Source organism: Mus caroli, chromosome 2 (genome assembly GCF_900094665.2).
Source record: "Mus caroli chromosome 2, CAROLI_EIJ_v1.1, whole genome shotgun sequence".
In the NCBI taxonomy this organism is placed as follows: Eukaryota; Metazoa; Chordata; class Mammalia; order Rodentia; family Muridae; genus Mus; species Mus caroli.
Genome location: NC_034571.1, coordinates 155369442 through 155438666, shown reverse-complemented (window position 1 = coordinate 155438666; position 69225 = coordinate 155369442). Strand labels below are relative to the sequence as shown.

General features: G+C 48.9%; 1 protein-coding gene, 1 long non-coding RNA gene and 1 pseudogene across 4 annotated transcripts; 1 reads left to right on the top strand and 2 right to left on the bottom strand.

Annotated features, from left to right (window-relative positions):
* Positions 1–15559: 15559 nt before the first annotated feature.
* Positions 15560–15899, bottom strand: LOC110290365 (annotated as a pseudogene).
* A 10304-nt stretch (positions 15900–26203) lies between these two features.
* On the bottom strand, positions 26204–52182 carry Hnf4a (hepatocyte nuclear factor 4 alpha). Of its 2 annotated transcripts, none has more exons than XM_021180825.1 (10): positions 51925–52182; positions 47548–47722; positions 46643–46737; positions 41034–41140; positions 40215–40370; positions 36647–36734; positions 34968–35123; positions 32932–33168; positions 30068–30220; positions 26204–29171 (listed from the first exon to the last, which is right to left on the bottom strand). In XM_021180825.1, the coding sequence occupies exons 1-10, from the start codon at positions 52037–52039 to the stop codon at positions 29029–29031; spliced, it is 1425 nt and encodes a 474-aa protein (XP_021036484.1). In that variant the 5' UTR covers positions 52040–52182; the 3' UTR covers positions 26204–29028. The 2 variants fall into 2 exon arrangements, with proteins under 2 accessions (XP_021036484.1, XP_021036490.1); XM_021180831.2 differs by having other exon boundaries at positions 30098–30220; positions 51925–52126.
* A 5280-nt stretch (positions 52183–57462) lies between these two features.
* LOC110308369 lies at positions 57463–67804 on the top strand. 2 transcript variants are annotated; one of them, XR_003834834.1, is made up of 4 exons: positions 57463–57780; positions 65847–66094; positions 67213–67334; positions 67437–67804. It is a non-coding gene; the product is annotated as an uncharacterized LOC110308369 (long non-coding RNA). The 2 variants fall into 2 exon arrangements; XR_002379556.2 differs by having other exon boundaries at positions 57466–57780; positions 67213–67804.
* The last annotated feature ends 1421 nt before the right edge of the window (positions 67805–69225 follow it).

The window sequence follows — 69225 nt, the reverse complement described above, 5'->3', positions numbered from 1 at the left end:
CTCCGGTTGTGAAGCTTATGCTCTCCCTCTCAAGACGCATAAAGCTTGCTGCAGAAGAACCCTACTGTGTGTGGTGTCCTCATTCGCGGGCGAATCAGCGAACACCCACACAAAACCAAAAAGCTGATTAAATGAGCTCATAAGACAAAAATAACAAAGTTTTCTCAAGCTGCACCAACAGTAGGAGGCTTCTGGAGCAAAGCTTTAGCCCTGCGGGCCCAGGTGTTGAGATTAAACCTCTCTTCCAGATGAACAGTTTACTGGCGGCCCTGGCAGCCCAGCCTGCACTTCTAGATGCTGACAGCAGGGGGAGATGAGCTTGGTGAGGATGGTCAGCCTTCCTGAGTGAAAGTTTAGAGATGGCAGAAGGGTGTCAGATAAACAAGACAGGAGAGTTTTCTCATGTTGAGCAGCTGTAGACAATGAGGCTCATATCATATATCTAAATATACATGTATATATGTAACATATACCCATATATGTATATATATCCTTCTGTATATGTTTATATATAATATATGTGTGGTATATAATATATATGATATATATTATATATGTGATATATATCTATATAGATATATATCCTTATAATGCTTATACTGAAAACAATGGGAGAGATGGTCTTTACAGAACAGGACATTCCAATTCAGAAAGGATCTGAGATGAAAGAGTCAAGTCCAAATGTCAGTGTAGTCCCAAATTTTACTTCATTCTAGAGACTATACCACGCTTGTCTCTTTGGGTTCAGAGGTTGAAAGACAGGCTTGGATCAAGGAAGGGCCAGAAACTGTCCACGATTACAATTAAATAGGTGAGCAGAGACTTGAGTTTCTGTATTGTTGCCTGTCTTGGACAGTCAGAAGTAACCGACCTGGAACATCACATTGAAAGAACCCGTTGCCATGTGCACAAGGAGAGCTGTGAGCCTTGTGCAGGGGCCCCTTGGGAGCTCTAAGGAATGATGTACAGAGATCTGGTCCACTGGGACTCGGAATGTCTGCTAGCTGTGATCACCTGCTCCAGATCAGGAGGTCACCAAAGGTCAGCTTTCCCTGCATTCTGGCTTGGAAGGATGCAAACAGTTGCTCTCCGAGCTTCTTTGCCAGTGTGCCACAATGGCTTGGAGCTCCAGAGCTGTCTCCAGCTGTCTCTACTTCAGCTGTCTATACTGGAGATGGTGGCGTGACTCAAGGGACTATTTTTTTTTAAAGAAATGTATAAGCATATTCATGCAGCTCACAGGTATTTACACCCCTGTGTTTGAGACAGGGCTTTGCTCTGTAGCTCTGGCTAGCTTGTAACTCACTGTGTAGAACATGGTAGCTTCAAACTTACAGCAGTTCTCCTGCCTCTGCCTCCCAAGTTCTGGGATTACAGATATGAGCTATACACCCTACAACAAACTATACTCTTTCAAAAATTATGTTTGCTTATTTTGTGTGTGTGTGTGTGTGTGTTAGCACACACATACCACAGTGCATTTGAGGAGGTCAGAGGTCAACTCACAGGAGTTAGTTCTCTACCAACGCAGGTCAAGCCCAGGTCAAGCCCAGGTCCACAGGCTTGGCACTAAGCATCTCCACTGATCAAACTGTCTTGCTGGATCCTCTATTTTTTTTTTTTATTTAATTGTCATTATTGTTGCTTTTGAGGTATTCTCATGTGTCGCAGACTATCTTGAACTAACATGTAGTTGAGGATGACCCTGCATTCCTGATTCTCCTATCACCTCCAAGGTGGTGACAGTTATGAGTGTTACACCTGTCTTGACATTCAGAGGCCAGAAGGTGGCACTGGGTTTCCTGGAGCTGGAGATATGGATGATTGACAGCTACCACGTGGGTGCTGGAAGAGCAGCAGGTGCTTTTCATTCTTGAGCCTTCTCTTTAAGCTCCAAATGTAATGTGAATTTCTGGATCCATTTTGGTTTTTTTAAATCAAGTTTTTAAAAAGTTAAAGTCAAACTGCTTACCTCTCTAAGTACATGTGAACATTTGCACGCTCACGCTCGCGCACGCGCGCGCGCATGTAGTGTGTGTGTGTGTGTGTGTGCGCGCGTGTGCGCGCTCAGATGGTGTGGTTTCTGGTAGAAGTAGACACATAGTAGGCACTCACTAAATGAGTCCCCCTGACTCACCAGAAACACTTAGCTCTATGGTTGTGGAAACATTACCAGCATGGTTAGAAATAAATGCTCAGTGCTTCCCAGGGCTTACTATCTGCCAGCCATGGGTCCCAGATCATCTAGGACAGTGGGCCTCTCACAACGCTCATACCTTTCATTTCCATTTTTACAAGGCTCAAAGAAACTACATGTGACCACAAGCAGCTGATAAAGTATTTTGGGTTTTTGTTTTGTTTTGTTGTTATTTGTTTTAAAATTTACATTCATTCATTCATCATTCATTCATTGTGTATCTGTGTGTGTGTGATATGTGTGTTCAAGTGCCATATGGTACACACATAGAAGCCAGAGATAAACTTTTTAGCAAATGGGTTCTCTCTCTCTCTCTCTCTCTCTCTCTCTCTCCCTCTCCCTTGTACATCCTGAGGATCAAACTCAGGCCACCAGACTTGGCTGCAGGCCCCTCCACCAGCTGAGCAGCTAAGCTGTGTCACCAACTGTTCAAATGTCTCCCTTCTCTGAGCGTCTGTTAACTGAGGTTCTCAGGAAGAAGTGGGGCCTCCTTTATTAGCGCAATTGTTTGAGGAGCTGCAGATTGAACTAGGGCCTCTTGTATGCTGTGCCCACACTTTGTTAGGTTTGGCATTCAGTGCTATCTGCAGTAATAACTTCCTTACTGGGCACCTGCCCCTATGGGTCCTCTTGGGGAGGGGAGCAGGCTGGACCTCTGAGAGGCAGAGTTACAAAACAAGCAAATGGCCGTGAGGGGTTGGGCGCTAGAGTTGCGGGATGAGGAGGGCTCGCTCTAATTCTTGGGATTCTAAGGAACAAAACACCCCCTGCGCTTCAACAATCTGTCTTGCTGGGGCTGACTTACTCTGAGGTCACCGGTTGCCCAATTAGTGGTTTGGAGCCCAGCTTGGCTGGAAAAATGTCCAAACCTGGGCTGGGGGAAGCCGGAGGCTTGGCAAGCACAAGAGAGATCTCTGACTTCAATCATAGGGTCGTGTGAAGCCTGTGACCCCCTGGCCTGGCATGCCTCAAGTGCCAGAATCTTCTTTCTCTGCATGCCACCTTCTGCTCAAGAGCCCAGGCTCAGGCCCTAGAAGGAAGGATCCGGGTCTTTGAATGGGTTTGGCCGGGTAGATTTCCCAGAAGAGGTCAGAGCCAGCTGTGTTTTTGTGGTCACACATTGATCTTCCTGAGTCAGCACGGCTGCTTGGAGGGACAGGATGTCCTGTCTGTTCCCAGGGGCTTTGGATCCTAGCCAGACTGAATATTTTCCAAAACATGTCCTGAAACGGAGATGCGGCAGGGATAGGAGATATCCCACCCCTTCTCCATCAATGCCAGCCCAGACACTCACCTCTCCTTCCAATACAGCGCCTGGACCTAGTTCTGACCACACACCTGGCACTGTGCTAAGCTCTCTGTACTCTGCTAACCCAACAGAGCACAGTGGAACAGCCTCAGATCTGAATTCCATATGGCAGCTGGGCAAACAGACTCAGAGACAAGTGTCCATCATCTTGGCATTCAGAAGGCTGAGGCAGGAAGACCTCAAATTTGAAGCCAGCCTGAGCTATATAGTGAGTTACAAGGCCAGCTTGGGGTTACACTGTGACAGTGAAATCTTGTTGAAATGAGGGAAGAGAAAGAAAAAGAAGGGGAAGGGAAGAAAACAGAGAGATCAGGTGGCTTATAAATGGTCTCACAGAGAAGGAATTGCAGGGCTGTGCTGAGAGGTCTAGCATGTCAGATCTGAGGATGCTCTGTAAATTCACCAGGTCGCACACTCCATCACAACCAGCCCAATGAATACAGATGACTAGTTCCTGAAGAAACGAGAAAAGCGAGGTTCCGGAAGATGGAAGTGACTTGTACAAAGTTGGAGAAAGCTCCCCTAGGGTAGCCAGCGGTCATTTTTTTTTTTTCAAGGGTACAGGGCCAAACTCCCCGCTGCTGAGATCTGGTTATGAGCAAGAGAAGTCCCTCCCCTTCCTAGGATTCCTGTGTTTACCCAAGGGTTTCCTGGGGTGAGAGGAGGGAGGGGAGGGGAGAGCAGCCATCTCCTGGGGAGGGCAGAAGCAGGGAGGAGCTGTTTGGAAAGCTTAAGTATGGGAGTTCAATGCAGGGACAGCTAGGGCTGAGAGGAATGGGCTGCTGCCTGACATTGGAAAGTGCCTGCATCTGTCAAGGTCAGCCCACCCTCAGGGACAGTGTACTTGCAGTTTCCCATCCCCTTGATACTGTGGTGGCAGTGCCTAAAAAGCCAGATCACATTTGCCTTGGCACCTGAATCCAGAGTGGGTAAAACGGTTCCCGGCTGAGTTTTCTCTGACACCTTCTCGGAGAGTACCGTGGCAAGGCTGGGGTTGGACTTGGGACCCATTGGGCTAGTGTAGGTTTGATTTTTTTTTTTTTTAATGTAGCCTTGCGACAAAAGAAAAGCAAAGAATTGCCCTTTGGAATCAGGATCTCAAGCTTGTAAATTGTTGTAGTCATTATGAAAATCAGTATGCAGGTTCCTCAAAATACTAAAAATAGATCTCCCACATCATCCAGCTACAGTGCTCCTGGATATCTATTCTGAGGAAGCTATGTCAGCATTCCAGAAAGCTATACAGGTTTATTGATGCCGGTGCACGATAGCCAAGATATGGAACTAGCCTGGGCACACAGCAATAGATGAAGGGATAAAGGAAAGGTTGCATAAATACACCATGGAATTGTATTCCGATGTAAAGAATAATGAAAAGATAGCCTTGACTTTCTGATCGCGCCTCTTGATTGCTGGAATCACAGGCATGCGCCACTGTGTCCCATTTTTATGAGATACTGGAGATCAAAACCTGCTCTCCCTGCATGCTAGGTGAGGACCTGTACTAACTGAGCTACATCTTCAGCCCTGAGTTCCTCCAGGCAGCCCATGCTGTGATTCCCTGCTCCAGAGAAGATGGAGATAGGATCAGAGGGCCAAGGCCATCCATAGCTACATGTCCAGTTCAAGGACAGCCTGGGCTACAGGAAACTTTGTTTCAAAGAAATAAAAAACCCAAATGACAAAAAAGAGCTCCTTTCCCCAAAAGAATAAAATTAGGTCATTTGTAGAAAAATGGATGGAATTCGAGACCATCACAGTAAAGTGAAAAGATTGGGAAAGACAAATAGCATATGCTTTTTTAAAATGTGGGATACACATTTAAATATAATTAGCATGCTCTATAGTGTATATGGGACATGAAAGAAGAGAGAGGAAGGAGGAATGGGAGGGGCTAAAGAGATGGCTCAGTGGCTAAGAGCACCAGCTCCCAGCACCTATATGGCAATGCACTACCATCTGTAAGCCCAGTTCTAGGGGATCTTTTGAACTCTGGGCACCAGGCACACATGTGCTACACAGACATATATGCAGGCAAAACACCCATAAACATAAATAGGAAAGAGAAAAGAAAACATCACTTTTTTCTCTTCTTTTATCATTTAGATTTATTTATTTTATATGAGTGCTCTATCTGCATGTACATCTGCAGGCTTGAAGAGGGCATTGAGTCCCATTACAGATGGTTGTAAGCCACCATGTCGTTGCTGGAAATTGAACTCAGGACCTCTGGAAGAGCAGCCAGTGCTCTTAACCGCTGAGCCATGTCTCTGGCCCCAAAATATTGTTTTTTGTTTTTTTAAATATAGAGTCTAGACTTAACTACATATATACAAACACATAAGACATGAAAGTAAGAGAATTATCCAGGTGGAGTGAAAAGAGATGGGGGAGTGAGAAGGAGGGAGAAGAGGAGGGGTGGCCCAGTCAAAGCACAATGATATATAATATATAACATATAATATATAATAATATACAGTGATATATCACATATGATATACACTATATAACAGGTATAAGACATATATCATATATAATATAATACTATATATGTATGTATATATATATGAAAAATCACAATGAAATTCACCAAATTGTGTATACTACACATTCTTTGAGAGAAAGACTATAGGTTTGGGTGAAATGGTAGCTTTTGCTGTCCCCAGGGTGTTATGACAAAATGTGAACACTTGGGGGCACTCCAGCTAATCTTTGATAGAGAGATGGTGACATGTTTGATAATTTAAAAAAATATGGAGGGGCCAGCAGGATGGGTCAGCAGGTAAGGGCACTTGCCAGTCAAGCCTGAGGACTTGGGTTTAGTACCTGGAACACTCATGACACAAGAATAGAACTAACTCCTGAAAGCTGTCCTTTGACCTCCATTCCCAAATGTACCACCCCAAATAAATACATTTTTTTTTTTTTTAAAATCACTAATCCCAGCACTTGGGAGGCAGAGGCAGGCAAATTTCTGAGTTCGAGGCCAGCCTGGTCTACAAAGTGAGCTCCAGGACAGCCAGGGCTACCCAGAGAAACCCTGCCTCAAAAAACCAAAACAAACAAAACAAAACAAACAATCACTAAACCAAAATCACTGCCATTGTCACAACCTGAACTCTTTTTGTGAAGTACTAAGCTGTGTTCAGAGGGCCATGAGTCAGGGGATCTTTGGTTTGTTTCATTGTTGTTTGTTTTTGTTTCTGATACAGGGTCTCACTGTGTAACTCTGTCGGTCCTAGAACTCCTTATGCAGGCTAAACTGGCCTCAAACTCACCGAAAGCCACCTGCCTTTGCCTTCTGAGTGCTGGGATTATAGGCGTGCACCATTATACCTGGCCACCTTCTCATTTTAACTTTGTAGCCATCCCGTTCACTAGGCACTATCTAAAAAAAAATATTTTAAAAAAGTGTGTGTGTGTCTGTGTGTGTGTGCCTGCCTGCCTGCCTGCCTGTCTGTACCTGTGTGCCAGTGCCCGTGGGCACTAGAAGAGGGTGCTGGATCTCCTGGAGCTAGAGTCCCAGGTGACTATGGATGCTGGGAACCAAGTTCTGGCAGCACAGCAGGTGCCCTTCACCAAGAGCCACCTCTCCAGCCCCCTCCGCTGTAGTTAGACAGTTACTGAGGATTTGATGCAATAGAGCCTAATATTGCTTTTCTGGGTTGTTAAACTGTCTCTATAGCATTGTAACTCACACTATGAAGTGTACAGCTTTGTGACATCAGTGCACACGTTGGCTCAGAGGCTGGAGATGAGGCGCTAGGACCCATGGGACAGTCCGGTAACTGCTTCCTTAGCTTGGCTAGCTCTCTCAGTCTCTGGAGAGTCGATGTCATCATCTTGAACTTAGCCCTCTGTGTTTTTCTATATTGTTCCAACTCCTGTGAGATACAGGTTCCATTCAATAAAAAACCATATGGGGGCTCTAAGGAGGGTCTCTGGCATCTAAGGGTGGGTTGGAAGTACTGAAGGGCAGGCTGGAATTCTCAGAGGGTCTAAGGAACATGTTCCTGACAGGCTTGTTTAGGGGGAGACCCCATCCCTGGAAATTGGGGACCTAGGGTCCAGGCCTGGTTCCTTCTCTAGGTCCCTGTGACATGACATTGTGAGTCACTGGTGTCCCAATCACAGAAAAATGTCTTCTTGATGCTAGGTTTTCCCTATCTCCCTTGCTTTCCCTCATCCGCTCTTCCCCAAAGCCTGGGAAGAAATAATCAGGTGTAATGGTTAGTGTTCGCAGGTGTTTCTTCAGCAAGGAAGAGACAGCATGCCAGACCCAACCAGATGGGTAGCACACATGGCCCTTGGGGAGTGGTCCCAGAAATTATTCCCCCACCCAATATGTAAAGGAGATATCAGGCCTCTCCCCAGGCAGGGGATGATGGGAATTTTCTGCCGATCTTCCCACTAACGACTTCAGTTCCTGTCAGGGCTGGGCCCACAGGCCATAAATCGCTTTACTCATTCGTTCCTCAGTATCTGGCAGCTCAGCGTTTGTCAGGAGCCTGTCGCCATCCTTATCTTGTTACACGCCTTGGCATTGCTTCGCCACTTTTTTAAAATGCAGTCTTGCAAGCAGGGTGCTTTGGTCATCTCTTACTTTGGAGTTGGGGGACTCCACCCGTGGCGAGTGGAATAAGGGAGGGGCAAGAGGGCTCAAGCTTCCGGGGTGTGAACTCCGAGTCACTTCCCTCTGGGGTCTAGGGTGGCACCTGATGTGAAGCTGAAAGCTGTGGGAGAATTGAGAAATGGTCATTTAGAGCCAGCGCAAAACCAAAATGAGGCTCCTTTGCTGGGTGACCTCTGGCAAGAGTGCTTCTCCTCCTCCTCTCCCTCCTCTCCCTCCTCCTCTCCATCCTCCTCCTCTCCCTCCTCCTCCTCCTCTCCCTCCTCCTCTTCCTCCTCCTCCTCTTCTTCCTCCTTGTCCTCCTCCTCTCCCTCCTTCTCTTCTTCACCATCGAGTGAGAAGGAATGGGGGTTCTTGGTTTACAATGACACGCAGGTACCCTTAACCCGTGAGTCTGTTGCATTAAGAGTTGGGACTTGGAGCCGGGCCTGGTGGCGCATGCCTTTAATCCCAGCACTTGGGAGGCAGAGGCAGGCGAATTTCTGAGTTTGAGGCCAGCCTGGTCTACAGAGTGAGTTCCAGGACAGTCAGGGCTACACAGAGAAACACTGTCTTGAAAAACAAAAAACAAAACAAAACAAAACAAAACCCCGAAAACCAAAACAAACCAAAACAAACAAAACCAAGAGTTGGGACTTGGGGCTGGAGAGATGGCTCAGCGGTTAAGAGCACCGGCTCTCTTCCAGAGGGCCCAGGTTCAATTCCTAGCACCCATATGGCAGGCTGCAACCGTCTGTAACTTCAGTTCCAGGACATCTGACCCCCTCACACAGACATACATGCAGCCAAAACACCAATGTACATAAAATAAAAATAAACCGGTTATTTTAAAAGCAGAGTTGGGACTTGGATTTGACCCCTGGGGACAGCCTGGTGACTCCTTTGCCATCTCCAGCCTCAAATCCCTCATCTTCCTCATTGTGTAAGAGCCCACTCTTGACTGCCTCCTGGCTTGGCTCTCTTATCTCAACTCCCATTGGCTCTCTTGAGTTCCTCACACCACTCTCCTCCCTAGACTCGGCCCCACCTCCTCAAGGTTTCTTTCACCAACTCCAAGGACCCAGGCTGGCCACCAAGTCTTCAGCGTACAGTCCATCAGGGGACTCTTAAGATGCAAACTCACCAAGGAAATCCTTTTGGTATGATTCATTTATTATGATTTGAGTATTCACATAGCACACAGTTTAAGTAGTTGAAGTGCCTCCTCCATCCATACACCCTTGTCCCCAGCTTTGATGTCTTCCTCCCAATCTATCCTTGTCTACCGGTTTCACAGGCAGGGTTTAATGGCCTCAGCTCACAGCAATGCTTGCTTGCTTGTTTTTATGGATCTGAGTGATTTTACCTGCGTGCATGTATATCTGTGAAGGATGTGTTCCATTGGGTTAGAGGAGATGGGGTGCTGGAGTTATGGAAGGTTGTGAGCTGTTTGTGCTGGGAATGGAATCTAGGTCCTCTGGAAGAGCAACCAGTGCTCTCAACCTCCAAGCCAGATGGTTCTCGGCAGTCCCCACAGTGGGTTTTGGAGCTGTGGCAGAAAAGCCACCCAGGCAGAACAAGAAGAGTCTTGAAGCTATGGACCAGCATTGCTGAGGTAAGAGGGAGAGGGGATCAGGTCAGTAGATGGCAGAGGGGGGGCTGTTGTTTTTGTTCTTGTTTGAGATGGGGTCTCACTGTGTAGCCCTGGTTGGCCTGAGACTCACTGTGTGGACCAGGCAGAACTGAAATTTGCAACGATTCTGCTGCACCTCCCTCCCTAGTGCAGATATTCCTGTATGTGCACTACCTCACGGGGCTAGAAACCTGGATGCTGCTCTGTGAGGCCTGGCAAGGTGAAGTGGGGCTTAGTCATTTGTGTCTCATATAAACACTGCAGAATGTGGGTGCTGGGTTCATCTGGGTTTTAGGGAGGCCAGGAGAGAGGCAACTGTGGGCTTCTGGTAGGGAGGACCAGGACTGGAGAGGGAAGGTGGCGAGAAGAGGCGGGCTTTGGATGTTTGGGCTGATCTTGTGGGCAGAGAGACCCTCCCAGCCACAGGCTCTGCTAACTCCTTGTCCCTGTTGGCAGTATTGAGTGATTACTGGGTTAGAGTGTACCACTATAATTTCACAGAGCAGGCCCGGAGAACTTACAGGCTGAAGCTCTGACTAGAGGGTCACCATTTACCCTAAGGCAGTGACCACAGTGGCCTGCTACCTGCTGGGAGACTAGTATTTCTCACAGATATCTCATGCACCCATCAGTGCCCAGGAAATCACCTCGAAGGCAGCCTGCCATGTACAGTCTCTTTCTGAGGGGCAAAATCCAGAACCTTCAGAATCTCATATTTTCTTGGCCATAAAACCCTTTACCCATGAAAGCTGGTCATATAAAATATACACAACAGGAATGTGACTCAGTTGGGAGACACACAAGGCCCTGGGTTTGATCCTTCGTACCACAGAAACACGGTCTGCAGCCTCTACACATTAGATACCTGGCACAGTTGGGCAGCAGAAAAATGACTCCAGGGCTGGGGATATAGCTCTGAGGTAGATGCCCAGGATGCAGAAGCCCTGGGTTCCACACTCTACACTGCAAGGAATCAGGAAGGCAAAGGACAATGCTAGGGAATGGTGAGCAAGAGACAGCAGCAGATGCCAGAATCTCAACACTACACACACACACACACACACACACACACACACACACACACACACACACACCAAGCAGCACAGAGCAGTGGTTGGTGGTGGCCCAGGCCAGTAGCAGGTGCAGAAGTGACATCAGAATAGAAGCGGAAGTCACAGAGAGATGATGTCATCTCAGCCAAAGGTAAATGCAACCCTCCCCCCCCCCCCAGCTTCCTCTCACTGTTTGTGAACTCCGGGAAGTCCTTGATCCTCCCAGAATGCATGAGGACACCTCTTGGGGCTGGAGGGAGCGACTGAAGGGCTGATGATGCCTGTGTGGAGGTCATCCCAGGGAGGACAGCAGAGGCAGATCCTACCGAGATGGGCATTTGAACACGTCTGCAGGATGCATTGTGTTATCAGTGCTGTCTCCCAAATCTTGTGTCCTTGAAATGCGGTTCCTAACACACCAGAGATGTTAGGTGGAAACTTCGGGGAGACTCATCGGAGATGAACTGCGTACAGATTGATGGGTAAAAGGCTATTGCAGTAGTGACCTAGCATCATGGATCCATCCCATCTCATGGTGCCCTCTGCCATGTTAAACACAGCTCCATGGCCCTCAGCGTGTACCAGCATCACGCTCTTAGACTTCTCAGCCTCCAGGACCATGAGCTAAGCCTATCTCTTTACAAATGGCTAGATCTCCCGTGTTTTCTCATAGCAACAGAAATGAATCAAGATGCCAGGAGCTACGGATTTCATCACAGGGAAGAGCAGGCAGCACTCTCGGAGTTACAAAAGTGCCTGCTAACTGAATTGTTTACTTAATCATGATTGTTTGTTCCATTGATTGACTCTGCTGTGTGTACTTGGTGAAAATCAAATATCCAAATGGGCAAAAGGGCATCAAATGAAAAGCAGCTGTCCCTCTCACCCCTGACCCCCACTGTCCACGCCTACCCGAAGGTCCTTCTCTCGAGACTGCTATCCCACCCCCACAGCAACACCGGTGCTTGCCCTGCATCCTGTGAGTGTTCAGGTCAAGATTCCCATCCTTTAGCTACCACAGGAGGAGAAACGGGGCATCTCTCTCTCTCTCTCTCTCTCTCTCTCTCTCTCTCTCTCTCTCTCTCTCTCTCTCTCCCCCTCTTCCCGTTCCCGCTGCCAGTGCTGTGCCATACAAAAAAAGAATTGAGGGGCTACAGAGATAGTTTAGCAGTTAAGAGCGTTGGCTGCTCTTCTCGAGGACCCGGTACCCACATGGCAACGCATAACCATCTGTAGCTACGGTGCCAGGGGATCCAACGCCTCCTTCTGGTTTCTGTGGGTATTGCACGCATTTGGAGCGCGTGCATGCAGGCAAAACACAGCACATTAAAAATAAACACATCTTTTAAAAACAATCTGTTCAGCAAAGTTTTTGTGGATAAATGGATCGTGAGATGTTAGAACAACAGATTTATAGGAGTGTGGAAACCAGACTTGATGAACAGAACCGGGGACTCCTGTAATCAGTGTGCTAAGCTGAGAAACCCCGAAGCTGTGGATTTTGTAATGGGAAAAATTCTTGCCCAGACTAAGGACCTTTAGGAAAGTCTTCACTGTGCCCTTCAGTTGGTTTAATTTAGGCTGATGAGATGTAAGACGCTTGCCACAAAAGCTTATTAAACTCAGGACCCTCAGGGTGGAGGGAGAAAATGAACCTGCAAATTATTCTCTAGCATATGCACGTGTGCTGTAGCGTGCACACACTCATGCACATGCACACCGTCTCCATACAAATACATAAATAGATTAAATTTAAAAACTAAGAATAGCTGGGCGGCGGTGGCACCTGCCTTTAATCCCAGCACTTAAGAGGCAAAGGCAGGTGATCTTTGAGGTTGAGGCCAGCCTGGTCTACAGAGTTAGTTCCAGGCTGGTCAGGGCTACAACAGCCCCTCCAAAAACCCCCTAATATATATATATATATTAGGAATAGCTAGGATTATTATGAGTATACCATTGATGGACATAAAAACCCGGCAGCCCCCTATAAGGAAGTTAAAAAACATTAACAAAAAGAGCCAACACTAGGGAGTCAGAAGTCCTGTGGCATGCCACCTCTGCTTTGGTACCCAGAAGAGAGTGTGAGCTTCGTCAAGGCTTCCAAAGCTTTGGGGAGTCCAGGGTCATTTGGGGAGGACTCCTTGGGGTTCTGATTGGTAGTCCTTGGTGTTGAATGGTAATTGTACATTTAGCAGTTCTCATACAAGAAGTTTATTAAACTCATTCTTGTGTAAGACTTCGACATATCATGTCACGTCACAGAAAGCTCCACCCAAAAGCAAAGTCCCTCGACTTCAGTTCAGATCTGTGGGCCTTGGACAATTGCTTGAGTTTCATCTTATTTCTTCGAAAAAGGAACCAAATCTTAATGTCATTTTTTTTTTTTTTTGGTCAGTTTGAGTGTGTTAGCCAGGGTCTCCAGAGTCTCCTCATTAGGGTTCGGGTCTGTTTTGAAGTCTTTGTTTTTTGTTTCTAAGCTCCTGGTGCTGTTGACAGGTGAATCCAGACTTTTGATCCCAGCAGGACAAACTCAGAGTCGTCTCCACCTCAGTTACTTCCATCTTGGCTGTAGCTCATTTGAGTTCCATCCCTCAGCTTCATATTTAATATTTTTTAAAAAATCAGAACTAGGAAGGGATTGAATCCAAGATGATGTACATGCTAGGCAAACATCTACCCCGAACTACATTCTACCTTCTGCAGTATTCACGTAGATATTTCTCTTTCCGATGTCCATTTTTACAATGTGTTTTGTATTTATTGAGCACCTAACTTATTTATTGACCAGTATTAGTGGAACACATGTATTGGTTAACATTACTATAAATGTCACGCTATGTGACTGAGGCTTCAAGATTAATTACCATGGTTTAAAACAACCAGCATGTATTAGCTCATGGTTTGGGGATGTTGGACTTTAGGAATGGCTTAGGTGAGTGGGTTCTGGGTTAGTGTCTCCTACAAGGCTACAGGAAAAAGTGTCACAGGGCCCATGGCCACCAGCCAGCTTGACACAGCCAGCTTAACACAGCCCATTCCAGTATCTGCCCATTGGCGGCAAGTCTCAGAGCACCTCCACGGATCCTTGAGTGTCTTCATCATGGCTTCCCGACACCCCAGAGCGAGGAACCCAAGAAAGCAAAATGGAAGCCACCAGCCTTGGAAGCTGCATCCCACTGCTTGTACAGCACTCCTCCAGGGAAGCCCTCTTCTGTTTGGAATGACTGTGCAATGGTATGGACACCAGAAAACAGGGGTTCTCCAGGGTTCATCTTGGAGACTAGTTAACACAGTTAACGCTGAACAAGACTGGTCAAGTTCCCGCCCTTGTGGAGTTACCACCCCAGGAGGGGTGGGGTGAGGACAACAATAAACTCATAAGCAAATATACTGATGCTTTTGGAAGTTTTAAGGGCAATGAAGAAAATCAAACACGATGACAAATGAGAACAGGGCTTCGATGCTAAGATCTGAAGCCAAGTCCAGCCTGCCGCCCGCTTTTGTGGGTTTGCTTGGCACTCAGCTACGCCTATTGCCTTTGGCTAGCTTTGGGTCCTCGAAGGAAGTCGGCCACGCCCATTGCCTTTGGATAGCTTAGGACCCTCACATGATGTCGGGGTGGACTTATGTCATTGCAGCAGAGGTTGTTGAGCCTGCAGAAGCTATATATTGCTACAATTGCAGGGGGCATCTCCAGGAGACCACACTGGAACAGAGAGACCCAGACGGGGAGGAGGAAGTGGCTGCTCAAAGAGCAGAGGAAAGGATGTTTCAGACTGAGGGACCTCAGGAAAGAGCTGTGAAATGGGAACCTTTGGGCATGTAGACACACAGGAAGTAATCCAGAGGGCTGGGATGGGAAGGGCACAGAGAGATGACTAAGCATGGGGAGGGAATATAGGGGAAGAGTCAGGACCTAGTGATTGGAAGGGAGAGCTCAGGACCATAGTGAGTCTGAGGGGTTTTTTTGTTTTTGTTTTTGTTTTTTTGTATTTTGTTTTTTGTTTTTGTTTTTGTTTTTTACTACATCTACTGACTTATTATGTGTGGCAGGGAGCACACCCCAGCTCACTTGTGACGATCAGAGAACTGCTTGTAGAAGTAGCTTTGGCTTTCTATATTGTCCATCTGGCACATGAAACCCAGGCTGCCAGACTCAGTGGCAAGCTCCACTACCCACTGAGCCAGCCCCGGCCTCTGCGGAGTATTTTTGTTAATTTGATTCTTGATTTTGAGCCTGGGGTCTGCCATGTAGCCAAGGCTGAGCTCCAACTCATGATCTTCCTGCCTCGAGCTTTCAAGTCGTGACATCATAGGAATAAACAAGCCAGCCCAGCTGCGCTTGGGCTTTGTCCCAAGCCTGGTAGGAGGCCCTGGAGGGGTTCAGTAGGAGGAAGTGGGGTGTAATGGGACAGCCAGCTGAGCCTGCTCTGGTTTAGGCCTCCTCAGCTGTGGCCCTGAGTACAACTTTCCCAGAACTGTGCCATCTTGGCAAGACCTCCCCAGGCAGAGACTTGGACTACACACACACACACACACACACACACACACACACACACACACACGTCTGTTTCTTCCTACTCAATTTTTTTTTGTGATATAAATGCAATATACAAACTTTATTTAACAAAACAGGTAAAATAAAACAGGCATTTATATTAAGAAAAAACTCCAAGAAACTATCTTGAACAACTTAAAACAACCTACTTGCAGTTGCATTTAACTGAGCTCTGTTGCTGTGAAGAATACAGTGCATGCACAGGTATGGATGAAAGGTTTGTACAGTTTTCAAGTATTCACTGAATACTACCTTATATACACATATACATTAAATTTGAAAAAGATTAGATGATCCCAGCTGCACTTCATTTTGGTTGTTCTTTTGGAAGAGGTCGTCTAAAGAGAAGAATATGCGGTTCTGGCTCATGAATCATGTAATGAACCCATCCTAGACTCTGGTGGACATCAAGTCTCCTCCACTCCTCTTCGGACATCAGATGGGTTTTGGGTACTTGTTTAGAGAGTTCTCTGGGTAACATGACATGCACAGAGTGCTCATCGAAGTACTTGTCTGAGTAGTAGATCTTCTTGTGGGCCATCCTGCCGGCGCGCAGAGGAGTTAGCGGGAACAGGAAACCGGGCGCAAGGGGCTCTACGTCCGCCTAGGGCCGGCGCAACGACTCGAATGAGGCCCCTTCCTACTCAATTTTGAAGCTTCTTGTCCTACTTGGTCATCTCAATCCAAGAACTGAGGGAATAGGATGTAGATTCTAGAGCTCTTCCTGACACTGTGGCCTCAGGAGAGTCCCACAACCTCTCTGAGTCTTACTTGCCTCAACCGGACAGACAGTAAGGGATAATTCAGTTCCATTGGCAGGTCAAAGAACACGTTGGTCACAAAAGGTGCAGCTGCTCTAGGCACACACACTAAGCCAGCATCCTGAGGAGGCCATGAAGGCCATGTGTGACAGGGTAGTTGGGGTCAGGCTTAGCTAGACTGGTAAGGGCAGTGAGACACGGGGTGACTGGTCTACCGGGAATCCTTCTCTACGGGAGTCCTGAACAACAGGGCAGCTCGCCGTTTCTCAGAGTGCCTTGGACAGCAGAGTCGGTAATCGTCCATCTGGGACAAGACTGAGGAAGGAATGACCTAGTGGCTACTGTGCACTGACTCAGGCCTGGGCACTGAGAGAGCACAGGGGTTACTGGGAGCTTGGCTCTGTCAGTCATCCGGCCTTTGCCTTGGGTGAGGCAGAAGCAGTTGAGCCGAGGTGCTTTGGTTGTAAGAGGGACCAGCATTTTGCTTACTACTTAAAAAGAAAACTCTGCCAATCAAATGGGGACATGGTACTTGCTTGTCACTTAGAATTATTTATTTATTTATTTATTTTTGTTTTTTTGAGAGAGGGTTTCTCTGTGTAGCCCTGGCTGTCCTGGAACTCATTCTGTAGACCAGGCTGGCTTCAAACTCAGAAATCTGCCTGCTCCTGCTTCCCAAGTGTTGGAATTAAAGGCATGGGCCACCACTGCTCGGCTGAATTTTACGTTTGTTAAGAGAACTTCTGGAGCCTGGTGTAACCTAGGGACACATGGGTCTGAGACAGGAGGATTTTCAGTTTGAGTCTGGATGGGGCTACATAGCCAGATCTATCCTTTCTATCTCTGGAAAGACCTCTTTTTAATTTTATTATACTGATTTATTAGGAGGGAGAGCCATCGCACAAGGCTGGAGGCCAGAAGATAACCTGCAGGAGTTGGTTCTCTCCCCTGACCATGCAGGTCTCTGGGATTGGACTCACGCTGTTGTGCCTGGTGGCAGGAAAACCTTTCCTCGTTCAGCCATTGTGCCGGGTGGCTTTATGTGACCTTGATACAGTGTATAGTGATCTGAGAGGAAGGAACCTCAACTGAGAAAATGCCTCCCAGAAGATCAGGCTGTTGACAAGCCTGTAGAACATTTTCTTAATTAGTGATTGATAGAGGAGAGCCCAGACCATTTTGGGTGGTCCTGGGTTCTATAAGAAAGCAGGCTGAGCAAGCCACAAGAAGCAAGCCAGTAAGCAGCGCCCCTCCACGGCCTCTGCACCGGCTCCTGCCTCCAGGTCCCTGCCCTGTGTGAGTTCCTTCCTTGGCTTCCCTCAACAGATTGTGAGTTGGGAGATGTAAGCCAAATAAACCCTTTCCTCCCCACGTTGGTTTTGGTTATAATGTTTCACCACAGCAGTAGTAACCCTGACTGACCCAAGACAGCCATCTTATTGGCCACCCCACCCGACTCCCGAATTCTTAAAGATGAGATTTTTAAATCTTTGGGTTGCAGTTGCTGTTTATTTGTATTTTGTAATTTTTTTTTTTTTTTGTCTGTGTGGTACTGAGGCCTTGCACATGCTGAACCCACACGTGACAACACTCCCAGACATTTTTATAGGTCTCTCTGTTGCCTCTGACTCCTTCTTTCCCTTTCTTTTCTTCTTTTTAAATTTTCTTCTCTATGTTTTTTCCTCTTTTTGACATAAAGTCTTACTATGAAGCAAGCCTAGGCTGGCTCAGACTCACTATGTAGACCAGGATAGCCTCTTAAGTGCTAAGAGTATAGGCTTGAGCAACCGTACCAGGCTCCTAGTGATCCATATATCTCTCTTGTTTATCCAGAAAAATAAAAACGCTGGGCCAGGTGTGTAGCCCATTGGTGGGTGCATGCGTACCTAGCTTAGGTCCCCGTTTCCATCCCCAGCACTGCATGAGCCAGACATCATGGGGCACACCTATAATCCTAGCACTTGGGAGGCAGAGGATGAGAGATGCAAGGCCATCTTCAGCTACACAGAGAGTTAGAGGCTAGCCTGGGCTTCATGGGGGGGAAATGGAAAAGAGAGAGGAAAATACAAGCAAAATCTATTTAATAAAGAGTCCCCCAGACCCTGCAGCCACCATCCAGGCATTCTGGGTCCCTTTGCCTTCTAGAGTCGTCATTCCCCATAATCCTTGCTTGCCAATGTGCACACTGGTTGGCATCTCTGTCAGGCAGCCTTTCTAGGGGGATTGCTCTGGACCATCTTTAGATGCTTTACCACCGCTTCTGCAGCTGCAGAGGCACGTGTGCTCTTATCAATGGAAGGTTTCAGAAACTGCTACGGTTCATGGCCTAAATGGTTCATTTTGTCAAATGCCCTAATGTCACTCGAGATAAAACAGAAAAAGGTACAGCTATCCAGTATGAGCACAGGGGAAAAAAATGATCAGAGCCAGCTAGTCACATCCATCATCTGATTTAACCAACAGGGACAGTGGAGTTCATGATTCTAATTTCAATGACATCACAACATGGAAAGAGGCACAGTGAACTTCAAAAAAAAACATAAGTGCCAGCCAGGGGCAGCATGGGCTAAATCTGTGACGGACTCTAGTTCACAGGCCCTAGAAGAGCTCGTCTCAGTGGCAGCCACTCCCTTGGCATTGCTCAACTCTCCCCTGACTCCTTGCAACCCAGGGCATCGCCCTCCTTGCTGGGCCAGCTTGGGTTTATGGCAACAATCGCTGCTCCTGCCAGACATGATCTCAAAGCCATAAAGAGTTTTACAGTTTCACTCTTCCCAAGATAAGGCTGAGGAGCCCTTCCCAAGGCCAGGCACAATCTCAGAGCTTAGGAGGAAGGGCTGGGCATTGGGGACTGTACAAGTTTTATGGCTCCCACTTCTCTAAAAATACCACGTTCTCATAGCCTCAGCCTGAGTGTGCTGGTGAGGCCTCAGCCCTGGAGTACAGTGACAATCACTCATTCCAGAATTCACTCACTCATTCATTCATTCACTCACTTATTCATTCATTCATTCATTCATTCATTCACTTACTCATTTGGAATGGTATATGAAACATAACAGCTTGTGGCTTTTTTTTTTAACTGTGCCACATCATACTGGCTATAGATTCAGGCAAAGTTGCTTCCCTTCCTCTGCATAATAAAAACTCATTTAACCTCCCAACAGCCTAATTGAGATCCACGTAGACTTGGGTGGTGTGTGTGTGTGTGTGTGTGTGTGTGTGTGTGCATTGCATACACTGTACAGCAGGAAAAAGCTTGAAGCTTTTTCTTTAACCATTGACTTCTATCTTGTCTGCTTTTTTTTTGGGTTCTTTTTCCAGCCATCATGTAGTCTGGCCCAAGACAAGCCCTCACCTTCCACCTCCTTGCTATCTACACACATTTAAACGAGATCAAGCCACAGTTGAACGCCCCTGCCCCAGTCATCAAAATGGACCCTGCTAACTCTTATGTTTCTAAAAGTCTTGGTAAATGCTTAGAATCTTGTGCTTACATCCAGTCAAGATGTCAGAGCATCCAAACTGGGTCCCCTGGGCACCTCCATTCCTGCTTCATCTGCCCTTGTGGTATTGCCTTTCTTGAACATCTGGTAATTTGTTCCCTCTCCCTCTCTTCCTCTCCCTCTCTTTCCCCTCCTCTCCCCCTCCCTTTCCTTCTTTCTCTCTGGTAAGACTTCTCTCACTGTGTAGCCCCAGAAACTTGATTCACCTCCCACAGTTTCCTGAGTCCTTCCACAACAGGCTAATACCACCCTGCTCAACTTGATGTGGATTTCCCATCTCCAGCTCCAACATCCCCCTAGACTCAAGACTCAGATATTCAGTGTTTCTGTAGTCGGTTCATTGACATCTCAGGTAATACAGGCAAAGGTCAACTCAAATGGGTGGCTCCTCTACTCTTCCTCCCTAGGAGCTGCCACCACCTGCTGGGATGGTTTCTCTTCCTTCCTCCACAGCAGCAGGTTCTCGATCAGTCTCCTCAAATATCCCAGTGTGATCTTCTCTCAGCACCACGAGTCTTTCATTTCTTCTCTGTTGGAGGTCCCCAACGCAGTCAAGTGACATCCATTACCTACCTCTGCGACTTTAGCTTAGAAGCATGGGCAGGGCATCACTGTCTTAGATCCCGCTGCCAGCTGCTTGCATCCCTAACTGGAGGCTCTAAGGAGGGATACAACCCACCTGTGTTGTTGGCTGACTTTCAGCTCCTCATGGTTCCGGGACTGAGGTCACCATTTCCTTGCTGCTAGCTAGCAGGGGTCCTTGCAGTGGACCCCCCCCATCCCCGTTTACCACCCATCCCAAACTTCCTATCTAATATGCCAGAAATTACTCTGTCTCCTTCAAGGGCTGACTGATGAGATAGGGTGGTTTTAGGACCTTAGTTAAGCCTCTAAATGTCCTCACTGTAGGGCTAGAAAAGATGGCTCAGTGGGTGAAGGCACCCGCCATCAAGCCTAATGACCTGAGTCCATTCCTAAAGATCCACACGGTGTAAGGAAAGAGCCAACTTCTGAAAGCCGTCCTCTGAATGCCACACCCACACCATGGCCATGTGGGCACCCCAACCCCATACACAAAGTAAACAAAATGTACTTTCAAAACTTTTTTGTCATTGTCATTGTTGTTGTTGTTGCTGTTGTTCTTAGAGACAGGGTTTCTCTGTATAGCCCTGGCTGTCTTGGACTTATTTTGTGAACCAGGCTGGCCTCGAACTCCCAGCAATCTGCCTGCCTCTGCCTCTTGAGTACTGGGATAAAAGGTGTATGCCACCATGACTTTTAAAAACATTTAAAAAAAAAATCTTGTTGTAGCAGGCCAGTGGGCGATAGACTGAAGACTGGGAGATGACTCAGAATCAGTGGGCGAGCAATCCTGGAGCCTCTTTTAGAATTCTGCCTGTTCCCATCCCAAACCGATGTGCCTGCCCCTCACCTGCCCCACTCCCAAGCTCACAGCTTCTATGTGGTGTCTGTCACACAGCCTGTTCTCCACATAGCAGAAGGGGTCTTTTAAGCATGTGAAACAGGGACTTGATGTGTAGCTCCCTTGGTAGCGCACTTGTCTTGTATATCTGAGGCCCTGGGTTCTGTTGCTGGCACAGAAGAAAACAAGGCCTGGTGGATCCTGCCTGTAATTTCAGCACCCAGAGGTGGAGGCAGGAGGATCAAAACTCCAAAGCTGTCTTTGGCTAATAGCAAATTCAAAGCCAATCTGGGCTATATGAGACCCAGTCTGACCAGGGAGTGTTGTGATGCTGTAAGATAGCGCCACAAGTTAAGGCACTTGCTGCCAAACTCGGTGACCTGAGCTCAATCTCTGGAACCCACATGGGGGAAGGAAATAACCGACTCCAGCAGATTATCCTCTGACCTTCATATGTGTGCCATGCTATGAGTCTGCACAATCACACACACACACACACACACACACACACACACACACACACAAGTAAACAAATGTCGTTTTTAAAAGAGTAAAAAATCTGATTGTGGTAGTGGAGCCTTTAATTGCAGCACTAAGATGGCAGAGGCAGTCAGATCTCTGTGAGTTCAGGCCAGCCTAGCCTACACAGCAAGTTCCAGCTTATATAGTGAGACCCCTGAAAAATAAAATAATAAACTAAAAAGGAAGGAAGGAAGAAAGACAAAAAAAGATGAAACAAATGGAAGCACTGCCTTATCTCAAACGTCTAAGAATCTGGATTTCTCATTTCACAACTGCATTGCAGGTAGACTCCAAGTCCTTTTCAAGACTCTAGAAAGCCTGGCTGCTCTGGCCCTATCCATAAGATCCAGAAAAGTACCCAGTATCTCTTAGGCAACCTCTGAGTCCAAACCTTTAGGCTGTGTTCTCTCTTCTAGAGCCACCATTACATAGACACTTTTTTTTTTTTTTTTCAAGACAGGGTTTCTCTGTGTAGTCCTGGCTGTCCTGGAACTCACTCTGTAGACCAGGCTGGCCTCAAACTCAGAAATCCGCCTGCCTCTGCCTCCCAAGTGCTGGGATTAAAGGCGTGCACCACCACGCCCGGCTCGCACAGACACTTTTCTTAGTTCTCCAGTCTTCCCATATGGCAGCAGAGCCACACTTCACCCTGCACACTGCAGCCACAGTGACCCTTCAAACGCACACACTGGCCACAGCCCTCCCTGCTTTGAAACCACTAGTGTGTTCTCATGTCCCCAGCAGACTTGGGACTTCTCTGACCAGTACTGAAGGCCTCACCACTGTGAGCAGACCAGCGAGCATGCTTCTGGAAGTGAGCTGAGGGCCACTGTAGGATGTTGGGAGATTTACCAGATGCAGAGGAATGGCATTAGGTGACATGACACCCCCCTCCCTGCTGAGTCTGCCTCTGTCCTGATCTTTCCTTCTGGAAACTTCGAGGAAAAATTCCCCATTGGGTGAGGTGCCTTTAACATTTTTGTGGTACCTGTCAAGTCACCTGTCTCACACTTTACTTTTGAGAGGACATTTTGCTATGTTGCCCAGGCTTGCTGAAAAATTGTGGACTTAAGTCATCCTCCTGCCTCAGCCTTCTGAATAGCTAGAACTAGAGACAGGCATACAGCACAGCACTCTGCTTTAATTTTCCAAACAGAGAAGGAAGGGAAGGAAGGAGGAAGGAAGAGAGAGAGAGAGAGGGAAGGAGGGAGGGAAGGAAAGAGAAAGGGAGTAAGGAAGGGATAGAGGGAGGGAGGGAAGAGGAGAGGGAGGGAGGAGGGGAGGGAAGGAAGAAGGAGGGAAGAACAGTTAGAGATGCTGGTATGGTAATACACCTCTATAATACCAGCACTTGGAATTCTGAGGCAGGGAGATTGAGAGTTCAAAGCTAGCTCAGACTCTTAATCTTCATTCAGGAGACAGTGTCTCGAAACCTAACCAAACCAAGCCAAGCAAACATACAAAAAGTAAAAGAAAGGAGCTGGGCAGTGGTGGTGCACACCTTTAATCCCAGCACTCGGGAGGCAGAAACAGGTGGATTTCTGAGTTCGAGGCCAGCCTGGTCTACAGAGTGAGTTCCAGGACAGCCAGGGCTATACAAAGAAACCCTGTCTTGAAAAAACAAAAAACAAAACAAAACAAAAACAAAAAAAAGAAAAAAGAAAGAAAGAAAAAGAAAAAGAAACGAAAGCCAAGCTTTTCCTAGCCATTTCTGTTTGGCTACAGCTTACAGTTTAAAATTAACCTTCGTTCCACTTTAATTTTGCAGTCACTTCCTGTTTCCAGCTTTCCTATTGATGTTAGCGGCTCTGAGTCTCTGAAGGGACTGTTTATGAACCGATTGGAGAGAAGAGGAGGTTTGGGGATGGAGAAGGTCCAGGTGGCGCGTGCTGGGCAGGGCTGACCTCTTCCCTTCTGTGTTCTGTGGCTTCTCCAACTTCAACTTCACCTCAAGTGTACTTTCCCCTGCCTCGCTCCTGCCTCTGAATCATTTTCCTTCCCAGGACACTTCCTTTCCCGGATATCAGCAATCCCCCTTCCTTCCACCTCACTACTCCCCTTGGCTCTTCAGAGTGAGCTATGCATTGCTCTCCCCTGTACATGTGAGCAGATGAGCTCTGGGAGAGAGGGAAGCGTCTCGTGGTGTCGTTTCTCTGTAATCCCAGAATGCCTCACGCTGGGTCTTTGCCTGGTATCCTTTGTCACCGTCCAGTATTCTCCCAACTGTGCCCACTGCACAATGACTGAGTTGTCCACGGCTCCCCAGTGTCCTCTTGGTGGCCTCTGGAGTCAGACAATGGGCACCTGATCAGCTGTCACACCAGCGAAGGACCTTTGGCAAGTCCCTTTCTTCTCCTAAACCTGTCCTCTCACTCATATGACAGAACAATAGCTGCCCCAGAGACTGGTGGAACTTCATTATGTCCAGCACACTAGGCAAAGAGGAAGCACCAAGGTTCATTGTACTTGACACCGTGACTCCACTCCATCATCAAACGGCTGCAAGGGATTCTGGGACCTTGGTCCCTTAAACCTCAGCTTGGACTTTACATAGGATAGATACATAGACTGGGGAAGTATCAATCAAAGGTGATCTGGGCTTCAAAACTGAAGGTGGCAATCTCATCAACTTGGGGTGGCAGGTCATTCCTGCTACCTGAGGCTTTCTTTGGCTCTCGAAGCTGCCTGTCAACTGGCGGTCTTTGTGTTTCTTCTGGTCCTACTGTGAGCACTGGAGCCCTGCTGGGATGAGAAGCTCAGGTTCCTACCAGTCCTTGAGTGCCTCAGTTTTCTCAACTTTCATTTCACCCTCTCTAAATGAGGGTAGAGCTGTTAGTCATCTTGGTTCAGGTTGTTTACTAGCTGAAATGGGGACTGGATTCGAGGCTCTGATGGCCTACACTAAGACTGGAGGGCAAAGGGCAGGTGAGGTGGAGGAGCCAAGGTCGGGGAATTTATGGCAGTCCGAGGTTTATGGTTTTGATATGGACTTATTAAGCACAATTTAGGGCTGAGTGTTCTCCTCCAGCCCCCACCCCCACAGCCCTGTTGGCAGGAGTGGAGATGGCTTATTGCAACATTGTGAAAACATTTCCTGGTGCTCACTGGCTGAGGGAATGGACAGGTAGGCAGGAGTGGCTCCAGAGCCCAGGAAGGACAGTTAATGGGTGCTTGTGAAGACAGAAAATGGATCGGTTAGTCTCTCCCCTAGAGACATGTGTGAGACCCGTATCCCTCACAACATTTTTCCTATCTTACAGCTGGGACTCGCAGAAATGGAGTGACTGGCCCTACACTGTGCCCGAATCACAAACTAGAATGGCTGTGAAGCCCTTAGGAGGGCTACAAGTGTCCCTGTAGCTGGGTGTCCCAAAGTCTCATCATTCCTGGATGCCCTGGGGTGCTGGGCTAATGAACTTTCCATGAGAATCAATTCAGATTTGTCCCATTGGTCGGTACTGATGCCAAGATGCCCCCTTCTACTTTAAGACGCTAACACGGTATTAGGAAAACATCTGGGAAGAGAAGTTGACATCTCACTTTCACATGCTGGCTTCAGCACACCCCATGAGAATGTGTGGATGTGACCTGCAGTGGTAAGCCATCGGGGAAAGGATGGCTACCTGCGGGCAAGGATCACGAGAGCCTCATACATATAACCAGATTATTTTTGCTCTTATGACATCCTGGTGCCCATGTTTCTGAGAGGTTGAGGTGGCCCAAAAAAGAGCTCCATCTTTGAACCTCTGTCTATTCTTTAAAATCTTTCTGTCACCCTCTCCCTCATCACTTCCCTCTTAGGCAGGAGCAGCCACTTTCACTCTCCCCTGATGCTTGGAGTCAAGAAGCCAGAGTTGGGGCTGAGGAAATATATCTGTTGGTAAAGTGCTTATCTTGCAAGCACGGGAAGCCAAGCCCAATTTCCAGAAGCCATGGATAAAAGTTAGATGTGGAATCCCATGTTTTTAAAATATTTATTTATTCAATATGCATGGACGTGTCTCCCACATGCGCGTGCTTCTGCCACCCCACATTTGTGTCTGGTGCCTTGGAGGCTAGAAGAGGGAGTCAGATTCCCTGGACCTGGAGCTACAATGGTTGTGACCCACCATGTGGGTGCCGGGAATTGAACCCTGCTCCTCTCTCTGGAAGAGCAGTCAGTGCTCTTCACCGATGGCCACTAGAGGCCTAATCAGTGAACTCCGTGCCAGCGAGAGACCTTGTCTCTCTCCTTGCCTCCAGAAACCAGGTGGGTGATGTCCTCAAAACAACACATGAAGTCATTCTCTGCCCAACCTGGGTATGAGCACATACATGCATATACATGTGCAGCCTTCTACATGCAAACACATACACACGTGCGCGCGTGCACACACACACACGCGCACACACACACACACACACACACACACGAGGTGGACATAGGGTGGAGGATTGGATTTCTACCTCTGACTTTCACAGAAAATCACCTTTCTGAGCCTCAGTTTCCCCATCTACATGATGGAAGAGTATCCATAAAGGTTAACCTCTTACTAGAAAGGGTTATTAAAAGGAAGGATTCTTGTCCACCATGAATGCCCCAGGCTATCCTATTTCTACCATTACGTGGAAAAAGACACACCAGTAGAAGGACTTAGAAAACATAAGTACCATTTATTTTGTTTAATAAATTTTTGCTAAAACATAGGAGTAAGAACTGGTTTTGAGGGTTTTTTTTTCTCTTTTTTACCCCCTTGGGCAGTGATGGTGGGGACTTGGGGATCAGTGTAGGGCCCCGTGATGTTTACACAACCACAGGAAGGTGCAGATTGATCTGATGGGACACAGCCTACTTCTGAATGTTTGGTGTGAAGGTCATGATTAGAATTTCCCAAGGTTGGCCACAGAGAGCTCTAGCAAAGGCAAGTAGCGTGGTTATCACAAGAAAAGGAGGACGTCTGCTTCTGACCCTCTCCTGTCTACTCTCAGGGGAGCCTCCCGAACCCTGAAAGGTTCTGAGAACTCCATGAAGAAAAGAGGCTGCTCTTGGTGGAAACTGTGGCGCCCAGCTCTGTCCACCACCAGCTTGTACTTGGTCCCGTCATATCGTGTACTAGAAACAAAGCTCAGAAGAAGAAAAACAAACAAACAAACAAACAACAAACTGCAACATAGCATCCTCAGCTTATAATCAGAAGAGTAAACTTTCCTTTATTTCATGTTTCCTGTACTGTAATAAATTTGTTAATGTGGAATGGGTTTCTCCTTCAGAAAGGACTGATTGGGACAGCGGCTGACCCCTGCCCCAGAAGACTGCTACCACTGAAGGCCAACATTACCTACTCCTCTCCTGATGCCACTGGAGATGGAGGGACAAAGAGTGGGAAAGACAAGGACCAGAGAGAGTTCAGCTGTCCTGCCTTCATGCAGGGCAGTCTGAGCCATCTGGCTGGGGTCTCTGGGGGGCACTGGAGTGAGAGTGGCCAAGGATGGCTTGAGAGCTCTGAGCATGGACAACTGTTCCTGACACCCGGGACTTGAGGGGTTAACTCAATCTGTCCTGACAGTCCTGGCCTGTGGGGGTTCTTTTTCTTTAAGCAGCTGGCCCCATTACTCCTCAGCACCTCTTTTTTCAGAGGACCTGTCATAATGGCTGGAATTTTTGGACACTGGGACTCTAGCCCCACCCAATCAGAAGGATCAGCCTTGATGCACCATAACTATCCAGTCTCACAGCCCCATTCCTTCCACTTAACACACTTCCAGTCCAGGGACATTCCTCTTGTTCCCATTGGTCAGTGGCACTTTGCAGGGGCTCCGCAAAGCCATCAAGAGTCAGCCCGGGGTGGAGTGCTGACTGCTGGGGATGAGTAGCTCCCAGAATGCACCTTGACTGTAGCTCCTCAGGCAAGCCTAAAACCCAGGCTTTCTTATCCTTCTCCTGCCCTTCTCCCAAACTCCTCAGCCTTGACTGCCAGACTAGACTGATCCCTCTTCCAGGAACCACTCCCTGCTGCAGCTCACCCACACTTGGGTAGATCAATAGAAAAAAAAGAACAGGGGTCATGAATCAACTTTACTATTATCAGTAAATGGGATTCTTGACTTCCAGTGGACTTTAGAACAGTCTCTAGCTGGCCAGTTCTGGAGAGAGCAAGCCTCTGGGGTTGACACTGGTAAAGGATGAAGAACCCTCTGGATTCTGTGCCGGGGGGGACAAGTGCTTCCTGTAAGGCAGTTAAGATCCTCTACTTATATCTTCCTTGACAGTGTCTGGGTTACAGGGAAGGTTCTATGAGATGGTGGCTGTTTAATGCCTTATAACATCATCTGGAAGTATGGAGAAGCTTGGCAGGCCCCGGGAGGACTCGGATCCATCCCTTTATCTCATCCCTACGCTCCAGTATGGCCTCCTCACATCCTACCTCTTCAGGATGCTGTATTCATCTTCTGACAGTCCCACACTGCAGCTACCCCTGACCTCAGTTTGTCATTCTATGGTCCCCAGTGTGTGCCCTGTCACAACTCCATGGGAACTGATTTCTTCATTGCCTCCCTCCCATACTATTTTACCTACCTATGGGCCTTTGTCCAGGCTGTTCTCCAATAAACTGGTCTGTGTCACCTGCTCTGCTAGCCAGAAGCCTACCTTCCCTGTCAAGGGACAGATGCAAAGCTCGCCTCTTTCTCGATGCTTTCCCAATGATGGCCACCCACTCTCCACATTCTGTTGTAATTGACACCCTTGGGTGGTTCTCTACTGTAGAAAGCCATAGGACTTATCACTCCAAAGTTATAGCCTAGTGCTGGAGGCAGGAGTTGTAGTGATATTGGCAGAGGAGGGATGGTGACTCCTACCCTCTGCCTTACCCAGGTCAGTGCTTACAGAAGGCTCTCAAAATGAGTGGGGAAATGGTTACCATGGCTTCCTCAGCCTCCAGAGAGATGGCTTTAGAGAAGTCAGATGGCGGAGGAACGTATAGAGGGCGGTAGCAGGTCACCTGAGGTTAGCACAGCAGGAGAGGAGTACTATAAGGCAAGCTGACCCAGCCTCAGAAAGTTTGTTTCCAGGCCCCCTGACCAGCACCAGGAAGGAAGAGGCCCCCGCTGGGAGAGAAGGGAGTTGATTTTAAAACAAGGTCCTGCAACATCTGCAGACAGTCATCCTTCAGGGGTGAAGAAGTTGAGGGAAGAAGATACGGAGGAAGATGAAGACGGTGGCTTCAACTTGAGAGGAGTCCAGGCAGTGGAAGACAGTCCTCACCGGGGTCTTCTCAAGCAAAGCCTTGCCCTCCAGATGCGGGGTCAGGGGTGGTGACACATTCGCCCCTCAGCACATGGTTTTTGGGCCTTACACCCTTTCCATAGCTGCTCTGGGACTGGTCCCTCGTGTCACATCTTCTTTGCCATGACTAAGTTACGCCCAGGTGCTCTTCTGAGGGTATGAGCCAGCAGAACCCCCGACCCCTCAGCGGCTTGCTAGATGGCTTCTTGCTTGGTGATCGTTGGCTGGGGTATGGCGGAGGGAGGCTTGACGATGGTGGTGATGGCTCCTGGAAGGAGCTTGTAGGATTCAGATCCCGAGCCACTTGGTGGTGATGGCTGTGGAGTCTCGGGAGTGGCTGAAAGGAGAAAAAAATAAGTTACTAAAAACAAACAAACAAACAAACAAAATCAGCCATTGTGGGAATAACCAAAGAGCCCTGGGAAAGCTCTTCCATCTGCTGAGATAATTCCATAACATAAGATGGTGAATCCAATCCCTAAGGTGGTTATGGCTCAAACTTCTAGGATCTGTGTTTCATGATGCCCTACTGCCCGTCTGGCCACCATTTAACATGGAAACTCCCATTACTTTTCCCAGACCAGGGTCCGGGTGTGACTGTCCCCCAAAGCAATAATACATGTGGTAAAATTGTCCTGCCTTGGTAGAAAGGACAACGGAGGCTCAGAGATAACAGGGCCTGGCATGGTATTTCTTCAATATTTAGCAGAAGAGTGACATCAAGGCCAAGGCCTCTTGTCACAGGTTGGGTAAATAACTTCCTTCCAACCGGATGCTTTCATTTGGTAGACAACTTTCCCACAGCCAAACTCAATGAGATCCCTTTCACCCCAGGGGCCACCTCATCTCACTGATGATCCTGGTCTTTGAAGAGCCAAGTCCTACTTCGTTGCCAGCCTCCTCTAACTGCCCGAAGGGTGACCTTATCCATCTGGGCCAGTCCTTCAATGAACACTTTCACCTAATAGATGGAATTCTCAGCCAGCAGATATTTCCCCAATGATCCCTCACCTGGCGGATTGCCTCATACAGTAGACATCGTCAATCACCTCACTGAAGACACCGCCATACTGAATAAACAGCTTCAACCATCAACAACCTGACCCCTTCAGATCCCTACTCGGAAACACAGATAGCTATGTTCCTGGTTTCCCCTTCTAGGCGCGATCTTCTCCTGCTTTCTTTCTTAGCCCCCCTCCTTACCCATGGTAGAGTAGACCCCAGGCTGCCCACCTGCCTGCCCCCTGGGTCGGGGCCACTCACACATCTGTCCATTGCTGAGGTGAGAGGGCATTGTGTTAGCAACAATGACATTGGTGCCCATGTGTTCTTGCATCAGGTGAGGGTGCAGGGGGTGGTGGGTGTGGGGGGCATCACTGGCAGACCCTGTAGACAAAGAGGAGGACATTAGTCAGGATTGGAAGTCTGGAAGGAGGACCACAGTCTTGAAGCACCATTTCCCCCAATGTGGCGGTCAGCCTGCTCATCAAGACGGGCAGTGTCTCTTGGGTGCTTACTCCTGGGTTAGTAACGCAAAAGTAACCAGGAGAGTCTGTGGGCTTTAAGACTCAAACAAAAGCAGGCACTTCTGAGTGTAAGTACAAAGAGTGGTAGTGTCTTTAGTTGTATAGTAAGATGATCATTAATTGCTGGGTCCCTCTCGCCTGTGGGTACAGACTTGAAGCACTTTCTAGTCTGTACATAATTTTATCCTCCTGTTAGTTCTGGAGAGGGGACACCGTTATCATCCATTCTACAGATGGGACAGCAGTCTCCAGGAAGGTTATCTCACCCAAATGTGTTGGGAAACAGATCACAACTCCTGATCCTGACAGCCATGATGGCTGACTCACAACAATCACGGGGGTCATTGTGAGAAGGAGGCAGGTTGCTTCCTGATAGTGGGTCTCACCGTGGGAGACATTTGACAATTTCTGGAGATAATTTTTATTGTGATTCCTGGAGAAATTCTACTCGTATCTCACAGGCAGAGGACAGACACGCAGCTAAGCAAGATCTGGGACATCTCCCCTCAAAAAGGAGTCACACCTCTCCCAAATAACCAACGCTGCTGAGGCAGACAGCCTTGGCTTCCACCTTGGGGTCACTATGCCACCCCAACACTTCCCAAGCCTTCAGTTCCAGCTTCTGCTTACTGTCGCCCACCCAGAAAGAGTTCTTCAGACTTATTTAGGGGTTAGAACTGACCCCTGCTTCTCTTTAAAGGGTACTGTCTTTAGTCTTCCTTTAGTTCAGCTGAGATGCCATGGTCTGTGGTTAAGGTCATTGGCTCGCAGCCAACCTCAGCTCCCTCCGTCCAGCTCCCCTTCGTGGGGAATGTTATCAGGGGTTTGTCTGTCACATCTCCAATTTATCACTTTCCCATTCATTCATTGCTTACTCTGTGATTCCCTCCCAGTCTTGGTAACTCAGCTTGGATTTCTAATGCTCCTGCTGTGTCAGTCCAGAATGGACCTGAGAGATCTGACCAGCACCCTAGACCCAGATTTCCTCATTGTCAGTGAATAATCTCATCACTGTCTCCACCCCTCAAAGCATGTGGACACCCTTGACCCTCTACTTTTTCTCTCTGCCACTGCTCACTTCAGCATCTGCTGCATCTCTCTTTCACTGACTGCTGCTCTGTTCCCACAGTCCAAGCCACCATGATCTCAGACAATGGGCTAGAGTAATATTCCTGGTGGTTGTCGGGCATGGTGGCACACGCCTTTAATCCCAGCACTTGGGAGGCAGAGGCAGGCGGATTTCTGAGTTTGAGACCGTCTACAAAGTGAGTTCCAGGACAGTCAGGGCTACACAGAGAAACCCTGTATCAAAAAACCAAAAAAAAAAAAAAAAAAAAAAAAATTTCCTGGTGGTTTTCTGGTCCCTTGCTCCACAAAAATCATTATTGACCCCTAAGTTAGACCAGCTTACTTTAAACTTTAGTTTAAGCCAGGCAGTGTGGCACACGCCTTTAATCCCAGCATTTGGGAGGCAGAGGCAAGCGGATTTCTGAGTTCGAGGCCAGCCTGGTCTACAGAGTGAGTTCCAGGACAGCCAGGGCTATACAGAGAAACCCTGTCTCAAAAAACAACAACAACAACAACAGCAAAAACAAAAAATAAAAAAAACCTTTAGTCTAATTTTCAGTCTCTTTACAAAAGTTGCAAAGAGAATAAAATACAATTTTCTCCTGTTCCTTCCCTCCTTCCCTTCCTTCTTTTCTCTTCCCTCCTTCCTTCCCTTTCTTTCTCTCATTCTTTCCTTCCGAGTCTCCCTATATTTCCCAAACTGCCTCGCAAACTCACGATCCTCCTTCTTCAGCTTTTCTGTTGCTCAGGTTTGCTCCTAGATTAAAAAACTCAGTGTTTCTTGGCCCACCACAACTCGTTTAGGACTTGGTTTCTAGTGACTTTCCACCTGCATCTCCTCCAGCTATCATGCCTCCCACATTCATGCCTCTCCCTTACCTCAGAGCCTGGAAAAAATGACTTGTGCTTAGAATGCTTTCCAAGATTTTAAAATATAGTAGTTTTTTCTTTATCACTTCAGGGGGCATCTCTTAGTTGACTCATCTAATGCCCCCGTGTGAACTGTCTATTGTCTATTATTTTTATTATCTACTTGGTTATTGTCTATTTCCATGACATCCTCTCCCACCTTACAAAAGAGACTGGCTACTCATTTTAGACCCTCAGCGTCTGAACAAATGGACCTCCTTCCTTCTCTCCAGGTTTTTTTTCCCTGATAAGAAACCAAGGTCCAGGGTTGGTGAGATGGCTCAGTGGGTAAGAGTACCCAACTGCTCTTCTGAAGGTCCAGAGTTCAAATCCCAGCACCCACATGGTGGCTCACAACCATCCCTCTCTTCTGGAGTGTCTGAAGACAGCTACAGTGTACTTACATATAATAAATAAATAAATCTTAAAAAGAAAAAAGAAACTAAGGTCCAGCAGATGAGGAAGATCATCCAAGACTCCCATTGAGGAAGCAGTGGGGTTCAGAAGCCATTGAGCTCAGATACAGCTGAAGTCTGGGTCCCAAAGAGACACAGCACTACAGATCTCCCAAGAGCATCTCCACGTGTTACAGACCTCCAAGCAGCATCTCCTGCAGCAGGTTGTCAATCTTGGCCATGCCGAAGAGCTTGATGAACTGGATCTGCTCGATCATCTGCCAGGTGATGCTCTGCAGCGTGGGCAGCAGCAGCAGCAGCTCTCCAAAGCGGCCCCGAGAGTCGTACTGCCGGTCATTGATGTAATCCTCCAGGCTCACCTGCACCTGTGACCGCAGCCGCTTGATCTTGCCCGGGTCACTCAGCCCCTTGGCATCTGCAACGGGAGGGATGGTCAGGGAAGACTGAATGACTCCTAACCTGTAGGCCCAAATTGGATGGCTTATTGACCTTGGAGCACAGGGAGCTTTAACCAGAGCTGGGACAAGAATTCAGGGTCCTCAATAGCCAGCTTACTCTAGAACAAAGAGTGGCTTCTTGGAACCAGGCAGAGAAAGATACAAAGTCCAAAATAGCATCTTATAATCTTGTTTCTCTTTTGTATACACACACACACACACACACACACACACACACACACACACACATATAATTTGTTTTTATCGAGACAGGGTTTCTCTGTGTAGCCCTGGATGTCCTGGAACTCACTTTGTAGACCAGGCAGGCTGGCCTCGAACTCAGAAATCCACCTGCCTCTGCCTTCCAAGTGCTGGGATTAAAGGCGTGCACCACCACCTCCCAGCTTGAATATTTTTTTATGCTGTGCTAGAGATCAAACACAGCATCTTGCACACACTAGACGAGAGCTCAACTATGCAGAGTCCCAGCTTCTTGTCTTGGGCAAAGGAAATAAGGAAGACTTGGGAAGCTCATGCAACCAGCTGCTGGAAGAGCCATGATGTGAACTTGGGGTTCCCAGCCCACAGATAAGGTCCCACCATCTAGACCCTGCATTTGGCACATTAAGAGATCCCCCCTCCCTTGCCTGCTGCCACCTGCCACCTGTTACCTGGGGACTCAGCTGAGGCTTCAGCTCCTCCAGCAGAGACACCCCACTCACACTTAGCACCCTTTTTTTTTTTCATGCAGTCACTCATCTTTTATGGAGTGCTGTTCTGTACCAGCCTCACCTAGGTCCCCTGCCCTCAGCCAAGCTGCCGACACTGCCTTAGGGCCAGCGATGTCACACCTGTTGCTGAGCAATGGCCACCTGCTCAGCCCCAAGCTTTGAACTGCAGGACAAGAACTAGACACTTACTCTCTGGGGAATGGGGAGTTGCAAGTGGAAATCAAGACCACGAATGGGAAAGACACATATCAATTAACAGCCTGAAGTTCAAGTCCGTGTTCTGCTAGTTCCTAGTTGTGTGGCCTTGCTTGAATTAGTCTCTTTGCACCTTCATCATTTTGTTAGAAAATGGGGTGGCGATGGCTTCTATCTCACAGGTAACATATTAAGATAATCTGCATGAGGTGTTTGCACCTGGGAGCCTTCAATAAATGCCAGTCATTTTCCTCTTGGCTGCTTTTATTACTAGAGGCCATCTCTGTGAAATCAGGGGCCAGCACCAAGGACAGCGCCTCACTCCCAACAGGTCCACGCGGTGGCAGGTAAAATAAGCACCAGGAAGCCTCAGACACCGAGAAACAAAAGCAGGCATTGCACAAATTCGACTATGATCATACTGTGCAAACTGAGGATGAGAGTCAGCACAGTCAACAGGGAGAGGACAGAGAAAGCTATAAAGGAGGGAATCCAACAAGTGAAGAGCAGAAGATGCTGACCATAGCTGACCGGACGAGAATAGCACTGAAAATTTCAGGGGTAATCAACAGAGATGGAAGAGCCACAATTATGGTGCCTTGGGAGGATAGGAGAAAGAATGCTCAGGATGATGGACAAGAAGGAAGATGGGGAAAGTCAAAGCCAGGCTTTTGTAGTTGGTGTTCTGAGAAGTCCTTCCTCCCTGGGAGCCCTAGTCTGCCTCATCTACTCAATGAGGCTGATGGGAAGTACTTCTGGTTGTCATGACAACCCAAGAGGCTGTGAGTCCAACAGGAGTGAGACGGCAGGTCTGAGAGTGTGAAGGTCAGGTTAGGAGGTGTGGTTGATACCTGGATCAAAGAAGATGATGGCTTTGAGGCAGGCATATTCGTTGTCGTCGATCTGCAGCTCTTGGAAGGGCAGGACCAGCTCATCCAGGATGCGGATGGACACACGGCTCATCTCCGCTAGCTCCGGACAGTGCCGAGGGACGATGTAGTCATTGCCTGAATGGGTTAAGGGGAGAGGATGGGACTATCACCTTGGTTGACCCCTATCCCCCTGGTTACGGTTTTCAATTAAGAGTGTGCCAGGCACTCCTGAGGGGGGAGCTACTAGGTCTGTGTGCCCATTTTACAGATCATAAATCTGAGGCAAATGTGAGGAAGGTGATTGCCTAGAGTCCTGGATGAGCTAAGAACTTGGCTTTTTCAGAGGCCTTTCATGTCCCTCAAGCTTCTTTCACCTGAATGACTCAAGATGAAGGAAACAACGCCAAGGCCTGCTTAGGCATCAAGGTCAAGGGTCAGATTCTGGAATGGAGTCACCTCATCTGAATGGCTCTGTCACTTAGCTGGGCATGTTTATCTGACATATCTGATTTGTTTGTCCCTCAGTGTCCTTACTTATAAAAAGAGGAATATCTAATGATATCTGGGGGGGGGTGTATTGAAACATCTGTCTGGCCGTTTGCATAGCCCTTGGCATGCATTACAGATTAGAAGTATATTCTGAAGGCTCAGATGATGTGAGCTGGGAGGAAGTACCATTCCTGGCCCCTTTTGTTTCAACTCCTGAAAGAACTCTGAAATGCACTCTAGATTTGGAGGACAGCGGACTGCTCTCTAACTCGAAGGCTAGGAGAAACCCTCCCTTGCACCTCTATTTCCTACATCTGAGTTGGGGAACCATCTGAGAGCTGAGCTCTGGAATCTTGTACTTTGGTCAACTCTAAGAACACGGCTGGGTCACACTCATTTTAATTTTGCTGTAGTGGCGTGGGTGGCCACGTGCTCTGCCGCTGAGCTACACCTCCAGGCCTCCCTTGCACGTTTTATTAAATTGCTTTTTATTTATTTTGGGGGAGTAGTCTGTGTGTCACCATGTGCTCTCAGAGGTCAGTGCACAATCTCAGGAGTTGGTTCTCCCTTCCCACCATGTGGGTCCTGAGGCTTGAATTCAGGCATAAATTTTGGCAAGAGGACCTTTCCTCCTGAGCCATCTCACCAGCCCAGGGTATTACTAGTGTGCTCTCAATTGATAGTTACTAGATTTTTAAAAGTCACTTGTTTATTTTAGTTAAGGATAATAAGGTTGCTGGGCGTGATGGCACAAGCCTTTAATCCCAGCACTTGGGAGGCAGAGGCCGGAGAATTTCTGAGTTTGAGGCTAGCCTGGTCTACAGAGTGAGTTCCGGGACAGCCAGGGCTACACAGAGAAACCCTGTCTCGAAAAAAACAAAACAAAACAAAACAAAACAAAACAAAATGATAATAAGGTTATGTTATGTTTCTCAGGCATGAACCCCCAATTTAGTCCACTTTCAGGCATGTCTTGACCTTGCGAATCTGCCTCAGCTACCTTAGTGGCAGAGATTACCAACTTACAACAGTATATCCAGTTTGGGATGGTTTTGATCTGCCTGCCTGGTCCTTATGTGTAACTATGGAGATACTCTTCCCTCATGGGTGCACCAGGCCAGCTTCCACTTCTCAAGCTCTGGCTGGGATGGGATGGGCGGCCTCCTCACCTAGGAGCAGTACATCCTTAAACACCATGGATCTCTTGGTGGCTCCAAGCAGCAGATGCTCACCAGCGTGGGCCCTGAGCAGCGCCACCTGTAAGAAAGCAGGCGTCAAGCCTAGGATCTGTGCCCCAGGCAGGCTGCTCAGAGTCAAGTCAGCGGCCTTGGCAAGCCAGCTCAGTGTTCCCTCTGACCTACTTACCTCAGCTCTGAGGAGCACATCATAAAACCTCTGCCTTCCTCTCATGACTTGTAGAACGAGAAGTATAGAGAGGATTCTACAGGGACTGGGAAGCTGGAGGCATGTGCTGTCCAAAGTAGGGGACCTCCTATTTGCTCTGCTCTTGAACCTGTGTGTCTCTATCTTTGAGCAAGAGGCTGTATCCTGGCTTCATCAGGGTGTAGCCACTCCTGGCGTGCATGACACAGACCAGAGTCCCCAAAGACCCTCAACTTGCCCCAGATATTTTAGAGCTGTAGGTTATAAGTTCCTACCAGTGCGCCAGCTTCAGAGAACTGTGAAGAGTGCTCTAGGGAAACTCATAGTCTTGGGCTCAACCCTCAGTGGCTCTGACTCTAGATGTATGAGCTGGACCTGGGATACACTGGCAGCAAGCTTCCCAGTTGGTTCCAAAGTTCCACTGAGTTTGGGAAGTCACCAGTGCTAAAGGTATCCACAGAGCTTGGACTCCTGATACTTGTAAGATTCTGTGATACTCAGAATTTACACGGCTCTTAAAACATGCTCACGCCAACTTCAGGATTGGCAGGTGATCAATTACCAGGCTCCATCTTTGCGTGGCAGTGTGTAGAGACTAAAGTTCGAATTCAGTCCAGCCACCTTTCAGAACATCGCCTGTGCATTAGAGCCAATGGCCTTAGTGCTTGTGTGATAACCAGAGAATAGCAACAGGGTGTGTGCTCCGTAGGAAGTTACAGGTGGCAAGGCATGCTGGGAGGGTCAGCTGCTTCTGTGTGCTCTTTTAAAAAGATGTGCATATGTGTGTGTGTGTGTGTGTGTGTGTGTGTGTGTGTGTGTGTGAGAGAGAGAGAGAGAGAGAGAGAGAGAGAGAGAGAGAACAATGATTCTTGATGTCCACCCTGTGAGCCCTGGTAATCAGCCTTGGCAGAAATCACCTTTCCCAGTTGAACGATCTCATCAGTCTTTCTAGACACTCTATTAGACAGTGTGGGGACACAACGGTCTCTGAGCTCATAGAACTGTTAGGCTGCGAGAGTGAGGAGAAGAGAATGATAAACTAGGAATTGGGGGTGGGGCATGCTGCAATGGGAAGAAGGGGAAAAGGGGGGAGAAAAAGAGAGGGAGGGAGAGAGGGAGGGAGGGAACACAGAGCACTGAGACAGAGAGGCTACATTGACGAGAGCTCAGCTCATGCCTCTCTAAAGCTGTGACTTGCTGTGCAGCCCAGAGGATCTTCAGAACACAGCAAACACACAGACCTTTATTGAAACAAGCAAAGTAATGAATGGGGGAAAGGAAAGGATGACTGAGGCAGTGATGGACGACTGAAGTAGCACCCTGACGTCCTCACCAGATCTAGTTCCTCCTGAGCCCACGTGTTATGACCTCTTTCCACTCCACCATAGCTGGAACCAACGAGAGAAATCAAAGATGAGGAGAGGGAACGGGAAAGCTTGGAGATGAGACTGTTTTCCATGACAATAGGAAGGGATACAGAAGACGCTAACCACTGAGTAACGCTGCCCCATAGGCTCTGTGTGCTCTCAGCCATCAACCGTGTGGCTCTCAGCCCGCAGAGTGGAGAACCAAGTCAAATCTCAGCCTGGTGGCTAATGTGCTCTGAGCTTTAAGCCTTGTCTAGTTAGAGCTGGCCTTCTAAATCCAGGAGATGGCTACCTAGTATAACAAGAAGATGGTCTCTAGAGCAATGGAAATGTGGGTTCTTTGGAAGGCCATGTCCCCAAATCTCCTAGGGGGCCTTATCCACACTAGGCAAGATGGACTCCTTATGTATCATGAGTAGGTTCGTTCCCAGGTCGGGCCCTCAGACATGGCAGCTTTGGGGGTATGGGCAGGCAAGGGGGCGTTAATGATTGGCCCGTGTTACTGGCCACCCATCACTGCCCTCAGAGAATGCTCTGAGTCCCAGCCAGGGAGGTTTGGGTGGGAATAGAGGTTAACAATTGCTCAGCTTGGGGGTATCTTGTTGTCCTGCTAAGTTCCTGGGAAGGAACAGGGGGGTTTAAACATTAATTCAGGCTCTCCAGCAGAGGGACAGGGGCTGAGCATGAGGGGGTGTGGGAGGAGTCAGGGACAGCTTGGACACCATCCCTGGCTGTCAGCTTTCCAAAGGAGAGGTGCATCCAGGGTCCAGCCTCAGGGGGAGGCATGGAGCAACCAAGGCAGTGTTGGCCTAGAGGGCCCGTGGCTTTCTTATAGCTGTTTATAGAGGCTAGGGAGGCCTGGCTTCTGCACAGAGGAGCAATTGTCGGGCTGAGAGACTTCCCTGAAGCTTCAAGAGACTATGCAGCCAGGCGTGGTGGTGACACACACCTTAAATCTCAGCACTCAGGAGGCAGAGGCAGGCAGATCTCTGTGAGTTTAAGGACAGCCTGATCTACAGAGTGAGTTCCAGACAGCCAAGGCTACATAGTGAGATCTCATTTCAAAACAACAATCCTCCACAAAACAAAAACAAACAAACAAACAAACAAAAAAAACCCAAGAAACAAGACAAGGCAACATCAGACTCATGTGCAAAGAGTGGGTGTTTTCAGTGTTGGGAAGGCAATCCCTCACTTTTCCCGAAGCAGTGAAGTTGTCTGTGGAGGCCAAGGGTGTGTGTGTGTGTGTGTGTGTGTGTGTGTGTGTGTAGCTAGAGCCATTGTATGAGGCATTTCAGAAACTTATCCATCCAGAGACTCACACTGCTCCCTATTTCCACCCCTCCACTCCATGGACCAGTTTTTCAATTGTCCGGAGAAGGTGCTTCGAATATAAAATGCTGACTTAAACCGTCTTGGGGAAAGCACGGGACTTCGCACAGGGGAGGACAGCGGAGGTCCTTCTGAAATGCTGTTGATCCATCCGGACTTTCCAAACAAGAACAGCACTCAAAAGAGATAACTCCCACTTGACAGATAAGAACCCTGGGCCTTGGAGAGAAGTAATTTGCCCCAAGTCACACAGGGAACTGGTCTTAAAATCAGAGCTTAAGCCAAATCTCCTGAGCCCCGGCGTCAGGTCCCTGTCAACACCTCCAGGAGAGGGAGCAGAGTGGTGTGGAGTCTGGACTTTGGAGCTTCCCTGGCTGGTCCTAATCCTAGTTATGTTGGTTGCTGACTGTGTGACCTTGAGTAATTTACTTAACCTCTCTGTGCCCCAGTTTCCCCACCTGGAAGATGGGACACATTTCTACTTCATAGTCCTTAAGGGGGTTGAGTTAATATTTGTAGAGTGACTTATGCAGTTCTGGGTACACGTGAGTGTTTCATTGAATAAAATCAAACCAGCTCCAGGCTATGTCTTTGGGGGTCAGTTGGACCCTGCTGGCCCAGTGTCCACCACTGCTCTCAGCGCGTGCGCCCTTACCTGGTCATCCAGAAGGAGTTCGCAGAAGGCCGGGATGTACTTGGCCCACTCGACCAGGACCAGCAGCTGCTCCTTCATAGACTCACACACGTCTGTGATGTTGGCAATCTTCTTTGCCCGAATGTCGCCATTGATCCCAGAGATGGGAGAGGTGATCTGGAGGAGACAAGGAAATGCTGGGGGTGGCGGGTTTTCCCTGCACTTCCTGTCCCTTACAGAGAGCCCATACCCTAGGAGCTCTCCCTGTCTGGTGGCAGCTAGACTGTGCACTGCCAAGTCAGAAGGAAGCTCTGGGCAAAGGGACAGGAAAGATTCATAATCAGGGAGCGCTCTGTTTGGAGCATTGCCCGCTGCCGGCCCTGCCCCATCTCTTCCAGCTCCTGAGTCCCAGGAATCCCTTGGCTGTAGAAGAGGAACAGGGTATTACCCTCATCTCATATATGAGGTCACCATGGCCCAGAGAGGCACTGTGACTTGCCTGAGGTCACACAGCCAGTGGCTGGCTGAAGCCACCTGCTACCTTGTTACAATGGCTACTTCTATTTGGTAGGACTGTAATTGAGCCTTCCAGGAGATCAGTTGGTCTGGCCTATGAATGTGGGCACTGGGATGAACTAGACAGTGTGCCCCCAGGATGCCAGACCTAGGTTTGAATTTGATCTGCCACAAACCAGTGTGTAGCACAGGGTTCGGTTTTCCTTCTGTGGGACCTGGGCCCCTGTCCATGTGGACCTCCAGGGTTTGGTTGGAGGAGACAGAAGTAGAAGAAGTGATTTTCCCTGGAAGGGAGTCTGGGTAGTAAAGAGGATTCCTTGGTACCTGCTGGGACAGAACCTCTGCCTGCAGGAGCGCGTTGATGGAGGGCAGGCTGCTGTCCTCATAGCTTGACCTCCGCGTGCTGATCCGGTCCCGCTCATTTTGGACAGCTATGAGGAGGATGCAGAGAGAGGTAAGGAGGGATGCTAAGAGGAAGGATGGATCCCATGATTGTTAAGGAGTTGGGAGATGTGAGTGAGAGGAGAGGGTTCAACCTGAACTAGGGCCACCAGAGTGCTGCAGGTGGGCATTTATCCTGTGTGTGTGTGTGTACGCATGCATGTGTTTCAATAAACATGTACCATGGTGCACATGTTATCAGGTCTGGTGGCTGATGCTCCACTGAACCATTTTGCCTGTCACATGTAGGATCTTCTAACTCAGTTTGCAAAGATGGCAGACACAAAAAACTGCCCCTGGCCCCACATACAACAAGAAGGCTGAGGAAATGACCAGCTATCGCTAGGGACAGGTTAGTGACAGCTCAATGGACAGATCATAGACTGAAGAGCACAAAGAAACTGCCACCATCCCAATCCATGATCCCTGCTTGCAAGCTCTTTGGTCTCTTCCCTTCCAAAGAAGCAGACCTTGTCCCCTGGTGACACAGAATGACCCCAATGCACCAGGCAGAAGTCCTAGGTTGGGACTTGGAGGCCCCACTGCTTTGGTGGTCTGACTGATAGGAAGAATCCTGCTCACTAGCCTGGGAGAAGGAGAAGAAGCAGCCTCTTTCCTGCCTCACCAGAATTGCGGAACCTACGGCCTTGTTTCACAGACCTCTGGCCCGCCATCCACCCTTAGCGGAGTCAGTATGGGCCTAAGGTACTCTGGCTGTCCCACCGGTCCCCTGGAGACTCAGGGCCTCACTATGGAAGGAAGAAGGAGGAACAGTGGGGCCTCTGTCTCCCCATCTATCCGAGGCTTCTCCCATCAGCCTGTGTCTGCCTTGCCTTCTATCTTAGGGGCTGGTAGGCAACGTCTTCCTTGCACACAGACATAGACCGTCCTGGTTCACGGGGACTGTTGTGATGATCATCACGTAGAAGACCCTGCCCTGCCCCTGAAGGCTCCACTTCTCTCCCTTGGGCTGGACCAGGCCCTACTAGAGGTCCTGAGATCCAAGGCTCCTGGATTTATCTTTTGGGGGTGAGCTGCTCTTAGGATCCCCCTAAACACATCCAGGCCACATATTACATTCTGCTCAGAATGGCTGTCTCATCATTCCTCACAGTCCTTAGGACTCTGCCCTGCCCCCCACCTCCCTGTCACTACTTCCCTGTCTCTCCCTATATCTGGATATCCACACAGGCCACCCCTGTACTCAGGGCCGTCCAAGCCATTCCTGATGCCTGGAATCCCCTTTCCCCTCACCTTCAGAGGTTGGAGAAATGGCTCAGTGGTTAAGAACGTGTTCTGCTTTTGTGGAAGACCTGAGTTCAGTTCTCAGAATTCCTATCAAGTGGCTCACAACTGCTCTGTGGGTACCTGTCCTCATGTATGTGTGAGGACAATTCAATATAAAGCAAATCTTAAAAAAACAAAACAAAACTGTCATCTTGCCAGGCAGTGGTGGTACATGCCTTTAAACCCAGCACTTGGGAGGCAGAGGCAGGAGGATTTCTGAGTTCAAGACCAGCCTGGTTTACAGAGTGAGTTCCAGGACAACCAGAGCTACACAGAGAAACCCTGTCTCGAAAAACCAAAAACCAAACCAAACCAAACCAAAACAAAACAAACCAAAACAAAAACACCGCCCCCCCCCACAAAACCCTGTCACCTCAGGTGCTTTCGCAACCACCTCTGACACAGTATTGCGCCCCAGGTTCGGCCCTCTTTTCCCTATTTTAAACTTCCCCAAGGTATCAGTTATATACTACTTGGTGAACTCTTTGATACCAAGATCCCAAGCTCCAAAAAGCCAGACCTTCCTCCCTCTTGTTCACTGACAGTCTGACCTCTAGAGTACCCTGACACACAGTAGGTACGCAGTAAATACTTGTAGAGTGACAAATGTCCCTGGATGAGACAGCACATGACTTCAAGGCCCCCTCCTATCCCACCCTCCAGCTTTCTCTTCATTTCCGAATGTTGAAATCCAGAGCCGGATATGGCGTTTCTGTAATCCCTCCTGTCTGGGAGGCCGAGGCACTGACAGCTTGGATTACACATGCTGAGGCCTGGAAGGATGGCTCTGTTGATGAGAGGCTGTGCCACTCTTACAGAGGACATGAGTTTGGTTCCCAGCACCCACATCACGCAGCTTACAGCCAGCCACCTGTAACTGCAGCTCCAGGGGATCTAATGCCCTCTTCTGCCTTCTGAGTGCGCGCACACACACACACACACACACACACACACAGAGCCCAATAATCATAATTAATAATAATAAATCTAGAAAAGAAAAAGTAAGATCTTGTCTCAAAAACCCAGAGACAGAAAAGTCAGTCAGGGTAGGACAGAGACCCTGAGGTGTAGAAGTCCCTCCACAGCACTGGTTGTACCAGCCTACCACACCCCTCCCTGGTAGCCCAGCCTGCCCTGTCGCCTGCCCCCACTGGGCGCTGCGGGAAGGCGGGTGGAATGAAAGACCGCTGTCAGCAGCTGTGGACAGAGATCCTCAAGGTTAGCCGGCCCTTATCAGTACCCTCGAGCTCAGTCACGGAATGATGTTTTCCTAATGTTTGCGCAGTATTAGCAGGGTCGGGGACCTAATGTAACTTCCATTGAATATTAACAGACAGGACGGGAGGTGGAGAGGACGTGAGCCTGTCTTCCTAGAGAGCCCTGGGTGGGCCCCAGGGGCTCAGCTGGGCTTGTGAGGAGGTCCTATAGTGTGGGCTATGCTCCCCCTGTACTTCTTGGTTGTGGTCTCTGGTCTGGCTTTCTGCTGCCAGTGGCTGGGCTTTTGTCCTGGGCCTGGGAGCCAAGGCTGGGCAGGTGTCCCTCTCCCTGACTTCAGACAGGGACAGAATTTTCCATCAGCTGTTTTCTTGTTCACTAACAACCAAGTCTCCCCCACTCCCGGTCTGCCTCATTCAGGGAAGCCCCTTGTGGCCTCTATGGCACATCCTCTGTCTAGGACTCACGGATCCGAGTGTTCTCCAATGCCGTGCCAGAGATTTCAGTCACCAAGGACAGAATGTGCCACCCCCAAAGGATCTTTCCAAATTTCAATCCAGAGAGCTTGAAGGCTTGGTTCTGATAGCCTCGAGTCCTAACCTTCACTCCCTTCCAACACATCACATCACTTCTTGTGCCCCAGTTTCCCCACATGAGAACCAAGTAGATCTCTCTTCACTAGCCCTAGCTGTTCTGTCAGCCTTGCTTCCAGCTCACTTGCTGGTCCTTGAGAACTTTAGGATGTCCAGTTTGTTAGGTCCCTGTGCAGAAGACATTGACAGGAAAATAAATGAAAACATGTCCCCAGTCACCTGGTCAGTGGCTTTGGGATCTTCCCATCAAGCTGAGGACAGGTTCTGGGGACAGTTGGATCTAGCAATAACCTTGTTAGTGCTTGCCCAAGGCATCTCCCAGAATGCTTTGCTCTTCTGGTCTACTTGTACCTCACAATTTCTCAATAATGCACATGTGCATGGACACACACACACATACACACACACACACACACACACACACACACACACACACACACACACACACAGGAGTGTTTACTGGCCAGCACTGTCTGCCAGTGATTCAGTGGCTCTCTTGTTCCCCTGGCAGATTTATTTCTCAGCCCAAAGAAGCAAGCAGTTCGTTTCAAGGCTGAGCTATGGCTGGATGGTGTGGGACTTCTCTTCTCTCAGGAGCTAGGATCTAGGGATGCTTGGCTTTGTGGGTCATCTGGAAAAGTAGAGTCCAGAGGGGCTGGAAACCTCCCTCAGTTTCCCTCTAGAAACTGTCTAATCAAAGACACATGACCACATACAGACTTACTAGCTAGCTCCATTGGACTGCCTGCCTTTCTCCCACCTGCTGAGAATTCTATAGGAGAGACTCATTCTCACACACAACGCTTATGGGTAATCACCGAGTGCTTATTATCTCAGAGGGTGGGATAACAGAACCACCAGCTATTAGAACCATACAACAGGAAACCCTTAGGCTGGAATCCTTCATCTTGTCTCCAATATTTCACACATGCACCACATTCCCCTTCCACAAAGGAGTCTTCAAAGAGAAGATGAGGTTAGCCAGGGAGCCCTGTGCCCATGGGAAGCCACAGGGGAAGGGGAGGGGGCATAGGCTCCTATGTCAGAGAAGCAGAGGCCTGTAAGGACCCTTCTGAGGGACAGGAAGGAAGAGTGACCTCAGGATGGAGGGCAGAAACTGAGCAGGGAGGCTGTCACCTTTACCTTGCCTTCTGTCTCTCTCAGCCCAGCATGAGCTGGGTTCCAGGTTCTTGATTCAGAGTGGGAGGGGGGCAGAGAGAGAGGGGGAGAGGGAAAGGGAGAGGGAGAGAAAGAGAAAATGCGTGTGTCTGATAGTCTGGCCAGAGGGGTACATGCTAGTTGGGAAAAGTAAGTTAAGAGAAGAAAGGGAAGAGGTTTGAAAATGAATTTGCTATTTAGAAAAAAAAAACAAGTTTAAAGTGTTTTGTTTTTTATTTCTGAGCTTGAGGAAAAATATTTTTTCCTTTTCTTCTTTTTTTCCTTCCTCTTCTCTCTCTCTCTCTCTCTCTCTCTCTCTCTCTCTCTCTCTCTTTCTTTCTTTCTTATTCTCCTCGTAGGCTGGGAGTGGCCCAGGGCTCTGCATGTTTGCCAGGCGATGGCTCTACTACCATGCTCCAGCTCTGGTTGCTGAAAACTGTCATAAAGGAGGCCTGGGGGGGGGGGGCGGGGTGTCACAGCGTCAGCAGCACTGAGGTGCCCCACGTAGCATGAAGCTGGGGTTGGGACCTCTGCTCTTCCAGTAACCACTGTGTTTGGATTGAGACCTTCAGCAAGGTGACTAACTGCTGTTGTTTCTGCCATAGAGGGGGGCAGGACTCATTCCAGCCTCTCAGAGAGGACACAGGGAAGAGCTAGCTCCATGTCTGATGCAGAAGTTGGCCAGGGCAGTTAAAGGGCACTGTGCTGGGTAATTCCATCTCCACCATCCAGGCTGGGTTAGATGCCTCAGTCCACTGTTAGGAGAGGGAAATTTCTAGAGATGATCTGACACCCAGCGATGAGGACTCAGGGGGTTGTGGTTCTTGTCTTTGGACAGGAAACGCATAGTAGGGTCCTTTGTTCATATCAGTGAAGCCTTTGTGGCAGGCCTTGGGTGTTTGCTGTGTCCTGTTCTATGGTTTGTTTTTTCCCTAATGCTCACGGTATCCATTAGAAAGAGCGCCCATCTTGGCCGCCTCATGGTAGCACAGGAAGGCCCAGTGGCAGTTGCTGGGAGCTGAAGTGAGTGAGTGGGAGCTTTATCTCTGAATCTTTCTCAAGACCAAGCCCAGCCACTCCCTGTGGTCAGATCTCCAGGCCCTCCCTCCTCTCAGCCATTAGCCAGTCATCCCAGGGCCTGTCACAGAGCCATAAAGTATGGCTACAGTTGTAAATGCGGGGTTGGTTGGAGCCTGCGTGCAGGTGGGGCGGGGGTGTGGGGGGGGAGTTGGGACTCACCTTCCTTCTTCATGCCAGCCCGGAAGCACTTCTTAAGCCTGCAGTAACGACACTGGTTCCTCTTATCTTTGTCTACCACGCATTGTCGGCTAAACCTGGAGAGGACATAGGATGGTTGGATGGAGGAGAAACAGCCTCTTCCTCTTAGGACAGAATCAGGACCTGGCTGTCAGTCACCCCCTCCCCAGCCTCCCTGCTCCATGTTTGCACCCCAGGAGTGCTAATGTTAATCGGAAGCCAGAGGGGTCTGTGGACTGTCTGAAAGTCCATTTTGTCCCCTTGACATAGGAAACTGAAGCCCAGAAAGGTGACATGTGACTTTCTTCACTCAGCTGGTTGGCAGTGGAGCTGAATGGAAAACCTTAGTGTCTGGGGTACCAGCTTTTTCTACCATATCCTGTGAGAGCCCACAGCCCTTAGCATGCTCCTGGCTATGGCCTAGAGTCAGTAGTTGGTCCACAACAGATCAAGGCAAGGTTATGGGAGTGGGGGGACATGGAGTTCAGTACTGACTCCAGCATTCATTGGCTTCAGGTAAATGCTTAGCCCTCCAAGGCATAAAACGAGGATAATAATTGTTACCATGTCAGAAGGTTATTGGCAGGTGACAACATTATAGTACAGGCTTGTCATGGGGCAATGGCTCAGTCAACTAAAATAGGAAATAGGGCCAATGCCTTGTTAGAACCTAGAAAAGGAGCAGTTTGGAGGCTGGTCCTATCCTCTCTAAGGTTGTTAGGCAGTGCAAAAGTAGCTGCTCACACCTGAATCCACAGATGCTAAGAAGCCAGACTGGCCTTGAATGTCTGGAAGGGCAGATGCCTCAAGATGGACCCTCAGAGGACATGAATCCCAAAACACCCATATCCCAGATGAGAAAGTTCAGGCCAGAGCTGGCTCCTCACCTGCAGGAGTACATGTGGTTCTTCCTCACACTCCTCCTGAAGAACCCCTTGCAGCCGTCACAGCTCGAGGCTCCGTAGTGTTTGCCGGTAGCCCGATCGCCACAGATGGCGCACAGGGCACTGACGCCCAGGCTGTTAGATGAATTGAGGTTGGCGCCTTCAGATGGGGATGTATCTGCATCAAAAGAGGGTGAATGAGATTCCAGGAGGGGTAGAGAGTAAAACAAACCACAAACAAGCCTGAAACTCAGAGCTGGGGGCTATGCCCTGTTCCTCTCAGTGTCAGATGGCTTTTGGAATCTCAGTTTCTGGTCTATAAATCAGAAGCAACTGTACTGCTGATCTCCTGGGGCACCAGCAAGGGCTTGTTTCAGGAAGGGATGCAGCCCTCACCATCACAGGCATTTACAGACTCCTCATTAGAAACTATGGGGACAGTGACTACCTAGCCTCTTTGTCATCAGAAAAACTGGATCAGAGGGACCTGAGCTTAGCCTTCAGACTCCACAGAACCTCCCAGAGAGTGGAAAGATAGAAACTAAGCACAGTCTTTCTTTGCCTCTGGGGTGGATGCTGACAGACCTGCCAGCCACATCTGGGCAGATATGGAACCCTCTTACCACCATCTCCAGAAGTCATCCCCCCATTCTGAGTGTGAGAAGGACAGACTCAAAACCTCTGGCAAAAGAGATTTCAACTTGTGTGCCAAAAGCCCTGGGCATTTGGACTGGTGCTACCCTTGACTCACCTCTGGTCTTAGACCAGCTCCTTTTCCTAGCCCCAGTCTCCTCAACTGCAAAGGAGTCCGTTTAACTGGTTTGGCTTATTTTAGAAATATATGTGTGTGTGTGTGTGTGTGTGTGTGTGTGTGTGTGTGTGTGTGTGTGTGTATACACATATATTAAAAGATTATACTTTTTCTAAAAGCAAATCTTCCACCACATATAAACTCTTTAGAAAATCTCATCACCTGGAAGGTAAAGGCAGGAAGATCAAGAAAGAGTTCAAGGCCAGACTCAGCTAAATAGTAAGTTCTAAGTCAGTCTGGGCTACCTGAGACCTTGTCTGAAAGGAAGGAAGGAAGGAAGGAAGGAAGGAAGGAAGGAAGGAAGGAAGGAAGGAAGGAAGAAAGGAAGGAAGGAAGGAAGGAAACAAAAAAACACCCTTCAGAGATGACTGAACTCTAAAATTATTCCTCCCAAAACAAAAGCCCATGCATGTGTGCAATACACACACACACACACACACACACACACACACACNTCAGAGGTGCTCAGTCCTGGGACAGAAGCACACCAACACTCTCTCTCTCTCTCTCTCTCTCTCTCTCTCTCTCTCTCTCTCTCTCACACACACACACACACACACACACACACGGAGGGAGCATTTCCCATAGAAACTTGGCCCTTTGGTTCCTAGGGGAATGTCCTATTGCAAACTGGAGAGGGCTGTGGTACACTGAAGCAGAGACTCTTAAGCGTCATAGAATTGGATCAAATGCCCTCCGTTCTTGTGGCACTGGGCGATTTCTTGTCGTTGCCCCCCTCCACCTGTCAGACAGAGCATCATCATCTCCCGGAGCTGTCCATAGTCGGTGAGTCAGTCAGCTGGAAGTGCTTGGCATACAGTAAGTTCTAGAACTATCTGTGATTTTAAACACTTCTCTGCAGAAGAGAACTCCCCCAGCAGGTGTCTGGCAGCTGTTTCTCATTTCTGCTGTCTTCTGGCTGAACCATCCCTAGGACTTCTGAGGGTTCAGAGCGGAGCCCCTTCCGGCTGGTGAATTATTCCCAAGGTGGGGATAATTGTTAAGCTTCATTGGCTCTTCCTCCCTCAGCCTCTCCTCCCTTGACCCCCACGGAGAGCTGAGCCCGCAACTTGGGCAGAGGCCGGCAAGTGTCCCCTTGCTGGGCAGCATAGGCCCCCTGAGGTCAGCAGGCCACTTCCATTTCCCAGTTAAGAACACTGAGGCTCAAAGAGAACAAGGGACTTGTCCAGCATCATTACAGAGCTGCCAGGCAGAGGGACTGGGTTTATGGCTTAGTATACTGTGCCCTAACCATGTTACCCTTGCCTGGGGATCCGTGGAGACTTTAAAAACAAGACCCTTCTGCTGCTGCTGGATCGGGGATGGAATGTGGGAACAGACATCCTTAACATCTTCTAGCCATTAGCGCAGGATGGTCCCCCAATCACTTTGGAGGACAACCTCCTATAACCTCAACTCTCAGAGCTCTGTGAACTCCAGAAGGGCATACGGACCCTTCCGACGTATGCCGAGTCCTGGAGACCACCCGTATAGGGATTAGGATCAAGCAACCACAAGGAAATCCCTTGTAAACCTTATATGCTGTTCTACCTGTCCCTGTTTTACAGATGAAGAAACTGAGGCTGGGGAGGAGGGTTTTTTTTTTTTTTCAGAGCTGGGGGTGACTGATGTGTCTTCAGGACACTTAATCAGGTACAGGAGCACAGAACTCCTAGATACTGAAGAGGCTATGTGGTGGCCAGGAGTGTGACAGCAAATACTGTCCCTGTTGGGGGGGGGGGGGTCACGCGCTACCATCTCCGGGCAGAAGCAACTTGTCGCCCTGAACACTTCCCTGAGTAACCCCTCTGAATCACCCATGTCCAACGAAGCTGGGGTAAAGAAACCCATTTCCATACTGCACAAGAGACAAAGAAGGAGGTAGTGTACCCAAGGTCACATGGTACTTGGCAAGAGATACTAGGGGCAAGCAGCGGGGGAGGGGGGCAGGGGGACTGACCATGGACAGAGCCCACACGCTGCCTCCTCCTTCTAGCTAGATTGAGAGCACACACAGCTTTCCAGACCTAAGCTTTGAATTCTGAAAGGAAGAGGAAGCATCATGGACGGAAGGTGGTGGTAGGCCAGCCTCAGCCAAGTGCCATCTCTCTCTCTCTCCAGTGCGAGCCTTGAACCTGGTCCCGTCCCTTCCAGAAGCTTCCCATCCTCCAGGACACCTGCCTTCTCAACCCTCTGGCAAAGGAAACACCCTCCACCCCACAGACACACACTGGGTGATATTGGAGTGGGTGTTTGAAGGATGATGACACAGGGACAACAGAGACACAAAACACACAAGCTGCTGCCACGAATGCCAAGTTTTGGTATAGAGTCACAGTGAAGAAGACTCACAACCTAACCCTGGTGTTTTAGAAGGCTGGATCAAAGGGCCTCAAGTTCCAGGCTGGCCTGGGAATATGTTCTAAGTTTCAAGCCAGCTCGGGAACACATATGCCCTGTATCAAAAAACAAAAACAAAACAAACAAACTAACAAACAAAACCAAGCTGGGTCTGGTGGGTGCATGCCTTTAATCTTGGCATTTGGGAAGCAGAGGCAGGTGGAACTCTTGTGAGTTTGAGAATAGCCTGGTCTATGTAGTGAGTTTCAGGACAGCTAGAGCTACGTAGAGACCCTGTCTCAAAAATAAATAAATAAATAAAACAAACCAAAAAGAGTCCTATCAAATGACACTACACAATCTTGTATACCAGAGAGTGGTGCCCAGTAGCACAGGGGCTATATGCACATATCAAAAGCAAAATGCCATCCAGGGCCACCAGGCAGAAAGCACAGGGTATGTCCACATTTACAAGTATGTTAGATCTGTCATCCACATTTACAGACATTATACATATAAATATGTATTCAAACCAAACCAAACAAACAAAACCAAAACCAAACCAAAAACCAAAACCCAAAAGATCCTGGAGACAGAACTACAGACCATTCGACGCATACAGATGAAGCTGGGACACAAACTCAAAAAGGGGAACAGGCACGCAGCTGTATTGCATTCGCCGTGCCTCTCATACTCTGACAAGGACACCTAGGACCGTACGTGTAAACGCACACCGCTATGTTGGCCTTTTAGACAGGAAGCCCAAAAATTCTACTTTTCTCCTGAACTCCAGTTTCCCAAAGTCTGAAATGCAGCCATGCCTCCTGTCACAATCACTAGAGACAAGACAGACCTTTTGTAGCTTGCACGTAAAAGGGCCCAGGGGCCCGAAGATAGGGCCATGTTGGACAGGATTGATTTCTGCAGCCACCCAGAGGAAGCTCGCTATCACGGCCCCATTTCCTTAACATGGTAATCGGGTCAGCCTAAGACCCCCGGGGGCTTAAGTAGGGAGGGTCTGGGGAATTTTTCTGTTGGAAATCCACCTCTACAGGCCTCGGTCACCCAGAATGCCTCTGGCCACAGTACGATGAAGGCCCACTTGCTTTGCCTGACAACACCTGTACGAGCCTATAGGACCAACCTACAATTTTCTGCATTTTCCCTCCCATCCCAAAGTCCAGTGCCAAAGATCCGCTCCATACCTCAGTCCAACTGCCCCCACCTACCATTGCCCATGGTCAACACCTGCACATTTTCAAACTCCAGGGTGGTGTAGGCTGGGTCCAGGGCAGCGCTGTAGTCGGCCATATCCATGCCGGCAAGGGTTTTAGAGAGTCGCATTCTCCCCTACCCACGCCTTAGCCCCCTGTCCTGCCCGGCCCAGGATGCCACCCAAGCCCCTGGGCTGAGCCCCAGCCCCCTGTCCCCGCCCTCCTCCTGCCTCCTCCCAGGTCCCTTCTCTGCCTTCCTCTCTTTCAAACTGTCCTCTGGGAGACTCAGCCTGGCGTCCTGGCCTAGCCTCTGCAGAGGGTGGAGGCTCTGTGGGGAGGGGTGGGAGTTAATGGTTAATCACCCCCGTTGCTGGGTAGGCTGGGCGGAGCCACGAGGATTTGGTTGTTTGTTGGTTTCTGACTGACACCTGGGGTGCTAATTACAACTGTTGCCCCCCCCACACACACCTCCCGCTCATTAATAGTCACTTACCAATCTTCCAAGGCAGGCACCCAACAGGACTGGCATTGGTTGGACCCCTTGCCTCAGTGGCCCCCAAGTCTCACCAAGGTGGACAACCCAGCTGACACGCTTTGACATTGGCAAGCCTACCACTATGAAGCCCTAAGCCAATCACTTCCCAGATCATTGACTTCTATCCTCAATTCGACATAAAGCTGTCCTGGGTCGCTTGAACTGGAAACCTAACACCCAAGCCCACACTTGGGTCTTTCGGATCCTGCTGAAGAGGATTCTTCTGGTTCCCTTCTGGTTTGTCACATGCTTTGGGAACCGCTGGGACTCACCCAGTGGTTGGATATCTCTTGGTTGCTCCAACTGAACCATGGATGGTTTCCTGTCACACTGAATGCTTGCACAGTGCATACCCCTCCCAGTACAGGCACAGACAAGATCTGCAGCCCATAGACCTGGGCTTCCGCTCAGACACCTGCCCTGTGAGAACTGTGACGCACAGTAAATGATTCTCCTTCCAAGCCTCAGTTTCCATCTCCTAGAATGCATGGGGCAATCTGAAAGGGTAGTTTGGGTAATACATAAGATCTAAAAATAACTGTCAAGGTGTGTTAGCTAATGCCTCACCCCCAAACCATTGTTTTGTCTTGTCCATCGTTTTGTCTTGCTATGGAGCCCAGGTTGGGCTCAAATTCTTGACACTCCTGCCTCAGCCTTCCAAGAGCTGGAATTAACAGGAATGTGCCACCATGCCCCACTAATTCATCTTCTCATTATAGGGTCCCCCTTCCCTTTTGCCTCCTCCTTCCTTCCTTCCTTCCTTCCTTCCTTCCTTCCTTCCTTCCTTCCTTCCTTTCTTTCTTTCTTTCTTTCTTTCTTTCTTTCTTTCTTTCTTTCTTTTTGTTTTTTGTTTTTGAGACAGGGTTTCTCTGTGTAGCCCTGGCTGTCCTGGAACTCACTTTGTAGACCAGGCTGGCCTCAAACTCAGAAATCCGCCTGCCTCTGCCTCCCGAGTGCTGGGATTAAAGGCGTGTGCCACCAGCCCGGCTTTTCCTGTTTCTTTCTATCCACCTTTCCCCCCTGGGGTGGAATTCTCTGCATGGCTCAACATTCATTCCATTCTTTTAAAGGTTTTTTTTTTTTTTTTAATACACTATTTGTATGAGTGTTTTGCCTGCATGTATGTCTGTGCACCACATGCATACCTGGTGCCAATGGAGGCCAGAAGAGGGTGTTGGATCCCCTGGAATTGGAGTTACAGACAGTTGTGAGCTGCCAGAGCTGCCATGTGGGTGCTGGGAATTAAACTCTGGTCCTCTGAAAAAGCAGCCAGTGCTCTTAACCACTGAGCCATCTCTCAATCCTGCCCCTACCTTTTTTTAGCCTTTAAAACTCTTTTTCTTTAAATGTTCATTTCACTGTCTACATCCTTTATAAGGCTTGACTCTGGACCTGGGGCACCTGTCCCTTTGTGTAGTCCCCCTCTGTGTTCTCTGCTGACACTTTTGAGACTCTCACTAGCTGGGGAAAGGAAGTCACAGAAGGCTGAGTGTGAGGGCAGGACCTTAGGAAGCTTCAGGGCCTGTCTTGCTCAGCTAGTTGAAAGAGCAATTCAGAGGGCATGGTAACGACACAGGGCAAGACTGAGAAACAGAGCCTGTTCTGGGATGAGAGAATGAACCAGAAAAGTCAGTGACTAGGAGACCAGGTGAATTACTGAGTGAATGACTGAAACTCATGAATATGTAAAAGGTGAATGAGTGAGTGAATGAATGAGTGAGTGAATGAGTGAGTGAATGAGTGAGTGAGTGAATGAGTGAGTGAATGAATGAGTGAGAGCATGAGTGAGTGAGTGAGTGAGTGAATGAGTGAGTGAATGAATGAGTGAGAGCATGAGTGAGTGAGTGAGTGAGTGAGTGAGTGAGTGAGTGAGTGAGTGAGTGAGTGAATGAGTGAATGGATGTGTAGATGAGCCTTAACAGGATAGTGATACCATCAGATGCCCTGTTTCTGTACTTTATTCTGTCCTTTCCATCCTGTCCCTAGAGACAAGATGGTGGAAGGCAATCGTGGGAAAGAAAGATATTAGACTCAGGGGTGAGTGCTGTGGGTTTAGAAACTCTCTCTGGGGCCCGCAGGATGGCTCGACAGGCAACGCCTTGCAAGCTTGGTGATCTGAGTCTGACCTGGTGTGCCCTGCTTCTGTCATGGACATTCGCACATGATTACACACAATTTCTATCACTCCTCAAGTGGATTTGTGGTTCTCATTCCTTCTCTGGGCAACTTTCATTACGGTGGGGAAAGATTCCAGGCTCATCCGTTGTTTCTTGGTAGAAGGGAGAGGAAAGATTGGAGCTTGCAACTGACACCTTCAGATCCCTAAAAGGTCTGAGGTTGACTTCGGACCCTTTCAGGCCCTTTCTGGCTCCACTTAGCAAAGGGCTGGGTTGGGTGGAAAGGGACAGCAGGTGACAAGCCACCCACAGCCACTCTACAGTATTTAGCATATCTGTCCTGCTCCCTGGAAAAGACACAGTTCCACCATTCCCTAAGCGGAATGTGATCGTTAGCCAGTCAGAGGTTTATTAGGGCAGCAACCCAGTGAATCTTTTTATGGATGATGATGTAGAATCCACTAAATACAGTCTGTGATGAACTAGGGTTGGCCAGGACACATCACAAATAGACAGAGCTATCGAGAGGAAAAGAGAGCTCAGGTGAGAAGTGTTGCTAGGTACACAAACCCTGGCACACATCGAGTGCTGCAGGCTCCACACCCGTGTCCCACCCTGTCACGACTCACGCACTGCAACCTACTCATTCATGGATCATAAACTGCATAACCGTCTCATTCATAATTCCCTCCACCTTCAGCTGACTCCAAGCAGTACCCTCCCGGCAGCCCTCCTTGGCCTATGGGTGTCCCACCTGTGCGCTCTAATGGTCCTGGAGTCAGGGACAAGCAATCTGAAGCTCATGTTCCTGAACCCACAGAAGGAGAGAACCAACCCCTAAGCATGGTCCTCTGACTTCAGCGAGATCATGCCCACCCCTCAATCTACATCTCTATCGCTGTGCCCACCCCATCCCACCTCTCTATCTCTCTCTACCCACAAATAATAAATAGGTTTTCTTTTTTAATTTAAAAACAATAAAGGAGTTCTGGAGAGATGGCTCAGTGGGTAGAGTGCTTGCCACACAAGCCCAAGGACCTGAGTTCAAGTCTTCGGCACCCACATGAAAACCTTGGCATGGCTTATATGTTTCTAATCTCAGTAAAAGGAGGCAGAGATGGGGGAGGGGAGGGAGGGGGATCTCAGGGCTCACAGACCATTCAACCTAAGCAAACAGTGAGCCCCAGGTTCAGTGAGAAAACCTGTCCACAAGCAAAGTGGAAGGTGGTAGAGGAGGGCATAGATGTCAGATCCAAGTACACATACACATACATACTCATGCGTGCTCAACCTACACATACATAGACACACAGCTGTATAAGCTAAATCACAACATATGGACACACATCATATTAGTATTATTTCTGACCTCAGCAGGCTCAAATTGGGTGATGTATTCAAGATGGGATTTACTGTGTTAACCAACCCGGCTTTGAGTTCCTGGGCTCCAGCCATCCCTCTGCCTCAGCCTCCCGAGAGCTGGGGCACAGGCAAGCGCCATTTGTCTGGCCATTATACCGTACATTCCCTTGACTCCTTAACAACATTAATCTTACAAGTCAGCTAGTTACATAGCACTCCCACGGTGGCATATGTAATCTGAAGATGACTGAAAATACAGCGGATGGTGTATGGGTCATATGCAATGCAGCAGTCACTCATATCAAGTACCTGTGAATTTGACTATCTGAGGAGGGTGGGGACCCCCTTACGGATGCCCAGAGATACAGTGTGCGACGGGTAGTGATTGTCACCATTGGTTGGTAACTCCTGGCTCCCCTGGCCACGTGATCTTTGGGAATTAGAACCTCTAGTCTAGGGATTGCCTAGGTAGGGCATTTCCCAGTCTAAATACCATCAGTGTGGAACTTGTTCGTCTCTCTATCCTTTCTCCTTGAGCGGTCAGGCTCCAGCTCAAAGGGTAGCAGCCTCTGGAAGAGATGAATTTAGAGCTCACCTGGAGACCCAACTCCTTCATCTTGCAGATGGAGACGGAACTTGAGCAGGGAAGAAGATGGTCCAAAGAGGTGGCAGCTAACCAAGAGGTAGGCGGGGAGCTCACAGCCCTGCTGTGAACAGAGGTTTAGGGTCCTGCCACATTGGGCCATCTCCTCCCCCCTCGCTTACTCTTTCTGAGACCGGGTCTCATGTAGCCTAGGCTATCTATGTAGCCAAGGATGACTTTAATTTCTGATCCTCCTGCTTCTACCTTCTGAGTGCTGGGATTGCAGGTATGTGCCCACCAGGTCTGGTTCCCGAGTTAACCCAGGGCTTCACACATGCTAGCTAAGCCCTGTACTGACTGAGCTACATCCTCAGCCCCTCAACCAAACTGCAGTACTAGCATTTTGCTGTGGAAGCGTGTTTCCCACCTCATGATAAGAACCCGACTCCTTTCACTCTTCTCATTTTTTCTGAAGTCTAGGGTATCCTCGCTTTCTAAGACCAAATGGAGACTCAATGAAGTAAAAAGCCTGAAAGCCATGAAGCGTGTAACAGAAGAGTCTGCCATTTGGCCCAAAGCTGACTACGGGATTGAGGCTCCCTCCCTCTGTGTTGCCCCCACACCGGGGGTCACTGGAATAACTACAGAATCCTGGAGGTTGGGACTGGCTCCAGCTCTCCATACAGCAGGGGTGTTATCATGAACCCGAGTAGCCTCAGCCCTGTATCTGGCCCCAGTGCAGGTCTAGAGGCATTCTACAGACCTCTAGTCACCTGGGGCCCCCTGGGGCCACCTGGCGCCTTGGCTTCTCCTCTCGGAGCTCACCTCACCTCTATCTCCTCTCCTTCCTCCCCCACCTACCACCCAGAGTGCAGCACAGGGGAAACCTGCACTTATCAAGACAAAGAACAAAAGTCGTGGGGGCAAGAAGCCAAGAGTCATGTCTACTCTGGGGTAGGGCCTTCAGGTTCGCCCCTTTGAAATTTCAAATTCCAGTTTGTGGACAAAGTCCTAACTATCTCACAATATAGGTCCCCAACTGCTGACCAAACTCCAGTCCAAGCAGCCACCTGGCCTGAGACTGGCCTGGCTTTGCCGTTTCCTTTGGCAGCTCCCAAGACCTGAGGGTAGGAGTCCTGGGCAGCTAGGACCTGCCAGGCCATCCTGTATCTCCCATGGGGTTCACGACCCAGGGACCCCTGTTCCTATCTGAGAGGATCACTTCTTCCTGAAGCTGGAACCCGATACTTGTTGGTGCCAACAACTGAAACCAGGTGGGTACCCTCTCTGGGCCTTTCTGCTCCTTTTTGAGCTCCTTTCTCTATCCCACCATGGCTAAGTCCCATCAAGACCTCCTGGAACTTCAGACTGGATAAGACATCTTCCTAAGCTACCCATAGGGCAAATGGAGACCCTGGATCTCTCAAGTGAAGGGTACCTGCTGCATGTTAGAAATTGGGCCAAAACTGAGACTTTTCACCAAGTCCAGAGGGGAGAAGGGACTTGCTTCAAGCTAATTTGTGGTGGCATGTGAACTCTTTCTTATAAAGAGGATCCTGTCGCTTTTCTATCCCAAGGATTGTGGATGGCTACATGTCGCTTCACTCAATGGCTGTTGGCCACTAGCTTGCTCATTGACCACAGAATCTCAGAGAGGAAGATGAGAGTGTTGGGGGCTGAAGGCCAGCGGTTTTAGAAGGAAACATTTGTGTGGTTAACTGATAACTGGGACCCATCCCTGGGGCCTCCAGTAGCCTCTTCCTCCCTCCCTGTCCTCAGTGTGATTAAGATGAACTTACCTGTCTGCTAATCATTGCTGAGCCTGTTGGTCTTGCTTTAAAAAATTAACTGGGCATGAGTTTGCAATTTGTCTCACCCCTAACCCTGAAAAGGCCTCGGGGTGGGCAGGAGGCCTCCTGGGTTATGCAAGAGGCCATTGGCCTCTCCACACATGTCCAGCAGCCTGTGCTGCGCCCTCCGGAGGGGAGACTTTGCTCAAGAGTCAACAGCCTGCATGTGCCCTGCTCCAGGGCCTGAGTATATTTACTCTGTTACCACAGGGAGATAAAGGCAGCTGGAACATCCGAAGGGGGGATGTGAAGCAGGGGCTTGTACCTCCAACGTCCAAGCCGGGGAATCTAAGGGGACATGCAAACGGAGGCTTTCGGAGCTGGGTCCTGGGGTTCCCACAGAAGGGGGGGGGTGTCACATGATGCCTTCTTAGGTGAGATCTTAATAGTTCATTTTCAAGCTGGGAAAGTGCTGGCCCAGACCCAGCAGATGGGAGATGGAGGCAGAGATGGGATGCAGCCTGTCCAAGAACAGGCTATACTAGATAGATAGTCTGGCTCTCCTGGGACAGAGATGACAGGTCTTTTTCTCTGAGATCTCTGAGAGCCACCAGAGGCCCAAGTTAGGGGATGACATCTGTGTCCTGTAGGTCTCTGAGTAGTCCCAGCAGCAGAAATGTGAGGCAGGGGCACCTCCTAACCTTGGCTATGTCCTATCTCTGGAAGCATCCGGCCCTTAGAGACACACAGAAGCCAGAGCCCTTCCCAGACTGTCTGGACCCTTCAGCTTCAGTTTCTTCCCCATGAGTTGAGAAGATGCCTAAGTTCTAATTGTCCCACAAGGACGAATGGTGTCAGAGACATGAATGGCGTGGACATCTGTGTCAGGAGCTTCGCTCCTGAATTCCCACGCTGCTCTGATGCTGGGCGTTTTCATGAGCGGTTTGTTAAGACAGCTGGCCCAGAGAGGTTTCGTTCTTCACCCAAGCTCACACAGTTGATAGGAAATAAGTTGTCGGGCTCAAATCCAACCTAACTCCAGAACTTGTATTCCTGGTCCCGAGGTTACCCCATCCTTTCAAAACTTTCCCAACACAGAAAATGCTCAAGAGAAACCGGCAGCACAGGGGCATGGAAACAGCTCTGGACAGACAGCAGTGTATTGTGGGAGGTTCTGACAAGAAAAACTTAAGAGGTTTGGTGAACGGATGGTCTGGGGAACGATCAGGGTAGAAGCCAGGATTTGGGTCCCGTGGGCGGTGTTTCCTGAGTTCTGTTTGCCTATGGCCAGGTGGCTTATGACATCCGAGCTGCCACTGCCACTGCCCTGTTTGTGTTCTGTGAGGGTGACCTTGGCCTGTGTGGGGCCTGAGGGGTGAGGGGAAGCCCCTGTTACCCCAAGTCCTGGTCTTGGGAATGAGGAATGAGTCTGCTATTCAGAAGTCATCCTTAATCTTCTCGACTCCTGTTCGGAGGGGCCCCAGGGATTTGTCTGATGTCATCAGGGTAAAGTATTTGGGAGTTCGTTCGGAGACAGGCCAGGATCACTGTGTTTAGTTGCACAGGTCACTCATTGCACAAATGTCCAGGAGGCTGAGGTGGGGGATGGTGCAGGGGGTGGAAATCCCGCCCTTGTTCCAAAGCCCCAGAGCCTGGTCTATCCAAAGGAGATACAATTTCTTATTTGAGCAAACAGTCCATGTAAACCATTGGATAGCTTGTCCCAATTTGTTCTTAGCCATGCCTGGTCCTTAGAAAAGCCATTTCCCTCTTTGGTCTTTGATTTTCATATGGGAAACCGAGCTGAAGGTTCATTCTGGCTAACACCAAATGGAACCACTTTTGAAAGGCCTTGTGCTGGAGTATGGCTCAGTGGTAGAATGTTTGCCTAGCATGTGACAGGCCCCGGTCATGCCCCGGCTCCACACAGGGAACAAAAAGGGACAGATAAAACAGTGATTCCCAAGCCCTGTCACAAACCAACAGGCAAATCTCGGGGTTGCATAGCCAGGCAGGCAAGGTAGCACTCATCTGTAATCACAGCAGGAGAATTGGGAATTCCAAGCCAACCTGGGCTATATCCCGCTGAGAGGAAGGCCAGCCTGGGCTTATGTAGTTACACTCTATCTCAAAACAAAAATCTTGCAATGGGAGGCACAGTGCTAGATGCTGGAGATCTCCCGAGAAATCTGGTGGGTCGTCAGAATTCTGAACCTCTGCTGGGTCAGGGAAGACTGGAAATACGTTAATAGGGGTCCAGGTTTGACTGTGTACAGGTCAAACTTTGGCTGAGGCTCAGTGTCCCCATCTGTTAGGTGGGTCGGTGATAACTTCCTCTCCAAGTCAGAATGCTGACTCATGGGTGATGTTTGCACCACACCTGGCTCCATCTCCAGTTTGTGGACAGCTCCAATTCCAGGCACCGATGGCTATTGCTGTTATTATTGGCAACAGCATATTGGCTTCCAGGTCAAGGATGAAATGACCTGGAACTAATTCAGAGGACATGCGTTGTAATCTGCTCTGCACATCCGTCGCTATGGCAGTATGGGTAGTTAAAAATGATTATTCTTATTTACTATTTTACCTCATTTGTTGAAGCCTTTCATCTGATGTCCTTGCTGCATTGCTGTGTTTCAAAATAAAAGTATAAGAAGGTACCTGTTGAGACTCGCTTCCCCTGACTCTGTCCATCACTGCTCCCAACTTCTGTACCGTTTGGGGCCATTTCTTAGTTTTTCTTGTCTTCCAAGCGTTACAGGAGCCTTGCAGATATGTCCATGACCTTTGTACTCTTGTGTTGTCACGCAGCCTCCTCGCTGTCCTGAACTTTGCTTTTCTCATTTTCTGTGGTGGTCAGTAGGTTATCTGACACCTTTGGGGCAAGCCTTGGCTAAGGAAGAGCCGGCTCAGTCAGGGAGCCTCCGTTTCCCAGGGAGTCAAATCTCAGATTTTTATTTTTTGGTAGGGTTTTATATATGTAGCTTAGGCTGGCCTTAAACTCGCTAACTAGTGGAGAGTGACCTTGAACTTCTGGTCCTCCTGACTGTACTTTCTAAATACTAGGATTACAGGTGTGCACCGTCGGGTCTGCTTTATTCAGTGCTGAATACAGAAAACAGAGCTTCACCCACGGTAGGCAAGCAAGCAAGTGCTCTACCAGCTGCGTCCCCAGCCCCTGGGGCTTAAATTTCCCTCCTGGTTGCTGGATTGCCAGGGCATTTGGGGTCTGAAATCCCCAGAGAGGCTAAAAGGTGAGCAAGGTGCCAAACCAGGGACCCAGAGACTAATTGTCCCCTGGGATGGCATAGTCCTGGCTCTGTGCCCTCCAGCCCTGTGGAGACTGTCTAGAACTCTCTGCCGGCCTCAGGGTGAGCGGGCAAAGATCTGGGAAGGTCAGGAGGGGAGAAACAGGCTAGTCAGACAGGCTGCCTCCAGTTCTTGAGGAGAAAGCAGGGCCAGTCAGACAGGCTGCCTCTGGCTCCTGAAGACACGGTGGGCAACGTGGAGTTCAAGACAGAAGTGACGGCAGGTTTTGTCTTGTTTCGTTTAACAGTGCTCTGTTTAGATCACCATGAGGTCCCCTCTGAATTCTTCACCTGCTTCAGTTTCCTGACTTTAAATGGCTCACTTGCCTCTCTCTGGCTCAGTTTCCCCAACCGCAAAGTGAAGATGAGATGGCTGATAAGCCTTGCAGTACCCCCAAAGAGTCATTGGGGATCTGGACCTTATATATATATATATGTATGTATGCATACATATATTTTTTTTGATCAAATGTCCTCTCTCTATATATATATATATGTATGCATACATATATTTTTTTTGATCAAATGTCCTCTACCCATCAGGTACCCTTGTCCTTCTGGGCTGAGTTAGGGGCTGAGACTAAAGATCTCCACATGCCCTGAATTCTAAGCTTCTCCCTGAGTCCCTGGTCTCTCTTCTACCTCCCTGGGCTCCCTTCTGGACAGACATGAACTCAAGAGCATACCTGATGTGATCTGCAGGAACCCCTGGCCCCTGTCCGACATCCTCCTCCTAGTCCTATGGGGTCACACACGGTGGGCAAGCTCTTCATCCTTGAACCACTTCCTGCTGCCACTCTGGTACCCAAGACCCTGTGAGGGCTGCTGCCGAGTTAATCCCTTAATACTGGTCACAATGAGATTTCGGGGACATTGGGAAGTGGTCACCATGGAGACCAAAGACCTTCCCAGGACCCATGGGAGTAATCAGCTATAGGCCTCCACAAGGGGCCTGAAGGCCCAACCTAGATAGGCGTGAGAGGCACAGAGGCTGCACTTGGGAACCTGCAAAGACCTCTTGCTGTCTCTTCATGCTCTCCTGCTAAGCTGGGAGCAGCCACATTGGTAGAGAGAGTCCTGTTCTCCTCTTGAGCCCCAGGTCCCTTGCTTTCTTTTGGGAGCCTTGGTCATCAGTAAAGTAGCTTTTCTAGCAGAGTTCAAGGCCTCCCTTCCAAGTCTGTAGGACTTGGGCTGGAAGCTCTACCTTCCCTTCCCAGTCTAGCCCAAGCCAGGCACTTCACGTTCCAGGCCTCAGTTTCCCCATATACGAGTACAGCAAAGCTGCCCTGGCTTCACTCAGGGGTCTGGAAGCGAATAAACCCACCCAGTGAGTGTGAATGATGGTCTGATAACACTTCACACGCCCTCCCCAGGCGCCTCCAGGACCCCACAGGTCCTGCTCTCTGACAGGCCTGCGGGGCTCCGTGTCTCATCTTGGTTGCTTTTCTCCAGGAAAAGTCTTGATGACCTGGGTGGGGTTGAGGACTCCTCCTCCCCTGCTCCTTCCCAGCCCCCAGAGCGTATACACTATATTTACCATAGTGTCTGTCATGGTGACTGCCTCCTCCTTTGGATTGCCTGCCTACCATGGTTTTTCAGGGACCCAACAGGTGCTTAAAGTAAATATGTTGCCTGAATAAATGAGTGAAGGATTGAAGGAATCCACCCATCCAAGCATTTTCACTTATCAGCACCGTTACTGTGGAGGTGGAAGATGGAGCAAGGAAGACAGGGGGAGAGAGCCTTCCCTTACAGGATTGTAGTCAGCAACGAAAATAAAAACATCCAGTGGGACTGTAACTTCAGACAACCATATTGTACTTTGTAGCATAAGTATATCCTCCATAATGACATACTTATACTTAAAAAATAAGGGATGGCTCAGCAGGTAAAGGCATCTGTCCCCTAGCCTGACTCTGGTGGCTTAGGAACCCACCCGACAAGTTATCTCTGACCTCCCCAGGAGACTGTGGTCACCCACACACCCTTACACGCACAATAAATTAAAAAAAAAAAAAAAAAAGGCTGGTGGTGGTGGTGCACGCCTTTAATCCCAGCACTTGGGAGGCAGAGGCAGGTGAATTTCTGAGTTGGAGGCCAGCCTGGTCTACAGAGTGAGTTCCAGGACAGCCAGGGCTACACAGAGAAACCCTATCTCAAAAACAAAAAACCAAAAACAAACAAACAAACAAACAAAACAAAACAACCCCAAAAATAAAATAAAATAAATTAAATTAAAAAGGTTAAGGAAGGGTGTGGTTTATCCCGTCCCAGATGTAACTGAGAGCTGAGGCTGTGTCTGGCAACTGCATTCTCAGCCTGGCATATCAGGCAGTAAGGGAGGTAAATTAAAAAGAGAAGTAAATTTTAAATAGTGATCAGCTGCCCAGAACAAGGAAGCTGAGAGAGATGACAGCACCTCGTGGTCAGGGGGCCTGGCCTCTGGATAAGATGGCCCTCTCCTGCGAGGAGACAATTTTACACCCTCGTGAGGCGTTGTTAGGATAAGCTTAATGCGCATGGTACTTAGTGAGGGACGGGCAGGGGGCTGCTGGCTGTTGAGTCACTTGCTAGAATGTGCATTTTTTTTACACCTTGGATCTGAGCCTTTGCAATCCTGCGTAAACCCGTGGTCCCACCCCCCAGGTCAGCCAATGTCCTCAGCGGGGCTGAGAGCCAGAGGAAAGGGGCCAAAGGAGCTGTGCAGAGAAGCGTAGCCACCTAACAGAGCTCAGCGTCCTGATATCCTCTTCTGGCCTACCCCTGTCGCGTCCCGCGATTGCAGCTCCTCTCAGGGCTACAGAAAATCTTCCTCTTGATCGCATCCAGCATAGCGATTTGGCCTTCGAGGGCTCCTCCTCGTGGCCAACGTGGGAACTGGCGCTCAAGACTGGGATGTACTTCACGTACATCCCAGGAGGCCATACTGTAATCTAGTCACAGCCCGCTGCCACTGCACCAACCAGAATGCGAGATTTAAAAAAAAAAAAAAAAAAAATCTATTCTGCATTTCCGAAAGTTCAGGCTCCAACCCCAGGAGCCAGTGTGCGGGCGGCTTTGAGGAAGTTCCCAGGCTTGTGCTGGCATCAAACGAAAGCCTTTATTTGCACACACCGTCATTTAGAATGGTATTCATAACATTAAATAACACTCCCTCATCATAAAAGTTGATATGGAAGCTGTAGAGAAGGCTCGGTGGTGAACAGAGCTTACTTGCAGAGAACCCTAGATGGGTTCCCGGCACCTACGGTTTAGCTCACAGCAGTACCTCCAGGGGATCTGATGCCCTCTTCTGGCCTCCATGTCTCCAACATACGTGGCAGAAAAATAAATACACACAAACATTCGCATATTCACACACCACACACACATGCACACATACACATGTGTGCTAATATTTAAATAAAAATAAATAAAAGTTAGCATGGAGATATGAGTGAAATTAGCTCTGTTAATTAGGCTCATGTTAAACACACTGGGAGCTTTGTCCAGTAGGATGACTTATTCTGTTCCTAAGTTCTTAACATCACCACCACCACCACCACCACCACATGACATATCTACCTCCATCTTCATTAAAAAAAAAAAAAAGCCCCTCAGTTTACGCTATCCCTGACACTAGCTAGAATGTTTCCCCTGCTCCACTATAGCCAATTTGGGTGCAGTCACCATGTTTTCTGGAAGCCAGCAGAAATCTGTGCACAACTCTCCCTTGCCCACTCTGCTCCCGTGCCGTCTACTCTTCACCCAGAGCTGGGCCGTGATCATGCGCAAACATACCTTGCCTCCGATCTCTTCCCTCATTAAACTTTTACAGTGTCCTTGCCTCTCAGCCTGATGCCCTGAATTCAATCCCCAGGCCTCACATCGTGGAAGGAAAGAAGCGACTCCACGTGACCTCCACATGATCACTGTAGAGCACCTTTCCCAATGCATACATACATACACACGTACACATCTAAGGAAGAGAATGTCTTTATAAAGAGAAGTGCCATTTATAAAGCTCACAAGACTCCTGCCACAGAGATGTTGTCGCTGTATCCCACAGCTTCAACCTCATCTCTTTCCTCCCTTTCTCCTTCCTGTCTCAGGGCCTTTGCACACTCCCTTTCTGCTAACTATTGTTGCCACACCCTGGTGTGAGACTAGATCTTCTGCTCCAGACTGGCCGCTCTCCCACACAGTGTGTGAGTTCTGTACCTTCCTCAACCTGCATTCTCTGTCTCTGCCCCGTCTTTCCAGAATGTCAGCTTGAAATGGCCCCGTGTTCAGCTACTTGGAGATAATCTACTTACATTTCTCCAGCCCCCCGATGTGGAGATGCCCGCTGGCTGCATTCCTCATAGTACACCCCAAACCCTGAACAGGTCCAAATGAAACAAAGAAGATGCAACTAATAGGAATTTGGTAGTGTGCTGAAGAGGCCTTCGAGGAGAAATTGTTGGGGATGCGGACTGTGAGCTCGTGAGCTCATCTCGTGAGCTCATCAGGTAAACGTGCTTGCCTCTCAGCCTGATGACCCGGATGCAATCCCCAGGACCTACACGGTGGAAGGAGGAGAGGTGACCCCTGCCCTTTGACCTCCATGTGATCATTGTGTAACACCCTTCCCCGACACATGCATACATGAAGAGAACGTCATTAAGTGTCTAGTAGATAGTTGACAATTAGTGAAAACAACTCTATATTACAGGAGAGGGTTTTTTTGCAGAGTGAAGTAAACAGCCTGAGAATCATAAATTATTTAGTCAAGGCATGGTGGCAAATGCTTTAAAACGCCAGCCCTTAAAAAGTGGAGGCAGCCAGCACTCGGGAGGCAGAGGCAGGCGGATTTCTGAGTTCGAGGCCAGCCTGGTCTACAGAGTGAGTTCCAGGACAGCCAGGGCTATACAGAGAAACCCTGTCTCCAAAAAAAAAAGTGGAGGCAGGAAGATGAGGGATTCAAGGCCATCCTTGGCTACATAGTGAGTTTACGTGTAGCTTTGCACTAAATGAAACCATGTCAACAAAGAAAAGAAGAAAAGGAATTCATCAAGGGACCAACAATGTGGATCAGTGAATAAAGATGTTTGCCAGGGACTCAGCAGAAAGACAGAGCTGGCTCTCACTAGTTATCTGTGCTCCACATTGCCATGCTTGCCCACATATATGCATATGCACATGCCAATAATACACAAAATGAACAGGTGAGGTACAGGGCTGGAGAGATGGCTCAGCGGTTGAGAGCACTGTCTGCTCTTCCAGAGATCCTGAGTTCAATTCCCGGCAACCACATAGTGGCTCACAGCCATCTGTAATGAGATCTGATGCCCTCTTCTGGTGTGTCTGAAGTCAGTTACAGTGTCCTCATATACGTAAAATAAATAAATCTTTAAAAAAGAAAAATAAAAGGTGAGGAATAGCAGACGCTCGGCAGGGCGAGGCACTTGGTGACCTCAGCTCCATCCCTGGTACCCACACTGTAGAAGGAGCAAAAAAGTAGTTTCGGGCAAGGTTCTCAGCAGTGGCTCCTCCCCTTCTCTTCCTCCCCTTTCCAGATACCTACCCTGCCCCGTGCTCCCCAATGTCCTTTCAAAACAAACCCTAGCCCCAGTTCAACTCCCTTTAGATCCTAGATTGTCTGGCCAGTCAATGAAGAAATCACGAGGTACCCGTTCAGAGAGAGACTGCCAGGCTCATCTTCCTTCCCTAGGAACAGGGGCTTGAAGACCACGAGCAGGCGGTTGGTGGGTAAGTACAGGCAAAACGAAGGGCCCTGGCCCAACCCACCTCTCTGGATCAGTCTGCTCCTAGTCTATCGGGGCTATTCACATTGGACTACTTTGCTTTTAGGCAGGGGGATAGCCTCATAGTTGCTCTGTTCTCTGGATGTGACTGTGACCCTTGTCTCGGCCAGTGACATGAGAGGAAAAGCAAGTGGTGCCAACCCCAGTCCGAAGCCTTGAGGCTAGGTGCTTCTTTACAGAAACAAAGATGGGTAGAGTCACCACGGTGAAGAGCGCCCTCTGCTGACCAAAGCGGGACATGCACTATAAGGGACTTAGACCCCCGCTAATGGAACCAGTCTTGGAGGTGTTTTGTCACAGAACATACCTAATCAGATGGGACTTCTCAACGCATCTCGGGTTTTCCCAAGAACTCTTATCATATCTGAAAACCACCTCTAATGTTACCAAATACAATCTCTCTTGCAATGGTCATTTCTTTTTTACTTAGGTTTATTTTACTGTCTTAAAAAAATTTTTTTTTGAGGTAGGCTCTCACGTAACACAAACTGGGCTCAAACTTGCTATGCATCCAAGAATGACCATGAATTTCTGATCCCTCCTGTATTCTATAAAGCTACAAGAATGTGTCGTTAGTTCAGTTTTTATGGGGTTCTGGAACACACTAGGCAAGCAAGCATCTGACTGACTGGGCTACATCTCCAGGTCCTGGATTTATTTTCAAAGGAAACGTTATTCTTATCAAGTAGGATATCGTTTCCTAATTAGAAAGTAATAAAAATAATCATAATGAAATAAACCATTTTGTTACATCCTGACTCAACATTACGTGCCTTTCAAGGCCTCTGTGCCCTTGGCCTGATGCATGTGCTCTACCACCGCCCCGCACCCCAGCCCAGGGTCTGTTTTCTTACTTGGAAACAGTAAATGTGTAGGCTATGGGCGATGGTGGGGATTATTGGTGTTCCTATAGATAAAGGGCTAGAACTGTATCTGGCACACTGTGAATGCTACAAAGATGTCAGCTGCAAAACAATGACCCTATTGAGATCCAAACACCATCTGGCCATTGTGGCACACACCTGTGATCCCAGAACCAGGGTAGCTGAGGCAAGAGGGTCAAGAGTTCAAAGCCAGGCTGAGCTGCAAAGGGCGGCAGGCATGGGCCACACGAGACAGACTTAAAGCAAAGAAACAAAACACAACCATCACCTAAGTGTCTTTGAATAAGAGTATGAGCCCCATCCTTTCCACAGGTTAGACATCTATCCCAGGGTGGCTTGGAAGGGCAGGTGATGTAACATAGCCCTCGGTTTTATTTGGAGACAGTTACTCCAGCTCTCTGTCAAGTGTCACTCATGAGAACCCAGTGCTCAGTCAAGAGCTTCAACGCCCCTTCCCCTGCACACTGTCCTGAAGTGACCATATATGGACACTGGCATCAAGCTTTAATTTTAGGAGGGACACTTAGGACAGACAGGACAGGCTGTAAAAGTTGTGCCCTTTGGAGAGTAACTGAAGGAGCAGAGAGACCCGGGCTAGGTGCTATCAGCTGCAGAGAGGCAGTTCAGCTAAGTGCTGAGGCTGGGGCCTTTGAACTGTCTGATCCTGGGCAAGTTACAAGCTCTTCAGATCTTATTTGCTCCTCCTACGAGATAGGACGCAACAATAGGGCCCCTTTATAGAGTGCTCTGTGGAGCAAACGTGATAAGCCTTCTTACACCTGGCAGGCAGGTGCCAGCATGCAGTTATGTGTGGGTTCAAAACGGGTCTGAGGCTGTAGCTCATCAGACGGCTCGCCCAGCACATGAAAAGTCCTGAGTCTTATTCCAGAAATGCAAAACAAGGCTTTTCTTAGGAAACAGGAATTCACTGTTAGCCTAGCAGTGGTTAAC

Coding starts and splice junctions, on each gene's coding strand:
- Hnf4a (XM_021180825.1), bottom strand. CDS start 52,039: ATGCGACTCTCTAAAACCCTTGCCGGCATGGATATGGCCGACTACAGC. Junction 46,738..47,547: donor AACCACATGTACTCCTGCAG/GTGAGGAGCCAG, acceptor TGTCCTCTCCAG/GTTTAGCCGACAATGCGTGG. Junction 29,172..30,067: donor CCGACCCAGGGGGCAGGCAG/GTGGGCAGCCTG, acceptor TTCTCCTTTCAG/CCACTCCCGAGACTCCACAG.